The sequence below is a fragment of the Thamnophis sirtalis genome, unplaced genomic scaffold (genome assembly GCF_051295495.1).
Source record: "Thamnophis sirtalis isolate CommonGarterSnake01/CBP01778 unplaced genomic scaffold, rThaSir2_p1.2 scaffold_1, whole genome shotgun sequence".
Classification (NCBI taxonomy): domain Eukaryota; kingdom Metazoa; phylum Chordata; class Lepidosauria; order Squamata; family Natricidae; genus Thamnophis; species Thamnophis sirtalis.
In genome coordinates this window covers 6,582,833-6,654,921 of record NW_028261381.1, presented here as the reverse complement: position 1 = coordinate 6,654,921, position 72,089 = coordinate 6,582,833, and the positions used below count along the sequence as shown (strand labels likewise).

General features: G+C 39.2%; 2 protein-coding genes across 3 annotated transcripts in view; both read left to right on the top strand.

Moving 5' to 3' along the window:
• The window catches only part of BMPR2 (bone morphogenetic protein receptor type 2), an 81,192-nt gene extending 79,151 nt beyond the window's left edge, over positions 1-2,041 (top strand). For both annotated transcript variants that reach the window (XM_087707043.1, XM_087707050.1), the window contains exon 13: positions 1,234-2,041. In XM_087707043.1, coding sequence (XP_087563169.1) covers positions 1,234-1,484 — 251 coding nt within the window. In that variant the 3' untranslated portion in view covers positions 1,485-2,041. The remainder of the gene's footprint in view (positions 1-1,233) is intronic.
• Positions 2,042-30,946: 28,905 nt separating this feature from the next.
• Positions 30,947-57,585, top strand: FAM117B (family with sequence similarity 117 member B). The gene is made up of 8 exons (XM_087707042.1): positions 30,947-31,757; positions 45,814-45,962; positions 47,632-47,724; positions 48,500-48,613; positions 51,953-52,096; positions 53,210-53,435; positions 54,778-54,898; positions 55,766-57,585. The coding sequence occupies exons 1-8, from the start codon at positions 30,962-30,964 to the stop codon at positions 56,082-56,084; spliced, it is 1,962 nt and encodes a 653-aa protein (XP_087563168.1). The 5' UTR covers positions 30,947-30,961; the 3' UTR covers positions 56,085-57,585.
• The last annotated feature ends 14,504 nt before the right edge of the window (positions 57,586-72,089 follow it).

Genomic DNA, 72,089 nt, shown 5'->3' with positions numbered 1-72,089 from the left:
ATACATTCCCAATGTTATAATAGAGTCCTTTGAAAGGCAAAGAATTAGCAAGGGGAATCTCGTATCAGTGTTTTCAAGTTGCATGAAACAGTGCTTTCAAGGCTTGAGTAAACCTTCCGTTGCTTGATAGATGGCTCATTACCAATTCATTATGTTGTTATATTCTAAATCACTCTGAGCAGAAATTCTTTTACATTTTAGAAAGCTGCTTACCCTGTAATAAGCTGCATAATGGAAGAACAGATATACATATGCATGCACATATCCTCAGTTTTAGTTGAATACCACCAGAATAATTTATTTTTATCTACATAAAATAACAAGCTTGTTATCTTGTCTCAGATGATCAAATATCAGATTTGTATAAAACATTGTATTATTTGGTTTAAATACTTTATTAAAGAAGGAGCCTTCTTCCCAATATAGTTCAGTAGGATCTGAGTTAATTCCTTCGTAATATTACAAATAGTCTTTGTTTAGCGACCACAATGGGAATAGACAACTTAGTGACTGCTTCACATTAAGTGAAGCAGTCACTAAGTGAAACACTGGTGGTCCTTATGATTTTACTTCAACTACCTTGGATACTGGCAGCAACCCGTATCAACCATCAGTGCTAGTTAATAATATCTGTGATACATTTTTAAATGTTCAGTTGACTGAGTAAACCACATAATCTTTTTAAACCGGCTCCTGCCACATACCTCCCAACGACCTATAAGATCACACAGGCTGGGCCTCCTTCGGGTACCGTCGACCGGGCAATGTCGGTTGGCGACTACTCAGGGGAGGTCTTTCTCTGTAGCTGCCCCGGCCCTGTGGAATGATCTACCCGCAGAGATCCGGACCCTTCCCACTCTCTCGGCCTTCCGTAAAGCCACTAAAACCTGGCTGTTCCGGCAGGCCTGGGGCTGTTGACCCCCAAAATACGGTCCAGCCCCACTCAGAACAGAGTGCATAGTGTGTTTTAAATCTATGTTTTTAAATCTATTTTTTCTTCTCTTCTTTCTCTTCTTTCCTTTTTGATTTAGGTTGTATTGTAAGCCGCCCGGAGTCCTACAGGATTGGGGGGCATACAAATGTTATTAAACTTAAACTTAAATTATACTTTGATTGAATGCAGGATATGATTAAAGAATATTTATCCTAATACTTATCGCAGGATTTTGCTCTTTTTATTATATTTATGTTTTTTCAGCCTGTGTGATAACATTCCCTATTCTTCCTTTTCAGTGGGTGAATCATCTCTTGAGGGGAAACCTGGCTCAGGAGAAAAGATCAAGAAACGTGTGAAAACGCCTTATTCCCTAAAGAGATGGCGCCCTTCAACGTGGGTCATCTCCACCGAACCCCTGGATTGTGAGATTAACAACAATGGGGGTGACAGGGTGGTTAGTTCTAAGTCCAGCACAGCTGTTTACCTTGGAGAAGGAGGTACCGCAACAACTATGGTGTCTAAAGATGCAGGAGTGAACTGTCTGTGAATTGTTTAAAAGCTGACGCAAACTGACATTACTGCATTCTGTTAATGAACACGCAGAAGACATTTTATATTTTAAAAAACAAAAAACACTTCCTGCTTTCTTCTGTCAGTACTCCTTATACCGAGGACTTGCTTTAAATAGATTTCAGCTATGCAGACAATTTTTAGCTTATGCTTCCATAATTTTAATTTTTTTTAAAAAAAACATTTTGCACTTTTTATTTAGAATTGCAAAACTACATCTGTTCGTCTTTGATCATGGAATTATATATGTATGTAATCAAATACTGTGGTCTCAAAAAAAATTTTTTTTTAACATCAAAAACAAGAAAACGTATTGCTGATAATCAGTCTGGGCCGGTTTCTAAAGGTCACTAAACAGCTAAGCGGGGTGGACTGTGGTGGTGTCCGCTGCTCACGGTTTGAATTGCGTGCACAAATCATTTGTACGTTTCTGTGTAACGAGAGTGTATGGCTTTCATACTTTCTATTTTACACCTGTATTATGTTGAAATGTGCAATAGTCTGTAGTTCATAATATACTTTGTGTTTCCATTCCTACATTCTTCTTTTTTGGAGTTAAAAATATCAATAGCTGTGTTTAATCTGGTAATCCAGCAGCCGGTGATTTCTAATCCTGAACTCTGCAAGCATAATCATCTTGAAGTAAATGCTTTTATCTATCAGTATATGTGCTCTAAGATTAGAGTTAATGCATGATTTTTTCCCCTCCTCTGACTCCTTAAAAAAAAACACCCTGAAAAGAACAAATCTTTTATCTTTCATATTTCCAAATTTGAAATTTAATTTTTCTTCATAATGAATGACATAGGTTGGGAAAACTTTAATCGAGAAAGTGTTCAAGAAATGTCAACAGTTATCTTCCTGATTAGTGCGATACTAATTAAATGTATTTTCAGTTAGGAAATTTACAGGGTAAAGCAAGTTCTACCTTGGATAGTAATAGCAATAGCAGTAGACTTATATACCGCTTCATAGGCCTTTCAGGCCTCTCTAAGCGGTTTACAGAGAGTCAGCATATTGCCCCCAACAATCTGGGTCCTCATTTTACCCACCTCGGAAGGATGGAAGGCTGAGTCAACCCTGAGCCAGTGAGATTTGAACCGCTGACCTGCTGATCTAGCAGTAGCCTGCAGTGCTGCATTTAACCACTGCGCCACCTTGGTGTGATTTATGGATTATTTTCACCAAGTCAATATGCATGTGAGAATTAGAGATACAAAAACAGAGCAGAACTGAAGTGGGGGTATGGCACGGAGGGAGGAGAGCAAAGATAAAATCTCTTGCATATGCTTATGGGTGGTTGGATGTAGCCCCTTATGTGTGCATTTGTATGGATGGCTGTCATTCTTATGGTATAATTTATGCAATTTGTCAGTTAAATATAGTATTTATGTATATATTTTTTCCTTAATGGATGCTTTTGATGCTTGCTGGAAATACATTTTTGTCTCATCTTTGTAATTTACCTTAAACACATTGTGTACAGGTTGCTTATGCATATTTTTAAGTAGAAAAGCTAAAACCTGGGTTAATTTGCTTGATTCCTATGTCTTGGTTACGGTCACAGCCAAAATGATCTACCTTAGTATTGACATTAGGTTGCCTGCTATATATGATTGGCTATATAAGAGTTTAATGAAAGGATCCAGTTCATCTCCTCTTTTTTCATTAGTTATTGTTCTAGAATCTAGATCAGTGTTTCTCAACCTTGGCAACTTGAAGATGTCCGGACTTCAACTCCCAGAATTCCCCAGCCAGCAAATGCTGGCTGGGGAATTCTGGGAGTTGAAGTCCGGACATCTTCAAGTTGCCAAGGTTGAGAAACACTGATCTAGAGTATGATCCATGCTTATCCTCAAAAGCATGCAAGTCTTTGGTTGTTCTGACAAGGAGCCTTAGAAGTTGTAATCCAATGCTTCTGGAAATTACCCAATATAAAAAGTCATATAGAACAGGCGTGTCCAACCTTCAGCCCGTGGACAGCTAGTGATGAGCCCCACAAGATATAATAAAAATACTAAAAATAAAGGAAGTTGGTTATTTATATACATTAATTATATTATATATTTGATATGTAGCCCAGGACAATTTCTCTTCACTCAGTGCAGCCCAGGCAAGCTAAAAGGTTGGACACACACGATACAGAACATATGTAGAATCTTACATAATTGTGCACGACTATTACAACCTCTGGGTCATTATTTTGAAAATAGGTAGCTTGAATCCAATTGTTATGCAGGGAGGAAGATACACACACACACACACACACACACACACACACACACACACACACACCATAGCACCTAACATGACAATGTTCTGCGTGAAATAATTTTATTCTAGTACTATTTTTCACCCTCTTACGGCCTGCTTTGAATAATTTTAAAAGTCATATCTTTTTTGTTGAATTCTATTATTTACTGTCTTTCTAAAAGTATGTTGCCTTTATTCTTAGAGTCCTAGCATACCTACTACCTTGGCTGCCAGTTTTCATGCAATAACACATTTACAGAAAGTTGTAGCCCTACCATATTTCATTCAAGCTGGCTTTTTATCGTACAACAATTCATAGAATTGGATTTTCTTATCAACATTTACCTTTTGAGTTACGTTGAATTGTTCTGGGAGAGTGGGGGGGGGCACAGTCAGCTTTCATGGTGAGCAGTTTTACGTGCTTGAAACTGTGTCTTGCTTAAATCAAGCTTTTCAAGGCAAGTTTTGAGGTATCCATCTAAATTGCCATGCAGTCCCTAAATCAGCCTTAAAAGAACACGTTTAGAAATATTTTTGATGGAAAAAAACATTGTAGGAGCTCCTACACTTCTCAAACTGATTTCTCAAGGTACCAATATTCAGGCCAAGAGGAAATTTGATTAGTGGGACTTAAATACCCTCCTCGCTCCTCAGAGTGCCGTCCTTCAAAAGGGTATATCAGAAAAGGAAGCTTTATTTCTAAAAGTGAATTGCCTAGATCAGTGTTTCTCAACCTTGGCAACTTGAAGATGTCCGGACTTCAACTCCCAGAATTCCCCAGCCAGCGAATGCTGGCTGGGGAATTCTGGGAGTTGAAGTCCGGACATCTTCAAGTTGCCAAGGTTGAGAAACACTGGCCTAGATGTCCGTTAGCCTGAATGGGCGCAATCTGTCTGGCTGCTTCCTTTTTAGATTTCAAATATCCAAAGGGTCAAGGAAGAGGTGGGTCCTATTTCTAAAATTTCGTTGGACAGATGCCTCTCCCTACTTCCCAAAAACAGGAAGCATGAGATGTTTTCTTAAGCATTTTCTAGAGTTTATTTAAAGTAAAAAGCAGCTAATTAAAAAGAAAGCAGAAGGGAATATTAGCGCAAAGAAAAGTCTCTGAAAGTAGTTCAGTTCCACTTTAGTTCTGTTTGGTATTATCAGAATATATTGACAATGATTGTAGGATGTGGCTATTATTTCACCGTGTCTCATATCTATATAGTTCAATGGCCCAAGTTTAAAAGTAAAAAAAAACAATTTATAATATTATATTTCCCAAATATGATGTATCATAGACATTTTTCTCTTAATTTTGCACAGTTATGGAGGTGATGCTCTCTTCCTTAAAATTGTACTGCTAGCAAATGATCAGTTGAAAAGCGTTTACTGAAAAACTACTTCCCTTTATCAATATTTTGAATGAGAAAATATTGCATGATGAGGTACATTATTTGCCATTTTGTAAGAACAAATTTCCAAAAATGAATAAAATGGTGTCAGAATTCCATTACTTAGCAAATCAAAAACAATTTATTTTGCTAATGTGGCAGGCTCATGATTTCACTGTAATTTCACCTCCACCCCACCCATAATGTGATGCAGGGGAAGGAAAATAGTGCACAAGATAAATTGCACTCTTATTGTATAAACTGTATAATAAGTGAAGAATTTTTTTAAAAATAAAGATATGTTAATTGCATTTTAATTCATAGAGAACAATATTAAAAGCATGTATTTTGTGTTAGATATAACAGGATAATTCAGGCTACCTTTGTTATCATTTGAAAGTAGAAAGTTGTTCTGCTTAGCAGTCACATTTATTTTAGTTGAATGAACAACATAAAATGCATAAATGCAAAATTCTTCATTGTTCCTCAAAAGCTGTTGTAATGATGAATACCCATACATTGTGGGGAAGAACTCAAAATAGGTTCGGGCTTGAGAAAGGAAATTTTCATCCACATTATTTGTGATATTCTAGCAGTAAGTCTTTGCACATCTGCTGCCTCTCTAAGCACTACTCCTTCTGGTGTATTTTTCCCCATGATTGTTTTTTAACAAAATATATTAATATAAAAGTTATAGAGTCAATTTCATCAAAGGATTATAATGAAGAACAATTGGTTTCATTTTTTATCATACTTGTGTATTTTTTATTACTTTTTCCAGTTAATACCATTCAGTTTTTTGTTGCAATTTTTTAAACATTAATTTTATTAGGAAAATATGTGATATAAAGGATAGTCTAAATACTTTATCTTTATTTTTCCTTGGAAATTTGAATCTAATAAACTTAAAATTAATTGTAAACCATATATAATCATCTAGCCTAGACCAAGTGAGCAATTTGGTTTAATTTCTTTTTTGCAAAGGAATTTCATATATGGCTGTCATCTCTTTCCTCTAGAGCAGTGTTTCTCAACCTTGACGACTTTAAGTCCTGTGGACTTCAACTCCCAGAATCCCCCAGCCAGCACAGCTGTGCTGGCTGGGGGATTCTGGGAGTTGAAGTCCACAGGAGTTAAAGTTGCCAAGGTGGAGAAACACTGCCCTAGAGCATGGTTATCAAACTCAACCGCGTGACGTATTGTGATGTTTCCCCCCCTTTGCGGAGCTGGGGTGGGCGTGGCCTGCATGTGACGCATCTGGCCCGCGGGCCGCCAGTTTGACACCCCTTGCCCTAGAGTGACAAAAGGAATTTGAGCAAGCAATTTTGAGATAAAAAGTGTGGAGTAATCCAGTTTAGATACCCTTCTTGTTGTTTTAATTTTTTTCTTCTACCCTAAGTCCATTCAAACATCAGAGTTAAGATTATAGCTTGTGGAATCTAAATTCCAATTAGGAAATAAGTGAAACCATATCTTGCATTTGGAGTCCATGTTGAACTGTGACCAGTTTTAAAAAAACATTTTCTTGGGGAAATTGGCTAAATTCTCTGCAATGAGAACATTGTACAGAGAAATAGAAATTGGGAACTCATCTATTTGTTCACACCCAAAATGGGAATGTCTACAGATTTTTTAGAGCACTTAGTTCAGAGTGTTTATTTTAATTTGGGGGGATTTTGCCAAATCTCCCAAATGTTTCTATACAACATTTGTCTAGTACTGATGTTATGGTTATGGTATTTCTTTTAACTATATCCAGGGGTGGGATTCAGCCGGTTCGCACCAGTTCGGGCGAACCGGATGTTAATTTTGCATCAGGTTCGCTAAACCGGTTGTGGCAAGGACCAGCTGGTCCCGCCCACCCCTCCCCTCCCAGGAGTCTCCACGCAGCCCGTTCATCATGCCAGGTAAATGCAGGGCCCGTGTGGAGGTTCTGGGAGGGCGAAAAAATGGGCCTCCCAGAAGTCAGAAATGGGCCAGTTTCTGGCCTCCGGAAGCCCTCCAGAGCCCACGGGAGGCTGTTTCCGACCTCCTGGAGGCTCGGGAAAAGCCTCCAACGCCTGGGAGAGCAAAAAATTGGCCCACCGGAAATACCAAAAGTCCGAAAATGGGCCTGTTTCCGGCATGTGGAGGCCCTCTAGCGCCAGGGGGAGGCTTTTTTCGCCCTCCTGGAGGCTGGAGGAAAGCCTCCAGAGCCTGGGGAGAGTGAAAACGCACACGCACACGGGTGCAGGAGGCCGAGTAGACCACACCCACCATGGCCACGCCCACCCAGCAACCAGGCATAGAACCAGTTGCTAACATTTTTCAATGTTTGACTATATCCTTGGTATTTACAGCGCTTAGATTTGTCCATGAAAAAAAATCCAAATTAAATTGGAAAGGCAACTAGATTTTTTTTTTAAAAAAAAAAATGATTCCATATCTACTTTTTGTCTATCTTAGTTTGTGTTGGTTACTCAAGATCAAATGATATCAGTGCTGCATATTTGTTTTTTTATACTGAAGGAAATGTACTGGCCAGCATGCAAGATTGAAACACACCTTTCTTTGCTTTAGATTAAACGCTTTCTAAAAAATGTATTGGGACAATAGCCAAAACAAGACAACATTCACTGAAGTTGAAATGTGAAGCTATCTATATCCTCTCATTACAAAAATACTACTGTAGTCTTCAATAGACAAACTCCCAAATATTTCTAGAAAATAAGATGAGCTGAAGAATGCTAGTTGTCATATTATTGTCATATTGTGTACTGTTTCCCACATTACTGCTGAAATAGCCAGTTTATAACAATTAGTTTTATTATTTTTGTATAAACTGCCCAATTATTTTGCTATGCTATTTAAGTTGTGTATTGCAGGATGTGACTTAATTACATTTATTGCTTTTTTAATGTTTTATGGAGGCCACTAAGAAAGCTGACATTACTGAAAGCCACTTTAGAGTTTTCTATGAATTCTTGTAACAAAATGCCTTGTGATATATGAATCTGAATAAACAGAAAGTTTTAATGAAAAGAATGGATCGGAACATTTAAAAACTATCCTTTAGGGAGTTTGTGGAGAGGGGGGAAAGGCTTGCTGTAAAATGATGCATTAATCCATTTAATAAATATCACTTCATGAAAGTATGAATTTTGTACATGTCTGTCACTTAAACAGCTCTAAATTGACCAACAGGTGTCACTCTTACATGCAAAAGTGTTTTTATAGTGACCTGATATATTTTATGATGTTTTTCAATTTAGGGAGTTTTCAGTTTTTCAATTTATCTCCATAATTACATAATAGGGAAGAATGCTAAAAAAATGTAATCAGGAATAAGTCATCCTTATATATTATTTGTCAGTCCTTGCCTTTATGCTTTATGTAAATAAAGCATATGAATGATAGCTACTTGGATATTTGAGACTTGAAAATTGCTTCTAGATAATGAGCTGAAAAACTTTTAGAAAAATAGCAGTTAGACTTATATACCGCTTCATAGGGCTTTCAGCCCTCTCTAAGCAGTTTACAGAGTCAGCATATTGCCCCCAACAATCCGGGTCCTCATTTTACCCACCTCGGAAGGATGGAAGGCTGAGTCAACCCTGAGCCGGTGAGATTTGAACAGCCGAACTGCAGAACTGCAGTCAGCTGAAGTAGCCTGCAGTGCTGCATTTAACCACTGCGCCACCTCGGCTCTTAAAAGAGAAAACTTTGAAAGAGAAAATCTTTCACTGTTCATGGGACACAGGAATAATGCAGATATGTGTATGGGATGAGCACTGGCCATTTTTGAAAGATTTGCCATAAATTAGGCTAAAATAGTAATACTGTCATAATGTATACAGAATTCTGGAGTAAAAATGTAATTTGAAGGTATATTTTATGAAACAAACCTGCCTAACTCAAGAGTCTAGTTCAAAACTGAAGGAAGAGCACACACAGTTGTCATATTTGATTTTAAATCTACTGCAAAAACTTAAAATGTTTTAGGCAATTGCGTAATTTGTTTTACAATAAGGGCAATTTGACAATTACACTTTTAAAATCAATGCTTGTCTTTATCAAAGGAAAACGATGAAGATGTTACTGCTTTTTAACAACTGAAATTTGTTACATAAATACGATTTACATAAATTGTACATAAATTATATGTATACAATATACATAAAATCAATTCCTTTACCTCCCTAAACTGGGGAACCAATCACAATTATCCTGGGTAGAATGTACTGGCTAGACCAATTCCAGTAGGAGAAGACAGTTCTGCAAATAACTTGTCCTGAGCCATGCTGAGCTTTATGGGTCAGCACCATTTAAATTATACTCAGAAGCCTACTCTTAACCAATGTAGGGCCTGGAGCACAAGAGTTAATATATATATTTTCACCAGGAAATGCGCTAGTTAGCACGTGGGCCGCACCATTCTGAGCCAACTGGAATTTCCCAAATAATCTTTAAAAGCAACCCAAGGAATACAGGTAGACCTCAACTTAACAATAGTATTGTATTGTATTGTATTGTATTATTTGTATGCCGCCCTTCTCCGGGAGGACTCAGGGCGGCGAACAGTTCAAGGGGGGAAAAAGGGGGGGAACATAAAAGACAAAATACAAATAATAAAAGTAGACAACAGTCGCACAACCATACATGTCGAGAGGGGAGGGGAACTCATCACCCCCAGGCCTGCCGGCAAAGCCAAGTTTTGACGGCTTTTCGGAAGGCCTGGAGAGCGGTGAGGGTCCGAATCCCTGCGGGGAGTTCGTTCCAGAGGGCCGGAGCTGCCACAGAGAAGGCCCTCCCCCCGGGTAATAGCCAGGTGGCATTGGCTGGTAGATGGCACCCGGAGGAGGCCAACCCTGTGAGATCTAATGGGTCTATGGGAGGTAATTGGCAGCAGGCGGTCTCTAGTTTGTTTAGTAACCATTCAAAGTTACAACGGCATTAGAAAAAGTGACTGATGACCAATTTTCACACTTATGATGCAGCATACTCATGGTCACGTGATCAAAATTCAGATGCTTGGAACTGACTCGTATTTACGATGGCTGCGGTATCCCGAGGTCATGTGATCATCTTTTGCGACCTGACAAGCAAACCAAAGTCAACGGGGAAGATATTCAATTAACAACAGTGTTACTAATTTAGCAACTACAGTGATTCACTTAACAACTGTGGCAACAAAGGTCATAAAATGGGACAAAACTCACCACTAAATTAGTAACATGGCTGTTAAATGAATCTCTCTTCCCTATTGACTGCTTGTCAGAAGGTCGTAAAAGGTGATCACGTGATCGTGGGATACTTAACAAATATCTCACAGCGACAGAAATGTTGGGCTCAATTATGGTTGTAAGTCGAGGACTTCCTGTCTGTTGCAATAGTCTAAATCAGTGGTAGTCAACCTGGTCCCTACCGCCCACTAGCGGGCGTTCCAGCTTTCATGGTGGGCGGTAGGGGTTTGCTGTAACTCTGCTTTATAAATTTTATAAAGTAGAGTTACTTCCCTACTTTATAAATCACCATTACTGTGGAAACGGTGGGCGGTTAGAACATTTTATAGCAATAGCAATTGCAGTTAGAGTTATATACCGCTTCATAGGGCTTTCAGCCCTCTCTAAGCGGTTTACAGAGTCAGCATATTGCCCCCAACAACAATCCGGGTCCTCATTTTACCCACCTCGGAAGGATGGAAGGCTGAGTCAACCCTGAGCCGGTGAGATTTGAACAGCCGAACTGCAGAACTGCAGTCAGCTGAAGTAGCCTGCAGTGCTGCATTTAACCACTGCGCCACCTCGGCTCTCTACGGCTTTTACTACTAACAGAGATACAAAAGTGGGCGGTAGGTATAAAAAGGTTGACTACCCCTGCTCTAAATGGATGGTGACAAGGGCATGAATCATTGTAGCAAGCCCTACTCACCCCAGATAGGGCCTCAATTGGTACCAGTAGTCCTCAACTTACAACTACAAGTCCAGGAGCCCCAAGTCATAAACCTCCTCCTTCAGGAGTAATATCACTACATTAAAAAAAAAACCATGAGGCATGCAGTCACAGAGCCCTGATGGATATACACTAACAATTTAAGTCTGTTCTCTCCCATCCAGCACCCCCCCCCAACATGTTTATTAGGATAGGAGTTCAGTGGCATCACCGTCTGCCTGGGAATCATCAGCATAATGTGTTACTGGACCTCAAACTACTAAGATGACTTCTAGTAGCTTCTGTAAATGTAAAATGGGGGAAGCCGTTGTAGGTCAGTATGTCAGCCATGTAGGGTAGACAACATTGAAGAGATCAATGCCATATAGGTTTACAACGGCTTTCATTGAAACAGTAATAGTAACAGAATCTTGCAAATCTGAATGTGGTTCTCCCTCCCTCCTTTTATCTCCATATGAATTAGGGATAGGCCTCTCTGAGGTATTTCCTCAAGTTCGTTTCTTGGAATGGGCTTAAGTTACTCAACTGATTGTTGGCATGACAACGAATCTTCCTGCTGTCCTTCAGTGTCATTCCCTATGCCTCTACAGAAATAACTGACCTCTGTGGTACTTCACAAGGGAATAGCCACTGGACCATTCTCTCCCACATTAACTGGAGCCACCTACTGAAGGACTAGAACAGTGGTGGGTTTCAAAAATTGTTCGAACCTACTCTGTGGGTGCGGCCTCCTTTGTGGGAGTGGCTTGCTGCCCATGTGACCAGATGGGAGTGGCTTGCCGCCCATGTGACCAGATATGAAGATGCCGACGACACTTGTCAGAACCACCTTAAATTACCTCACACACAGCACTGGAATGCATAAGAATAGGATGTAAACTTGTTTTTTAAAAGGCATCTTTGGTTTGCGTTAAAACAACTTCAACACACACAATGTTCTGATTGCACCACAAACGCAGTAGTCATCCTTACCTTTCACAGAGGCACTGAGTTTTATAAATATGAGTTATAAATATGAGCATGATAGTGTAGAATAATCATATCCAAGGACCAGTGGTGGGTTTCAAAAAATTTTTGGAACCTCTTCTGTAGGTGTGGCCTGCTTTCCGGGTCCACTGGTGGAACCTCTTCTAACCGGTTCGGTAGATTTGACGAACCGGTTCTACCGAATAGGTGCGAACTGGTAGGAACCCACCTGTGGAGTAGAACCATTGTAACAGTGTGCCTCCAACCCTTCGCAGACAGCCCTGAACGATACTGTTCTCAATGGTGTCAAGGGTTACTAAAAGATGTAAATAGACAAGGGTGGGCATACTTCTCTCAGCCAAGGCCAGACAAAGATCATCCATTACCACAGCCAACGCAATCTCCATTCCATTCCAAGCCTGAACCTACCACACTGAAAATAATCATCTTCTAGGATGGCACCATAGCTGATTTTCCCACCAGTATCTCAACCACCTTTCCTTAAAAGCTCATCAACCTTCCCTTAAAAGACAATAGTTATCTAGCAATTCTGGATCCGGCAATGCCGGTTGCCGACTACTCGGGGAAGGTGTTTCTCTGTAGCTGCTCCAGCCCTGTGGAATGATCTCCCTGCAGAGATCCACCCTTCCCACTCTCTCGGCCTTCCGTAAGGCCACTAAAACCTGGTTGTTCCGGCAGGCCTGGGGCTGTTGACCCCAAATTATGGTCCAGCCCCACTTGGAATGGAGTGCATGGTGTGTTTTTAAATCTATCTTTTCTTTCCTTCTATTCCTTTTGATTTATTTGTATTGTTAGCCGCCCGGAGTCCTACGGGATTGGGAGGCATACAAATGTTATTAAACTTTGAAACTTTGGATCCCAAGAGGGCTTCTTAAGGAGTGGGCATAGCAAGCCTTCTTCAAAGCTGCCAGCAGTGTTCCTTCCACAGTCATCCCCCAAGCACCTGCTGGAAAGGTTCCACCACAAAACCGCGGTCGACTAAAGCGCGCTCGACGAAACCGCGTACCTGACGTCATCACAGCGCGACAAAAAAACACGCTGTGAGCGGTAAAGCTAAAATTAACGCGTAAACCTAAACCTAACCCCCCCAAACCTAACCCTAAATCTAACCCTTAACCTAACCCTAAACCTAACCCTAAACCTAACCGTTAATGTAACGCTAAACCTAACGCTAACCCTTAACCTAACCCTAAACCTAACCCTAACGCTTAACCTAACCCTAACCCTAACCCTAAACCTGACCCTTACCTTAACGTGAATCGGCTTGCTTTAAAAGCGCTTTTTAAAGCGCCCTTTTTTCTCCGCGGTCGTTGTTGTCACGCTGCTGATGACGTCAGCAACGCGTTTAATCGGGCGCGCTTTAGTGGACCGCGGTTTTGTCGTGCCACGGAAGTAAACCCTCTGAATCCAGGAGGCATTGGGAACTTATGCAATAAGGGAAATGGTTAAATCTATTTCACTCCCATGCCATAGTTCTGATTGGTGTTTCTGTTTTTTGTGGCTTGGGTTGGTAATCCTGAGAGTCAAACCAATTATTAATACTACACATAGGTTTACCCAAACATGCTACAGCCTGATAATTACTGCAGCTTTTACTGCAGAAGCAAGATCACTAATTAGCTGTGATTAGCTCAAATCAACCATGGCTAACTTGGAAATAAAACTGGGTTTTCTTGGTATAGTGCAATTATTGTATACCATTTTTATTTTCAAGTCTTTATTTACAGAATTATTTATTTTTATCCTAAATTTCCATAATATTTACATTGATACAGCTGCATTTATACAATAATAAACCAGCATTTTTAATCATGGTTGGTGGTCTATTTCACAAATAATTGTAAAATACTTTGTGAATAATTCATCATACTAAGCCAAACCTTCCTGTCCAATTATATCTTATCCTGATGCGGCAACCAGATCACTGGATTTTATTTGCTTTTAAGAGTGAGTCTGCCAAATAGTCAAAACAAAAATGAAATAACTTCTGGATGAATAAAATGGAACATAATAAATCCTTACTAAGTAGCAAGTAGTATCTGCAACCAGATGTTGAAGTTGTCAACATTTGAAGCTGAAAAACAAATTTTTTTTCTTGGAAATGATTCTTATGAATTATAAGAATCCTTTCCAAGAAAAAACGCTTATGAATTATAAGATTCCTTCATATAATTCATTCCAAAATCTTATTTCAAATCCATCTGGACTCTTAGTTTATGTGTAACTGAACTAACTTTGATTCTAAAATCAAAGTTTGAATTGACCTTTTGCTATTTATTCCAAAAGGGAAAAAATCAAGTCAAACTTGTATTTAATCTAGGTTTTTTTTTTAAAGAATTGAAGAAACCCCATCTGGTGTTGTCAAACCTATGGATCCAAAGCAGTGGTGGGATTCAATTTTTTTTAAGTACCGGTTCTGTGGGTGTGGCGTGGCTTGGTGAGTGTGGCTTGGTGGGTGTGGCTTGGTGGGCGTGGCAGCAGAAGGATACTGTAAAATCTCCATTCCCTCCCCACGCTAGGGGAAGGTTACTGCAAAATCCCCATTCCCTCCCGATCAACTGGGACTCGGGAGGCAGAGAATAGATGGGGGCGTGGCCAGTCAGAGGTGGTATTTACCGGTTCTCCAGAACTGGTCAGAACTTGCTGAATACCACCTCTGACCCAAAGATTCCTAATAGCTGCAAAGCAGTTAACAAGCATTTTTTGAAAGTGATTAGAAAAGGTAGTATGCCAACCCAGTGTTCTTTTGACAGTCCAGAGGAGTAACTCTGTGGAGTACTTGTGAGTAATCTCAAGTCCCCTGCTTGTCCAGAAGGAATTAAAAAGAGCCAAATCTACATACCAGCTCTTCATTCCACTACCAATACCCACTCTGCTTTTAGCTGAGTTTCTTCAGATCACCATTTCTCCCCCAGAAGTTAGATAGCTATTCTTAACCTGATGACTTCCAGATATATTGAACCCTCTTGCTATAATTTCTAAGTCAACACAGAAAGTGTCCTTTTTTTAAGACAGCACTCAAATCATCATTAATGGATTCACTTTTTACAAAACAATGAAAATATTTTGAAGGTTTTATCTAAATAAGACAATCTGCACAATTAATATTGCATGGGATGCTTTTAAGGTATTTGTAGTTATAATACTGCTTATACTTCATGGAAAAGAAGAATAAAACATTTAAAAAGATCTAAAAGAATAGAAACATTCATTTTACATGTGTAAGACAAGCTATATAAAAACTACATAAAGCTGTTAGTAAATTGGAACTGAATTCACTTGAAGAAATTGATTCAATTTGAAAATATGGAAATCGAATTGTCTTTTAAAAATAGATTTACATCATCTGCTTGATTTGAGATATTTTTATTACAGTGCCTTTTTGTGCACTCTTGATTTTCCACTTAAATTTTCCTATTCTAAAGCCAAGTTGTAAAAATAAACTTTTTTTTTTAATCTTTATGAACCTCTTTCAAATTTGCTCCTTTTTCAGGACTATCCCTTGTTGTTTTTTCCCCAAGAAAAAAATGCTTACCGTACTTTTATTAGAAAATTTCCTGTGAACTTTATCCAGGTTGTATAGACATTCTTAGAAAACAAAGGCGGTGGAATGCTGCCAAATGCCATCTGTTCAAGGTACAAAAATAAATAAAGATAAATTGGAGTGATAAGTGCTCTATTGCTCTATGCATAGGGTTTTATGTGACTTTGGAGGAGGGCAATAGCATAATGTAACATTTGCATTGCTCTGTTCTGAGACCTTAAGGGAAGATGAACCATTCTGATACAGGTTTTACGTATCACTTCCTGCAACCACTTAGCACCAAGACCTGAATAGATCCTAAAGATAATACACTGTATATATTTGTCTGAAGTGTGAAGGTCTATGTCAGGGGTCCCTAACCCCCGGTCCATGGATTGGCACTGGGCCATGTCATGCCAAAAACCGGGTCGCGCAAACAAACAAAACCCCATCCACGAGATGCAGGCAGCATGCAAAACCATGTCCCCTCCGGTCCGCTGAAAAACCCGTATTCCCGGAACCAGTCCCTGGTGCCCAAAAGGTTGGAGGCCACTCAATGGTGGGTTTCAAAAATTATTCGAACCTACTCTGTGGGTGCGGCCTCCTTTGTGGGAGTGGCTTGCCGCCCATGTGACTGGATGGGAGTGGCTTGCTGCCCATGTGACCGGATATGAAGATGCCGACGACACTTATCAGAACCACCTTAAATTACCTCACACACAGCACTGGCATGCATAAGAATATGATGTAAACTTGCTTGAACTTTTAAATATGCCCACCAGCTTAAAAAGTTTTTCTATCCTTGCCTAATAATTTGTACTAGCCAGAAGTGGGTTCCTACCACTACGCACCTATTCGGTAGAACCGGTTCGTCATATCGACTGAACCAGTTAGAAGAGGTTCCACCAGTGGACCCGGAAAGCAGGCCACGCCTACAGAAGAGGTTCCAAAAATTTTTGAAACCCACCACTGGTCCTTGGATGTGATTATTCTACACTATCATGCTCATATTTATAAAACTCAATGCCTCTGTGAAAGGTAAGGATGACGACTGCGTTTGTGGTGCAATCAGAACATTGCGTGTGTTGAAGTTGTTTTAACGCAAACCAAAGATGCCTTTGAAGAAACAAGTTTACATCCTATTCTTATGCATGCCAGTGCTGTGTGTGAGGTAATTTAAGGTGGTTCTGACAAGTGTCGTTGGCATCTTCATATCCGGTCACATGGGCGGCAGGCCACTCCCATCCAGTCACATGGGTGGCAAGCCACTCCCACAAAGGAGGCCACACCCACAGAGTAGGTTCGGACAATTTTTGAAACCCACCACTGGTATTGGCATAAGTCAAAGAATATTATACAAGTCCCATCAGAAACTGATTGACTATATCCTGACTGATACACAAGGCATGATGCAAAAGAACTAAGAACAGAACACCTGTGCTGTTTCCCTGGCCAATAAATGGGACCAGGTAACGTTTGCTTGCCAAGACCTTCCTGAAGGCTCTGAAATGCAGTTTCCCAGTGCTCCTGTGTGCTTGTTGTTGGACAGGAACTTCATCTCTGTACACAAAGCAATCGTGGCTGTCTCCACATTGAGTGGCTAAGCAGCTTAACAGGGTTAAGAGTGCTCAGTAACAACAATAACTCCTTGAAGAAATCTTGACCCATGCATATTTCTCAGCTCTTGGCTGTGTTCTGTTTTCACTTACATTTTCTGTGTTCCATTTTATGCATTTATTTAAAATCAGTTTATATTGCAGTCTTAATGTTCCAAAATATCTCAAAGCAGGGTACGTGTTTGGGGAAAATATTAAAACCCAACAATTGTATGCATTTTACTCATACTAGAAATTAATATAAAACATAAAGAAATGGTGGCTTTGGTTCGGGCAGCCCATGAAACCAAGTTTTATTATTCATAGCTTAGAAAAACATCCATGTCAGTTCCAAAACAGTATTAAATGCTTTCAATGATTGCAGCAATATCTAAACCAAATAGTGGCTTCAAGGCAAGATTTAAACTAGCCATGTACCAGCCTTTGTATTATGCAGTTTTTAAAATGGGATAAGTGCATACATACAATTTGATTTTACAATAATTCCTGTTTGACTCTTGCTAGCATTTTAGAATATGATCAAGAAATAAAGAAGAAGGCAAAGAACTACATTATCTTCTATATGAGATTGGGTAACTCCAACGGGATTTCTGGTTGATTTCCTTAGCCTATTGACATAAGGGAGTTTAAAATAGAAATCATGAAATTGTTTATATGACTTCAATGTGCCATTGAAAATTGCAGCAATACCAAACTCAAAATAATCCTTGATGACTCATACTCTAAATAAAGGAACCAAAGGAGAACACTTAAATAAAATTTAATCCACGTTTTTAATTTGCAAGCCACGTTAGATTCCCTCCCTTGATCCCGCATCTCAAATTAAAGTTGTGAAGAACTGACTCCAAGTATTGCAACATAAACATCTGTTCCTGAGATCTAAACATTTTTAGATCGGTACTATTGATGCACAAACAATGGATAAATTATGCCCTTAAATAGCAGGATCTAAAGAGGATGAAAAAAATTGGGTGCCAATTTTGTCTTTGTATGACATGCTGAAAGGTTTCCTTTGTTCACCAACCCCATGTGATTGCCTTACTTAATGACTCCCACCACTGCTCTCCCTGATGCAACTGTTAAGTGACTGCATGGGCCATTAGAGCCGAGGTGGCGCAGTGGTTAAATGCAGCACTGCAGGCTACTTCAGCTGACTGCAGTTCTGCAGTTCAGCTGTTCAAATCTCACCGGCTCAGGGTTGACTCAGCCTTCCATCCTTCCGAGGTGGGTAAAATGAGGCATGGCACGACAAAACTGCGCTCCACTAAAGCGCGCCCGATTAAACCGCGTCGCTGACATCATCAGCAGGGCGACAACAGCAACCGCGGAGAAAAAAGGGCGCTTTAAATAGCACTTTGAAAGCAAGCCCATTCAAGTTAAGGTAAGGGTTAGGTTTAGGGTTAGGTTTAGGGTTAGGTTAAGGGTTAGGATTAGGGTTAGGTTTAGGTTAAGGGTTAGGGTTAGGTTTAGGTTAAGGGTTAGGGTTAGGTTTAGCGTTAGGTTTAGGGTTAGGTTTAAGATTAGGTTTAGGGGGGTTAGGTTTAGGTTTAGGGGTTAATTTTAGCTTTAGCGTTTACAGCGTGCTTTTTTTGTCGCGCTGTGATGACGTCAGCTACGCGGTTTTCTCGAGCGCGCTTTAGTCGAACGCGGTTTTGTGGTGGAACCAAATGAGGACCTGGATTGTTCTGGGGGCAATATGCTGACTCTGTAAACCGCTTAGAGAGGGCTGAAAGCCCTATGAAGCGGTATATAAGTCTAACTGCTATTGCTATTGCTATTAAGCAGAACACAGGGTGCCTGTGAGGGAATGAGGGACGTCCTGGGAGGCCTAGTACAGATCCAAACCTCATCCGCCCCAAGCCTCCCGCATTCCCCAAGCCACTCATGTTCTGCTTCCAACCCACCAGATGCTCACAGGTCTTAGGTCTACTTCCTACTCCACTGGGCCCCAACCCTCCTCCCCACACTGATTGCACACTTAGCTTTGGAAGATCTCCGGAACTCACGATGGAGAAGGAGGGCAGGTTGCTCCGCTGCTCAGCATCCCTGGGTCAAAATTGCTCATTAACTACTTCTTAGATTTAGAAACATTTGAATAGACAAGTTTGAAAACACTGAGTGAGTCTACCTTCAATTCTTAATGAAATTAAAAAAAAATTAACTACAAGTTTAACTAAACTTTTGGGAAGTTTAAGAACTCCCAAAGAATTAAAAATAGATAGCAAAAGTTTAATTAAAGCTTTGATTTTGGAAACGTATAAATGGACAGATAAATTAGAAATAAAATTTGGGAATTAGTAAGACCACAAAGGTAAACTAAAGATTTCAATTAAAGTTGTGCTGGAATGTAGTCCAGCTACCCAAGAACGAACATGACAGCTCCTTCCTAGGACTTCTCAGATGTCATTATATCTTTAATGATGCAAATAATTTGGCAAGGTTTCTGTCTATAGGTTAGAAACAATAAAGGAAATTGTTTTAAAGTTATTCAGCATGTCTTTCTTGGTTTTTGGCGCCTAACTAAAAGCCTGACATAAATTTGATAACAGTTATAGAATGATTCAAAATATTCTAACCAGTGGTGGGTTTCAAAAATTGTTCGAACCTACTCTGTGGGTGTGGCCTCCTTTGTGGGAGTGGCTTGCCACCCATGTGACCGGATGGGAGTGGCTTGCCGCCCATGTGACCGGATATGAAGATGCCGATGACACTTGTCAGAACCACCTTAAATTACCTCACACACAGCACTGGCATGCATAAGAATAGGATGTAAACTTGTTTTTTAAAAGGCATCTTTGGTTGCGTTAAAACAACTTCAACACACGCAATGTTCTGATTGCGCCACAAACGCAGTAGTCATCCTTACCTTTCACAGAGGCACTGAGTTTTATAAATATGAGCATGATAGTGTAGAATAATCATATCCAAAGACCAGTGGTGGGTTTCAAAAAACTTTGGAGCCTCTTCTGTAGGTGTGGCCTGCTTTCCAGGTCCACTGGTGGAACCTCTTCTAACCGGTTCGGTAGATTTGACGAACCGGTTCTACCGAATAAGTGCGAACTGGTAGGAACCCACCTCTGATTCTAACACTGAAAATACTGAGGGTTATATTTTTAAAAAAATGGAGTCAGACATTAATACTAAGAGTGTCAACAGTGAAATGCATAGACTACATCTAAAGGATATTATAGAAGAAGAAAAAGGGTTTTATCAGACAAGAGTGGACTTACAAAGAACACAAGAATGACATGGAAAAGATGATATACTGGACATTCAAAGAAACTGGCTGATGTTTTAATAAGCAAAAGAATCATACAAACAACAAACGAAGAGAGTGACTTGGATAATTTTTATATTTACAAAAGAGATTTGTTAAAGCTTTTAAGCTTTTAAGAATCTCATGAGAAGAGACAGAAAAGAAATGAAAGGACATCAAGTTCTAGGAAATTCTTTCAGTGAGTTTAAGATAAGATTGTTAGAAGTAAAGGAATGTATAGCTGATGTATTTGATCAAGGTTAAAATAGATAAGTTGTTTGTAGTAACACTTATTGGATTTTTATACATACCAGGACCAAAATGGCAGTCCTTTGTAGAGTTGTTTACAGATAAGAGATAGGATAAGGGAATTAAAAATCATTTGTTGCAATTTAAGAGGAAAAAGTTATTTCTTTTCTTCTTACTATATCATTTTTCTTTCTTTCTTTTTCTTTCTATTTTTCTCTTTCTTTTAGTTTATATTACTTTTTTGCTATTGTAATTAAAATCTTTAATAAATGCACTTGATATATTGTACTTAAAACATTGTAAGCTGCCCAGACTCACTTGATAGTGATACGGGAGGAATAAAAAAATTAATAAATAAATATTTGCATAAAATATAATTTAAAACAAATGTCCCCAGTAATATACTGGTAGTCCACTACATATGATCACAATTGAGCCCCAAATTCCTGTTGCTAAGTGAGATATTTGTTAAATGAGTTTTGCCGCATTTTACGACCTTTCTTGCCTCAGTTATTAAGTGAATAACAGTTGAGTGAATTTGACTGCCCCATTTGACTTTGCTTGCCACAAGGTTTTAAAAGGTGATCACATGACCCGGGATACTGCAGCCATCATAAATATGGGGCAGTTGCCAAACATCTGAATTTTGATCATGTGACCACAGGGATGCTGCCACAGTTGTAAGTGCAAAAAATGGTCATGTTATATTTTCAGTGTTGTTGTAACTAAATGAACTGTTAAGTCGATGACTACCTGTATTATGAAAAACTGCACTAGCTTTTGCCCTCTCTTACCTGTTCTTCATTTTACTTAATAGATGGTTGGGAATTTGTAATTTCTTCAGTTCTCTTTGTTGCTGTGTTCCATGAGTAGGTGAGACATGCACAGTGGTGGGTTTCAAAAATTGTTCGAACCTACTCTGTGGGTGTGGCCTCCTTTGTGGGAGTGGCTTGCTTCCCATGTGATTGGATGGGAGTGGCTTGCCGCCCATGTGACCGGATGGGAGTGGCTTGCCACCCGTGTGACCGGATATGAAGATGCCGACGACACTTGTCAGAACCACCTTAAATTCCCTCACACACAGCACTGGCATGCATAAGAATAGGATGTCAACTTGTTTTTTAAAAGGCATCTTTGGTTTGCGTTAAAACAACTTCAACACACGCCATGTTCTGATTGCACCACAAACGCAGTAGTCATCCTTACCTTTCACAGAGGCACTGAGTTTTATAAATACGAGCATGATAGTGTAGAATAATCATATCCAAGGACCAGTGATGGGTTTCAAAAAATTTTGGGAACCTCTTCTGTAGGTGTGGCCTGCTTTCCGGGTCCACTGGTGGAACCTCTTCTAACCAGTTCGGTAGATTTGACGAACCGGTTCTACCGAATAGGTACGAACTGGTAGGAACCCACCTCTGGACATGCAGTACATATTGAAAGAGAAGATAGCCAAGTGCTCATTGGATTGTGGCAGGATATAAGTGAATAATAACATTAAATGAGTAAATAAATTACAATATATATTTATACATTTGCTGTTTTAGATTTTTTGCTAGCTGCATTTTCTGATAACCTTTCTTACTCTCCTGAAAGCAGAGAAATAACTTATGCTGCCTAATTTATATTTTTTTTATATTTTCAAGGAAGAATGCATTGGGCCATGCAATGATAAAAAAAATGGATATGACCATTTCACATGAATTAGTATGGATTTTTTTATTCCCCCCCCCCGTGAGTCTGAGGATCATTTGCATTTTGTTTTTTTAAAGGCAATATAAAGCCTGCTTAGGAGCTTTCATCTACGGTTCCACCACAAAAGCGCGTAGGACAAAATCGCGCTCGACAAAAGCGCGCTGTGACGTCATCACAGCGCGACAAAAAAGTTCGAAAAATGTAAAAATAAAGCGAAAACCTTACCCTAAGCCCCCCAAACCTAACCCTAAACCTAACCCTAAACCTAACTCTTAACCTAGCCCTAAACCTAACCCTAAACCTAACCGTTAAAGTAACGAAAAACCTAACGCTAACCCTTAACCTAACCCTAACGCTAACGCTCTAAAGCTAACCCTAACCCTTAACCTAACCCTAACCCTAAACCTAACCCTTACCTTTATGTGAATCGGCTTGCTTTAATTTAATTTTTATTAATTTTTATTTGAATTTTTCGATCTTTTTCGTCGCGCTGTGATGACGTCAAAGGCGCGATTTTGTCGATCGCGCTTTTGCCGTCCGTGCTTTTGACGGGTCACGTTCATCTACAGCTATCAGAAAGTGGTACAAGAAAGATTTCCGAGCCATAGGTGGCCCATTTCCTAATTAGGCTGATATGATTAGGTCAACCTAAAATTATCTCCTTCCCCAAAATGCAAATTTCTAAGTCCCAAACTTCAATTTATCTGCCAGAGAGACATTGGAAATCACAGAAATCTAAAACATTATTCGGAAGTTAAAACAAAAATATTGAATCTATATAAATTTCAGAATTAGTGTTATTAAATAACTACATTTCTTTTTCTACCATGATACTAATGTGTTTATAGATATATAAATGATATAAAGATATATTTTCAGAATGTTTTTCAGTTCTGTTCTGTTTCTGTTTATTAGTCTTGTATGCCGCCCACTCCCGAAGGACTCCGGGCGGCTTACAATAAAAAGGGGAAAGGGAATAAATAAGACAAACAGCAAATTTAAAATACAACAACACTCATAGATTACCGTGGGGCTGGATATTCAACGGAGCAGCCAGGACTTAGTGGCTTTACGGAAGGCCTGGAGGGTCGTAAGGGTCCGGATCTCCATGGGGAGCTCATTCCAGAGGGGAGAAAGAAAGAAAGAAAGAAAGAAAGAAAGTAAGTAAGTTGGGAGAAAAAGGAAGGGAAGGGAGAACGAACAAACGAAAGAAAGAAAGAAAGAAAGAAAGAAAGAAAGAAAGAAAGAAAGAAAGAAAGAAAAAAAGAGAGAGGAGAAAGAGAGAGAGAGAAAGAAAGAAAAAAGAAAGAAAGGGAAAAAGAAAGAGGGAGGGGAGAAAAAGGGAGGGGAGAAAGAAAGAAAGAAAGAAAGAAAGAAAGAAAGAAAGAAAGAAAGAAAGAAAGAAAGAAAGAGAAAGAGAGAGAGACAGAGGGGGAGGGAAGGAAGGAAAAAGGAGATGGAGGAAGGGCCACAAACTAGACACTAGACGCAGCTTCAGAGGATACCTTGAAAAAGCACAGAAGTCCGGCTGGAAGGGACCTGGAGGTCATCTAGTCCAACCACCTGCTCCAGCAGGACATTGTTAAATTGAGTTTCTGTCTTTTGACCTTCCCAGTCACATGACTACATAGCCACGCCCACCCAGTCACAGGACCCTCCCCACCAAGCCACGCCCAGAGAACAGGTAGGAATTTTTTTTAGATTTCACCACTGTGCCCACGTCTTTCATTTGGATGACACACAGCTTCAAAAAATAAATGGATATTATGATAACTGCACCGCTTAGGGATAAGTGGCAAATAGTCAACTATATGCTAATAAAGCTTGCATATGGCTTGCTGTATCATGTGAATTTCATATTTTGTTCAGGCAGTAAAAACCTTTATTGGAAAGCAGTTGGGTTGGGTTTGGTCTTACTCACCAGGTAAATTAACTGCACACCCAGAAGCTGAAGCTAGAATTTCTAATCTATTCTTGGACTCAGTTTTGCTTTCCCTTCCCCCAATTTATCATGAAGTAATGAAAGAAACAAACACTGGCGCACTGCCATAAATAATAGTTTGAAGTTCTTCCAATTTCTGTGTCACAAGATTGCTATTGCTCTAGGAAAATCACTGAATTGTCTTGATTGCCAGAACGGCATTGTAAATGAAATAATCTATAGTAATTGCATCTGTTAACCTTGTTTTTCCCACATCTTTTGTAAAAAAAAAAAAAACAGTCAGGCCTAAACTGCCTTAGTTCTAAAAACAGCTTAGTTTTGTCGGGAGGTTATCACCCAGCCCTCTCCCAGAAAAATGAAATATCCTAGGAAATATTGAAAAGGCAGAATATTTCTCTGGATGTGAAAAGAAGCATGTTTTAAAAGGCAGAATAGTTGCCTGTAGCTTCTTGCCCACCCCCACTTTGTCAATAGGCCCATTAAGACTAGCCCACTTTACATAATAAAGACTTCAGCAGCAGCTACAGAAAGGCATGATTGGCCTTTTACTCAACTCTCCACATGGCTGCTGAGAACTCATCTATGGATTCAAAACAGCCTAGAGAGTAGCCCCCTGCATGGCACCATGGGAATCTGACAACCAATCAGAATACATTTCTTACACAGGAACAGGAAACAGAGAGGTGGGACTAAACAGGGTATAAAAAGCCTAGCAAGCCCCTCCCTCAGCCCTTCTCTTCTTCTCCACCAACATTGAAGCATGTGATCACCTTTTCTGTTCAGGACTCAAGCCATGTGGTCCTGTCCACCAATAAACCATCTTTCCAAGCAGCGTCCATGTCTCCAGTGTCTTTTTCCCCACTTGGAGCCGAACCCAGAAGGACATTTTTTTTCCAACAGTTTCACACCCATTTTCAATGTATCTTAGTAGCTCAAACTGATTTTCTATAGATTTAGGCCACATTCTTAAATATATCTTAGGGTTAACACCTTCTTTAATTCCATTCATTATTCTCTGCATATGGCAACAACAACTACAGCAAAGAATAAAATCAACAACTGGCTACTTTAAATGAGTTAAGCCTCTGGACATATCAACAGCAATTCTTAATGACATCATTCAAAACACTGAGACATGTATAGTCACATGTATGTTCCTAAGAAGAAAAGAGTATGAATATTCTATTATCAATGGCTGAATAAATAGATTGCTTTATGTTTGGCAAATAAGCAATTAATATTGCTTCGCCTCCATCCCCAAAAATATACTTCTAGAAATAATTATTATTTTTGTATGACATCCTGAAATATCTGTTTGCATCCGTAGAGCATGGATGCAAACAGATATTTCAGGATATCATACAAAAATAATAATTATTTCTAGAAGTAGGCTATCAGGCTATCAGCTCAGAATTTTTGTGGAAAGCTAACAGAATGGCATTGAGGTGTGTATAAGGCCCAGGGTACCTGCGAGACCACCTACTGCCACCGGTAGCCTCCCACCGTCCAGTGCGATCCCACAGAGTTGGCCTCCTCAGGGTGCCGTCGGCCAGACAGTGTCGGCTAGCGACCCCCAGGGGGAGAGCCTTCTCTGTGGGAGCCCCTTCCCTCTGGAATGAGCTGCCCCCGGAGCTTTGTGTAATCCCCGACCTCCGGGCCTTCCAACGCGCCCTAAAAAGTTGGCTTTTCCAGCAAGCCAGCCTGGCCTGAACAAAACAAAATAAATTATTGATCATTGTTAATTTTAATTTTTAAAAAAATGTTATTGTCAATTCTAATTGGGTTTGTTCGGGATATTCTATTTAATTTTTTAAAAAACTTTTGCATTATGTGTTTTTTTTATGTTGTACGCCGCCCTGAGTCCTTGGGAGAAGGGCGGCATATAAATCTAATAAATCTAAACCTAAATCAGTGACATGTGTTACAGCATGTGGTATATAGTTAGCAACCAATAACTAACTGGGCATGCAGAGAATGATGGGTCTTATGGACACTTTCTGGAAGCAATAACAAGATGCTTTGGGGCACATGAAGGTAAATAAGTAAAGCTCAATTTGAACAAGATTTTTACTATTTTATGTGGAACTTATTATCTATCTATCTACTAAATCCCTCCTGTTTGTGTGTCGTAACCTTTAACTGGGCATTATTTTTTCAATTAAGATACTTTAAGCTGTCTAACTTACAGAATGCATCCAAAATTCATAGGAGCCATGTCTCTTGTGGAGTTGAAATTTGGAAAATTTTATAAAACATTTTATGACAAACATTATCACAAAACATTTAATATAATAACTATTAAATGTATTTATATACATTTATATACATTAAATATAATTAAAATGTCATAAACATTCCCCGTGGTCAACTCTTAAAAGTTTACCTGTGTTATTTTCAAGGCAGATACATCTCTGAATAATCACCTTAATACTAATAATCACTTTTCCAGTGAAGGCAATAGATTAGAAGCTCTGCCATTGTTGAAGGCACTGAGGAATCTGATAAAGAAATATCTCTGAAATGATGACTCAATCGTCACGGTTGTCTGTTGTTGTTATTTTACTAATGGAAGACTATAACAATGCTGAACAGGTTTTACTGAAAAGCCATAATTAAATAAACGGCTGGGTTTAAAGTTACACTCAAAATCTGTGAATCTAGTCACTACGGCTGCTACTCAAATAATGGTGAAAATAGACCATAGTTTCAAATGGTTGATGGATCTAACCTCTTAGATTGATAAGGCAGCTTTGGACAGAACATTTAGATAGATAGATAGATAGATAGATAGATAGATAGATAGATAGATAGATAGATAGATAGATAGATAGATAGATAGATAACTTTATTTGTATGCCGCCCTTTTCCCTGGGGGGACTCAGGGCGGCTCACAATTCAGGGGGAGGGAAAGACAAACAAGTTACAAACATGAAGACAATACATCGTTAAAAAAGCGCAACAGTCATACCATTCGAGCGGGGTTAAAATCTTAGCCCCAGGCCTGTCAGGACAGCCAGATTTTAAGGGCTATGCGGAAGGTCTGGAGGGTGGTGAGGGTACGAATCTCCACGGGGAGTTCGTTCCAGAGGGTCGGAGCAGCCACTGAGAAGGCTCTCCTCCGGGTACTACTGTACAGGAAAAAAAGTGCTGGTAAGCTTAGTTGGAGATACTAGCACTATGTAAGTTCTGGATTCAATTCCAAAAAGGTGCTTTGGGAACTCACAGGAAATGCAAATATAATATCTACGTATAAATCATTCCAAGAATGATACAACAGCTTGCAAGGAGGTCATTGCACGATTCTAGGAAAAAGATACAACTTTTTGCTGTGAAATGCTAGGTTGCACACTTGCACACTCCAAAATGCCTTTTTTCTAATTACCACAGAAGCACTGCACAGCCCTAGTAGAATCTACCTTTGTTTGGCTCTGAAATTTACATTCTCTTAATCTCTACCCCACATGATTACTGCATAGCTAAAATATTGCTCTTTGCTAGGAAGAATGGAAAACAAATACAATAAATAAATGTTTTGGTAGAAGCTGTAGCAGTAGCAGATGGACAGGTTTTCCTTTTTTTTTCATGCGGCAATAAGATGTAGAGTGGGTTACACAGGGTGTGGGAAATGGGTATTATTTATTAATCGGGTTTAAACCTGTTCATTTGAGTAGCCCCACACCCTTTTCTCAGACTCAGTAGATATTTAATATGGGACAAGGTTGCAGCTCCAGGCTGTAGCATGGGGTGCAGAATTTGGTTTTGTTTTCAATATAGCAGGAATCAGGTGAAGCCAACCTGGTGCCACCAGAAATGTTGGATTATGATGCTTATCAGCCAGAGACCAGGATGACTGATGACTGGGAGTTACAGAACAAAAACAATGAAGGTTGAAAGGGATCATAAGATAATACAAAACTATTATATATTCAAGTCTGTGTGTATTTCTTATACGCACATGCATTTATGTGTGAAAACATGCTATTAGAAAAAATGACTACGTTCACACGACGTGCTTAATCACTTTGATATAAGCTGTAGCTTTTTTGATCCACATAACATATTACAATATACATTTGATCACAAATTTGGATTAATAAAACACTAGATATCTATTACCTGATTTGCGCGTCAGTGGAGCATGCCATCACATTGCTTGATGACAATCTGGCTACCACATATGTTAATCTCTACTAGTGCTTTCTTCAAAGATAGGAAATGCTGAGCCAATTGGCAAGCTGAAGAGAATTAATTTAGACCCACCATTGGTTCATTCCTAAACAAGATGATTACCTGGGAGCTTAGAGGAGGAACCCTGGCTGTAATACTCAGCTGTTTGTTAATTAAACCAATAATCCAATATATTTTCTATAGTTGCTGGCTTTTATAACGTTTGGAACTTGTCAGAAGAAGGGAGGTTAGAGTACCTGATGTTCCATGTCTCTTTTTGGAACAAATGAAGGATCAGTGGTGGATGGGCTGCAACTGTGGGACAGAAAGCAACACACTCCCCTGGGATTTCTTTATATATATATATATATATATATATATATATATATATATATATATATATATATATATATATATATATATATATATATATATATATATATATATATATATATATATATATATATATATATATATATATATATATATATATAAATTTTTATTTTAAACACATAAACACATCAACAGAAACAGACACATAACTTAAAACAACATAGGAACAATAAGTTCCATCATATATCATATGACTGGCTGTAATACTCAGCTGTTTGTTAATTAAACCAATAAGCCAATGTATTTTCTATAATTGCTGGCTTTTATAATATTTGGAACCTGTCAGAAGAAGGGAGGTTAGAGTACCTGATGTTCCATGTCTCTTTTTGGAACAAATTAAGGATCAGTGGTAGATGGGCTGCGACTGTGGGACAGAAAGCAACACACTCCCCTGGGATTTCTTTTTTTATTATTTATAAATTTTTATTTTAAACACATAAACACATCAACAGAAACAGACACATGACTTAAAACAACATAGGAACAATAAGTTCCATCATAACAAGAGCCGAGGTGACGCAGTGGTTAAATGCAGCAGTGCAGGCTACTTCAGCTGACTGCAGTTCTGCCGTTCAGCGGTTCTAATCTCACCGGCTCAAGGTTGACTCAGCCTTCCATCCTTCCGAGGTGGGTAAAATGAGGACCCGGATTGTTGTTGGGGGCAATATGCTGACTCTGTAAACCACTTAGAGAGGGCTGAAAGCCCTATGAAGTGGTATATAAGTCTAACTGCTATTGCTATTGCTATTTTATTTATTTATTTTATTTTATTAAATAAATTTGTATGCCGCCCAATCCCGTAGGACTCTGGGATCCGGCTTTCAGAGACAAGATAAAAAGTTAAAAATTAAGAGTAAAAAATACAATATTTTAAAAGTAAACACATCATCCATTCTGTCTAGATGGGGCTAGATATTATCACACAGCAGTTGCATGTCGGTTTCTTTGCAGTTAAGTGTTTTCCCTTCTATACACCTTTCTATCTTGCATTCATAATCTCCTTATTCGTTATCCCAGCTCCCCTGGGATTTCTGCTGGGTGGACTGGCACATGCTGGGAGACCTAGTGAATAAGGCAGTGTTTCTCAACCTTGGCCACTTGAAGATGTCCGGACTTCAACTCCCAGAATTCCCCAGCCAGCATTCGCTACTATTTTGTAGTAATTGAAACTGTACCAATTTCAAGCTAACCACTTCATCTTATTTTATAAGCACACCATCACCTCTTCTACACGTGCATTAATATATTAGGTAAACAGTTAGCTTCCAGGGCACAAATCAAATTAAATGTGGGAGATGCATTTTAGCAAGACTTTATTATTGCCTGTATCTTTTACAGCAGTGTTTCTCAACCTTGGCCACTTGAAGATGTCCGGACTTCAACTCCCAGAATTCCCCAGCCAGCGAATGCTGGCTGGGGAATTCTGGGAGTTGAAGTCCGGACATCTTCAAGTGGCCAAGGTTGAGAAACACTGGAATAAGGCCTCTTTTGCCTTTATGTGGCCAAAAATATGAAAGTGCATATTTTACGTATATTTTCGTACATTTAACTTCAAAGGCTGCGATATTTCATTGCCCAGAACAGAAACGTAAACAACCACTCAGCATTCCCTAGACGAAAGGTGGAAGGACTACGAGCGCGCTCCATCAATGGCACTCACAGACCCCGCCCTGCCTCAACCGAGTAGTAGGCAGCGCCCTGTCATAACCGCTCACGCACCCTTACGTCGCCCAGATCGGGGGCCCTGTCCCTTTAAGCCGCATCTTCCCCCTCCATGCCTCCCACCCTACACATACACATCCCAGGCCACGCCCCTCGTCCAATCAGGACGCTGTAGCGGCAGCAACGGAGTCGACGCGCCTCCAATGGGAGAGCCCGGCGAGGCTTACTATTGTTGATGAGGCGGCCGGAGGAGCCTCGCGAGCGTCTCTCTCTCCCCGTGTGTGTGTGTGAGGAGGGTTCAGTGCGGGTGTGAGGGAGGGACGGCGAGGAGGTGGGGGGTTTTTCTTCGCTTCCTCGCCGTTACTAACCGAGTAACGGCCGCCAAAGAGACAACAACCACCACGATGTCTTCCCAGCCGCGCGTGAGGCGCAGCGGCTCCCCGACTCCAGCCGCCTCCGCGGGGGGAGGGGGAGCCGCGGCCGTGGCGGCGGCGACTACGGCGGCTACTACTACTACTACAGCGGCGGCGGCAGGCGGGGCAGCCGGCACCAACAGCCGCCTACAGCCCATGCGGGCCACGGTGCCTTTCCAGCTCAAGCAGCACGGCAGCCCCACGAGGAGCAGCGGCGGAGGCGGCGGAGGCAGCAGCAACATTCCACGAGGGGCGGCGGCGGCGGCGGCGGCAAACGCCCCACTCCAACCGTCGCCGCCGCCGCCTCCTCCTCCCTTGCCGTCCGCGCGTGCCGCCAGCCCCACGCGATCGATGCTGAGTAGCGGCGGCGGCGGCGGCAACAACGCGGCCGCGCGCGGGGCCAACAGCAGCGGCGGCGGCAGCAACAGCAGCAGCCCGACCGTGGGCACGCAGACGCTCCTCGGGGCGTGCGTCTCCGCCGCGGGGCCCCCTTCCTCGTCGCCTTCCTCGGGCTCCGCGCGCGGCAGCCCCACGGGCGTCGGCGTCGGCGGCGGGGCGCGCAACAGCCCCCCTCGCCTGCCGCCGCCGCCGCCCTTGCCCGGTTCGACGCCCTCGCCTTGCTCGTCGCCGGTTTCGCCGCCGGTGCCTGAAGGGAGCGCCTGTGCCGCCATCGCCGCCTCAGCCTCCTCAACGGGAGGGAAAACCCGGCACCGCCAGCGACGGCATTCGCCGGAGCCGAACAGGGCCTCCCCGGAGAGGAAGAGCCCCAGTTCGCCTGTTTGTAAAGGTGGGTATAAACCGTGGGGGCCTTTTTTTTTTGCAGCGGGGCCGAAGGGGGTTATTATTGGGGGGGGCTAAGCCTCCCAAGAATGGGGGCGTCTTTTGTAACCCCCGGAGTGAGAAGTTGAGCTGACCACGAGGCGCTCAGTGGGGCCCTTCTCGTTTTCCTTCGGGGGGAATTAAAACCGGAGAGGGGGAAAAAAATCTCTTTTATTTCCTCTTGTTTTGGGGGGCGAACCTCCGAACTGCCTGAAATGCCTTCTTCCCTGCCCTCCTCCCCTGCCTTCGTCACCCTGATGGTCCCTGGGAAGAAGGAAGGGTGGGTGTGATGCTATGCCACAACCGGCAGAAGTAAAACGCTGTGAAATGTTACGTCCACAAAGAGATTTGCCAGTACATGTCTCGACTTGCCTTTGTTTTTAAAGCAGATATTCATGGCTATTTTTAAATGTTGGGCCCTGCTTTTTTATCTGTTTATGCAAACACACACAAGGCTTGCAATTAAAACAAAAGTACCAAGAGTTTCTTTTTATGATGATTATAAACAACAAATCCTAGCCTAGGAATTAATAGTCTTGAGGAATTTGCCTTTATTTAATGGTCTTTCTCCTGCCTATGCATATATATTAATGCACGTGTAGAAGAGGTGGTGGTTTGCCTATGCAGCAGGAGAAAGGATCAATAGCTACTTTGGGGCTGTGTAAGGTTTTGTCCTCAGTCCAGGAGGAAGGTAAGTTTGTATATAAAACAGGAATAAGATGAGATAAATGCAAATGAAGGTAAATAACTAGCTTCAGGGAAAAAATAATAATAATGTAACTAGTGTCATCTACAAAATTTGGCAACAGGAGTATATATAAGTGTTCTTGCTTTCATTTCACTGAGTAAAAATGCTTACTGTAAAACAGTGTTTCTCAACCTTGGCCACTTGAAGATGTCTGGACTTCAACTCCCAGAATTCCCCAGCCAGCGAATGCTGGCTGGGGATTTCTGGGAGTTGAAGTCCGGACACCTTCAAGTGGCCAAGGTTGAGAAACACTGCCTTATTCACTAGGTCTCCCAGCATGTGCCAGTCCACCCAGCAGAAATCCCAGGGGAGCTGGGATAACGAATGCTGGCTGGGGAATTCTGGGAGTTGAAGTCCGGACATCTTCAAGTGGCCAAGGTTGAGAAACACTGCTGTAAAAGATACAGGCAATAATAAAGTCTTGCTAAAATGCCTCTCCCACACTTAATTTGATTTGTGCCCTGGAAGCTAACTGTTTACCTAATATATTAATGCACGTGTAGAAGAGGTGATGGTTTGCTTATAAACTAAGATTAAGATTAATGTCTCGACTTGCCTTTGTTTTTAAAGCAGATATTCATAGCTATTTTTAAAATTTGGGGCCCTGCTTTTTTATCTGTTTATACAAACACACACAAGGCTTGCAATTAAAACAAAAGTACCAAGAGTTTCTTTTTATGATGATTATAAACAACAAATCCTAGCCTAGGAATTAATAGTCTTGAGGAATTTGCCTTTATTTAATGGTCTTTCTCCTGCCTATGCAGCAGGAGAAAGGATCAATAGCTACTTTGGGGCTGTGTAAGGTTTTGTCCTCAGTCCAGGAGGAAGGTAAGTTTGTATATAAAACGGGAATAAGATGAGATAAATGCAAATGAAGGTAAATAACTAGCTTCAGGGGAAAAAAAATGTGACTACTGTCGTCTACAAAATTTGGCAACGGGAGTATATATAAGTGTTCTTGCTTTCATTTCACTGAGTAAAAATGCTTACTATAAAACTGTGTTTCTCAACCTTGGCAACTTGAAGATGTCCGGACTTCAACTCCCAGAATTCCCCAGCCAGCGAATGCTGGCTGGGGAATTCTGGGAGTTGAAGTCCGGACATCTTCAAGTTGCCAAGGTTGAGAAACACTGCTGTAAAAGATACAGGCAATAATAAAGTCTTGCTAAAATACATCTCCCACATTTAATTTGATTTGTGCCCTGGAAGCTAACTGTTTACCTAATATATTAATGCACGTGTAGAAGAGGTGGTGGTTTGCTTATAAAATAAGATTAAGATTAATGTCTCGACTTGCCTTTGTTTTTAAAGCAGATATTCATAGCTATTTTTAAATGTTGGGCCCTGCTTTTTATCTGTTTATACAAACACACAAGGCTTGCAATTAAAACAAAAGCATTCGCTGGCTGGGGAATTCTGGGAGTTGAAGTCCTGGACATCTTCAAGTGGCCAAGGTTGAGAAACACTGCTGTAAAAGATACAGGCAATAATAAAGTCTTGCTAAAATGCCTCTCCCACATTTAATTTGATTTGTGCCCTGGAAGCTAACTGTTTACCTAATATATTAATGCACGTGTAGAAGAGGTGATGGTGTGCTTATAAAATAAGATTAAGATTAATGTCTCGACTTGCCTTTGTTTTTAAAGCAGATATTCATGGCTATTTTTAAAATTCGGGGCCCTGCTTTTTTATCTGTTTATGCAAACACACAAGGCTTGCAATTAAAACAAAACTACCAAGAGTTTCTTTTATGATGATTATAAACAACAAAATCCTAGCCTAGGAATTAATAGTCTTGAGGAATTTGCCTTTATTTAATGTCTAGGAGTGACATTGGTATGTCTTTAAGCTTTATTTTGTCTGATCGCTGAGAACACAAAAGGCAGCTATGCAGCAGGAGAAAGGATCAATAGCTACTTTGGGGCTCTGTAAGGTTTTGTCCTCAGTCCAGGAGGAAGGTAAGTTTGTATATAAAACAGGAATAAGATGAGATAAATGCAAATGAAGGTAAATAACTAGCTCCAGGAAAAAAAATGTAAGTACTGTCATCTACAAAATTTGGCAACAGGAGTATATATAAGTGTTCTTGCTTTCATTTCACTGAGTAAAAATGCTTACTGTAAAACAGTGTTTCTCAACCTTGGCAACTTGAAGATGTCCGGACTTCAACTCCCAGAATTCCCCAGCCAGCGAATGCTGGCTGGGGAATTCTAGGAGTTGAAGTCCGGACATCTTCAAGTTGCCAAGGTTGAGAAACACTGCTGTAAAAGATACAGGCAATAATAAAGTCTTGCTAAAATGCCTCTCCCACATTTAATTTGATTTGTGCCCTGGAAGCTAGCTGTTTACCTAATATATTAATGCACGTGTAGAAGAGGTGATGGTTTGCTTATAAAATAAGATTAAGTGCTTAGCTTGAAATTGGTACAGTTTCAATTACTACAAAATAGTAATGTAGTAGACTACCTCATTATTTTTGGTGACTGATGAGTGCCAGCTTCTGCAAACCAGAAGAGAAGTTTGATTTTACTCTACAGCTCCTCCCCCTGCCACAAATACTATAAATAACCATATGTTTTGTGCCTATATTAAACATACTTTAAAATGGCATGTTAATGTTTTAAGGATAGGTATTAAAGAGGCCTATGCTGCTATCATAGCTCATTTCCACTGAATTTCAAACACACTGGGCAATCTTCTGTTACTTGCTAAAAAGCATGCTTGTCCTTGGTTAATTCAGTGCAATCTTAAATTTATTCAGAAATCAACTGTGCTAAATTCGACAGTACAGAATTGTATCTAAAGTTTTTTTTACCCTACTCTGCAAGTGACCAAATTGACTTGTTATTGTCAGTTGCTATGGTCTTTGGAAACAGTGTCTGCTTTTCAACCCCTCTTCATTCTTTAAGAGAAAGTGATATCTGAATTTTCCAAGTGAAACAATGTGGCTATTAGAATGCCTTTGCTGGGCAGGAAACAAGAGAAGATTCAGGTTTGAAGAGGCCAAAGTATAGTGTTTTATGGTTGAGAGCATTTGGTGTAAGCAGCCTGGGAGTGAATTCTTAAAACTGATGACATATGTAATGTTGCTAGACAGCTTTCCCACAGATTATAGATAATCTAAATATAACTTCTTATAAAGTCCTATAATGCTATCAAGAAAACTGTATTTGCATGGCAGTAATATATAAGTTTGGGTCTCCAATGTTGGGAATCCCGTCAGGATACATTATTCTGGTTACTGGAAAAGAGGACATTTTTACAAATCTACATGGTGGTAATGATGTGCCCAGATACTTCACTTAAGAGCATCAATAGGTTCAGGAAAATAACAAGAAAATAAAAATGAGAAGAGTGTTTTAGGAAAATAAATCTCTAGAATATTTATAGATGAAATAGGACTGTTCAAGAATTGGTAAACATATAATAGAGACAAATGAAGTTAAAGGAAAATTGAAAGGCTTTGCAGCCTTTAAAGAATCAAGATTGCAAAATGTCACAGACATTTGTAAAGAGAATTTTTTCAGGAACTGACTGCACTACCATTGAAAAATGATCTATGAGGGATAATAGATTGAGAGGCCATGTTTATATGAAATACTAACTTGTCATTATAAAATTGCAGGCAAATAGGTAGGTTAAAGGCCTAACAATATTATATCAACAAATATGGAACATGAATATTTGGCCAAAATATTGGAAAATATAATGTATTTATCCAGACTGAAGAAGACAATACACAAGTTACTGAACTATTTCACCAATAGTGAATTTTTGCTTAAGATCTTACACAAAAGAATAAAGCCATACCTGGAGAGAGGAAAAGTATGAAAGTAGCTTTGAAAAAGAAATACCAGTGAGGTGCAGAAAGAGGTCAGATTGAAAAAAATAATTGTTTAATAGAGCAAGAGAAGAAATATACCTTTGCTCTCATGACAGTGATCTTTATTTGTAGGTGATCGCAGCATATGGCATGCATTAAAGCTAACGAGAATGCCAGAGTAACTTTATTATTTGAGAAACTTATACAAATGAACATGATAGGACCATAATAACATAGTTTGGACAATAATTCAAACTAAGGAAGAGTGTGAGAGAAGAATACATCTCTGTTTAATTTTCAGAGTGGATTATATTATGACAGAATGGCAAGATTGGAAGAAATGACAGCAAACATCAAAATTGAAGGCTGAAATACTAAACAATTGAAATAAAATTGACACATTTCTATTCCAAGTAAAGATGATTTACAGGACCTTATGCAAGTAAAATGAAAGATAAAAATCTAACATTTTAGTGGACTTATAGTGATGACAAATGTGGCAAAATATTTTGTTTTCTTGAATTCTGTAAAATATAGCAGACACTGGAAGATCAATGTTGGAGGAAGGCAGTAGGAAACTTAGGATCATAAAGGATAAAGAAAGATGTATGCTAAAAATCAGAATCCGTAAAGCAGAAAGATGGAAGATGGAAAATGAGAAAGAATGAGAGAGAAAAAGATAGTAGATACATTACCTCTGGAACCAAAAATTATGCGTTGTCTAAGTGTACCATGAATTAGAAAAAGAATCAATCTGTCCTGAACAAATAAAGACAGATTACTTGAGGCAATTATCAGAAAGCTGAAACTCACACTCTTTGGGCCTGCCATGTGTGAAAGGATGACTAGATAATCATTAGGTATGGCAAAACTGAGGATAATAAGAAAAAAGAGTGGATAAATGCAATTTAAAAATTCCTTGAATATTCCTGGAAAGCTGAAGGGTTTTTTTCCAAAAATACACATATTTTCACCTGTCATGTGTCTGTAGCTATATTTATAGAATAAAATCCCCCCCAAACTATTGTGTGACCAATTCACATTTTGATATCCTATTTTATTTCTAAGATCCCACATTCAGCCTGGTAGGTGCACATACACATGTGTTTGTGTAAACTATAAAATAATATGATGTAAAACATCAGTTAAGTATAATCTTTAAAGAATATTTCTGTGGTATAACAAGACGATTCTTAGAAAATAACTGTAGTTCACATGCCAAAGAAAACCCCAAACCCAGCAATACAAACAAATTGGAGTAATAAAATTGAATACATTTGAATGGTTTAAAGAAGCTGAGTCAAGAAGATTGTCTTCTGTTAAGTGTGAGTTTAGATTGTACTGTATTGTAATCACTACAGCAAGCAATATAATGTTGAAATTCTGAATGTGCTTACAAACGCAAAAAGATTGAGACTCATCTGTTTCCTTGTCTTGAAAAACAAATACTTGAGTGTTATGGCTGGGTATGAATTTTTGTAAGCTTACTTGCTATCTTGCTGAATGTTTGCCCTTTGTTAAGATAAGAAATTTCTTTAAAGAACTATATTAAATATTCAGGAGCATAATTAATATTTTTTTTTTAAAAAATGTTTTATCTATTGATAAAATTCACTGCCACATTCAGGCTAAAATTTGAAAATGAAAGCTATAATTCTATGAGAGCAGGATTTCTATTTGTACTCTAAATGTGTACAAACGTGTAAAGAAAACTAAACAATATATTGAAAGAGATAAGAACCAGCACCAGAAGCAGACATTTAAATTACAATAAGGTACATAATAATTTGAAGAAACAAAAAGCAATTAGAGATCAGCTGGAACGTATCTGTAAACCTCCAGACTCTTTGAAGATAATGCAGAATATAAATATAACAGGAAGTTAGTTTTGACTTTTTGTTTTTTGTGCTGCCTTTTGTTCTTTAAGACTTGGTAATAGCATCCCTTGTTTCTTTAACCTTGAATTTTGTCCAAAATTGTATTGGAAGATGATGAAACAAGATTCAAAGTTCAAGGGTGGTAAAGTTTATATATAGGTTAAAATGCTTACAATATTCACTTAGACGTTGTTGTATTTTGCAGACTGAAGTTCTTAAATATCCTTGTTATATTCATATTCTTTGTCATTCATCTCTGAAATCTTAAATTTTAAAACTCCTAATATTCACTGTCCCCTCAAAGTAATTATTGCAGAGTTAGTCATTGCATATTGAATCAGTATGGGCAGGGGTGGGTTCCTCGCCCCGTTCCAACCGGTTCAGTTGGAACGGGGCCGGCGGCGTCCTTGCGCACGCGTGCGTACTAGCATCTGTGCGATGCTCCAGCTGCTCCTGGAGGATCGCGCAGGTGCTGTATGCATCCTGCGCATGCGTGGAAGCGCAGAACTCGTCAAAACCGGGTAAGGAGCGCGGGCGGGCGGGTTGGCCCTTCGCCGTTCCCGGAAGTTACTTACTTCCGGGTTCGCCGACCAACCGGTTTGCAGGGACCGCCGCGAACCGGTTGAAACCCACCCCTGAGTATGGGAAAGTGATTTTTTTTAAGTGTCAATTTTTTGCTTTAGCGCAGCATGCTACAAAACTGAATGGGAGAAAGGTGCTTGCTATAATTGTGGCATCAAAGCTGTCTTTGCTAGACATCTAGGAGAGTGTCTTCTCAGGAGAATAGATGGTTCATAATGCATCTGCCAGAGTAGTTGGAATTCTGTTTCTTGTTGGGCTTTTGGAAATCAGCCAAGACTTAAGCATAAACCAATCTATTCATAATAGAATTTGAAATCTTGCTGATATACAAGATTTTTCTGTGGGAACACATTGTCTGAAAAGAGCACATCTGCCTCAGATTCAAAGCTCATCATCTGTATTTCCCCATTATCTCTAATATAACATTTCAGTACAACTTTTCTTTCTTATGTGGTGGTTCAGTGCATAGGAAGTTGGCTTGGGGATAGATACCGGTGTATGATTGTTAATGGGATGCTGTCTAAACAGAGATCAGTCCCAAGAGGTGTACCTACAGCAAGATTAAGTCCTAGATCTTGTTCTGCTCGGTGTGTTTGTGGATGATATGACAGAAAGATTGCTAGGTAAGATTAGTATTTTTGCTGAAGACACAAAGGTGTGTAATAGAATTGACATTATTGGGGATATTCGTAAGACGGAAAATTTTGTGGTGTTGCTGGAAAATTTGTCAAAAATGTGCAGTCTGCAGTTTCAATGTTTCTAAATGTCTTGTATTTGGGAGCATGGAAGCTTCTTACGAAATACTTTGTGAATAAAATTACTCTCATCATTTCTGAATTGAGTGCTGTTTGAAAATTCATGATCTGATTAGTGTTTCAATAAACCTAATGATATAGAACTAACAATTGCTTGTGTGAGAGAGAAGGCCGTCTGTACTTTTGAAATGATCTGTGTGGAGTTTGTGTACTAATTAGTGATTCCTATATTCTACAGTCAGTAACGTGACTTGGTTTAATGGTTTCTTGCATTACATTGTTTTCTTATTGTTGAGAAATGGATGTATCCTCGTTTTTCCAATCTTGTCATCAAGGATATACCCAGCCCCCAGGAGCACTCTACAAGCCTCCTAAAAGCTATGCATGCCCCTTTTTTTGGTGAAAAACAGGCCTAGTTTTCATGAAAATGGGCCATTTTTTGCTTGTTTTTGCCCCCCCCCCCAATCCCCAGGAGATTTTTGCAGGCCTTCAAACTCTCACAAAAATGAGGCATGCAGAGGGCTTGGGAGGTCTGCAAGGGGCAAAACCTTTTTTTTAAATTTACCTATTCAAAATTTTGGTGTGTCTTATACTCCGGTGCATCTTATACTCTAAAAAATACAATAGGTATTCTTTGATTTACGCCCTCAATTGGGACAAGAATCTTGATTGCTAAGCAAGGTGGTTGCCATGCCCGATTTTATGACCTTTTTGCCACAGTTAAGCAAATCACTGCAATCACGCGTTTGTTAGGCAAAGGCGGCTTCCAGCATAACTTTTGCTTCTAGGAAGCCAGCTGGGAAAGTCATAATTGGTAATCACATGACCTTGGGATACTGCAACCATACATGCCAGTTGCCAAGCATCCAATGCTTGCTCATGTGACTGTGGGGATGCTGCAACAGTTGCGAGTGTGAGGACCAGTGGTGGGATACGACTGGTATGCCCCGGTAAGGTGCTCCTGAGGGTCCGTCCACTCTCCTTATCTCTATTTGAGCCAACGGGCATTTTCGCATGTGCACGGAGCATACGGCACCTGCGTGACGCTCGCTGAGCAGCTGGAGCATTGCAGGTGGTGGGTATGCATGCATGCGCTGTGCACATGGTTGACGCCTGGCCCCGTTGCAGCATACCGGAACCCACCACTGGTGAGGACCAATTGTAAGTCACTTTTTTCCCAGTATTGTTATTACTTTGAATGGTCACTAAATACATAGTTGTAAGTTGAGGACTACCTGTACTAGGGGGAAAGAGAAATAGAACATTTTTTTCTTTAAATGCTGAAATGTATTTAACATAGTATACTATTGACTATCAGACTCCCTGGATGGTATACAATGGATTTGTCATCCTTTTAGTCTCCTGAAAGCATAGCTTGCTATAGATACAAAGATTTGGTAGATTTTTATTAATGACTTTTATTGACAAATAATAATTATACGGATTTTATAATTTGAAAAAAGGAATGTCATTGTATGTATTAGAGTCTGGAAAATAAATGGAGAAAGGATAAACTAATAAGCTGAAATAATTATCAGAAGCTTTTGTTGAATATGGAATAAGATAGTTAGGACTAATTCAGGTGTCTTGGTAGCATGTTTAGCATTTATTTTTTTAAATTCATATACAATTCATTTGTTGGTGGGTGTGCAAAGTTTTATATTTTGTGCCTTTCAACAAATCATGTGGTTGATAAAATTGGCAGTTAAGAATGCACTTTTACTACCGCTAAACATATGTAAGACTGAGAGTACAACAAAAACATAAGATTTGGATCTTTAGGGGTTCTTACTGTGACATTATGTAAATTGAGGACATGTTGAATTTTTCCATATATGCAAATGCTGTATAAATTCATAAATAGTACTTTTCAGCTACCTTTCTTATTCCTGTTTTACCAATCTACCAGTCTGAGTTAGCTATCCATTCAGTTAGGGGTGCGAGAGAAGCAGCAGCTGTTCACATCAATTTTGGCACTAGATTATATTCAAACTGTTCACTAGCTATTATGCCTACTACGGTGTCAGAACTCATGTGCTGGCATATTGTGCAATCTGACATGCATTTGGCAACTTGAAGTAAAGAAGCTAGTTGGTTAATTCTTATTGCAACCAATATTGATCAACATTCAAGAGATCCTTCACTTGTGGGGAAAATGTTAGGTGGGGAAAATGTAACGATATGATGAATGAAGGAAAGGCTAGCATTTTACCTGATTAGATTTTGTTCAAGTTTATTGTCCAGTAGTTTATCCAGATAAATGAGTCTCTGCAGATTTTACTTGGCTAATCATTGCTGACTATAGAGGGTGGTGCTCATCTCCGATTCAAGGCCATTGAGCCAGTGCTGTTCGAAGACATTTCAATGAACATGTGGCAGCATGATATCATGGAGCACTGTTACCTTCCCATCAAAGTGGTACCTATGTATGTACCCACATTTGCATGCTTTCAAACTGCTAGGTTGGCAGGAACTGGGGTGAGGATGGGAGCTCATCCCATTGCGTGGCACTTGGGTCTTTAACCTGGGCTGCCGTTTTTCCAGCTGCTAGGCCTAATGTTTTAACCACTGCTCCTCCAGTTTATCCTCTGCCCTGTTATTTTTGAATCGGAAAGCATGTGGCCAAGATGCTATGCAAAGAAACCCATTTCTGTTTCTGTGGTATAAGAGTAGAAGCATTGACACTACTATGAGGAGAGGCATATGCCGTTCGGTTCTTCTACCATGAGTTTATATTTTTCTTGATATGCTATTTTATAAATTATAATCAGAACAGAGAAATGTTTTGTCTTAATGGTTATTATAAACATTAATGAAGCATATGATTAATAAAACATGCCGCATGTGGACTATTTTAAAACTATTCTGAAATGGACTCTGTGCTTATGGTTTTATGATAGCAAAGCCATAGACTGCTCCATTTTATAATAATGGCATTCTCTACAAGGGCAGCCTTCTTAGGGAGATTACCAACACACTTCTATTTTACCGGGTTTATTTAGCACAAACAAATAAATTATTTCTGGGCTGTTGTTTTTTAAAAGTGCAAATATCATGTGCATTTTATTGTCAAAAGTAATCTCTGATAAACTTTTCATAGATTTCAGAGAAACCTTGGACTAGAAGCATATTCTTCTCTGTTTTTTTCAGAGATACAACTCAGATAGTTTTGTTTCCATAACAGGATTTTCAGGATTACCAATCCTCCCTATTCTTAAATACAGTCAATGTTGCAGATCTTTATTTATTCGTTCATTCATTCATTTATTCAGATTTATATAGCCACTTTCTCATCTCATCTATATAACTTTGGGCAGCTTACAAACTATTAAAACAAATATGAAAACAACTAAAAACAAGGTAAAGCAATATAAAATCATATAGAAACCATCATAAATGCACAAAACTCACAGCCAACAATCCCATTCATCAAAACAGTCAATATAGCCAACTGCACTGGCTGCATCACACTCATTTGTCAACATGCCCATTGGCAAAACCATCTCTTTAGGTTCTTGTGAAAAGCCAGGTTGTATGTAATCCAAGTTTAGTTTTCCCAGGCATGGGAGCAGGGAAATCCAGGAAATAACTAGCTGAAAAGTAATTCTATGTATTTTAGTGAGCTTGCTTGTATTATATTAGTTAACCAAAACTAAAACTATAAAAATGCACTTGTTTTTCCTAGATGAATTTATATGAGATTCTACAGTAAACAGATAAGATGTGCACTTTTAATTGATTTCCACTGCATTTTTAATATTTGAGTATAATTTAAAGACTACATTGAGTTGTGATGAAACATACATTAAGCAAACCATGTTATTTGCTGATATTGCTTAGGTTTTAGTTCGTACAGGATGTCAATGAATTTTTACCATATATATTTTTTTCTGTAGTGTGGTGAGTCAATTAAAAATATTCAAGAATATTGTGTAGGGAGCTAATATGGATTCTGATTTCAATGTCTTTGTAACTATATAATCTATATCTATTCATCTGTATGGTACATGAATATTGTGTTTGTTAAAGAGGATTTCATAATCATATTTCTCTTTTGAGGGGGGAATATCAAATTGGAAACACTGAATAGTTTTGTAACGATTGGGCATAATGTAATTTGGCCCAATAAAATTAAGACATTGCTCAAATACCCCCACTGTTCTCATCAGCCCAGCTGTTGTAACTGCTATCTTGAAGCAAGTACATCTCTTGTTATGTAGGTCACATCATGTGAAGCTAGCAGCTGGGCAGTTTTGGGGGAGGGTATGAATAGCAGGACTAAGATGAAATGATAATGAAAATACTACATGGGGACAGATTGTATTTTATGAAATATTACATGAAAGAAAATGGATTCAGAAAAAAGTTGAAAAATACTTCATTGGTAGAATTAAATAAGTGTAGAACTACCATATTTAGGCAGTAACAATCCGGACACAGACCTAAATTAAAAGAGCAAAGAAATTATTGCCATCTATATTTGGAGTTTAGCATTTCATATCTGGTAGCCCTAATTAAATAGGGCTTGATACACTAAGCAAATGCCAAAATATATGTGAAGTTTTAAGACTGCAAATACACTATATTGCTAAAAGTATTCGCTCACCCATCCACATAATCAGAAACAGTTGTGAGCAAATACTTTTGGCAATATAGTGTATTTACAGTCTTAAAACTTCACATATATTTTGGCATTTGCTTAATTAATCTTTGTATCTGTAATTAAGAATCAATCACGATGGACAGCTACTGGCACATAAAGGTAAAATATTTCTGGATACTATGTAATAAATTACAAAAAAATTTTAAGATTATACAATAATGAGAAATTATCAGTTTAGTTACAGTTGTCTGAAGTATTATGTGACAAGCTTTGTGCCCTTAATATGAAACCACATAATAGATTTATGCTATGCTTTTATGTTTCTAAATTGACCTTCTATATATACCTTCCCTTTAATGAATCTAAACATCTGTTGAATCCAAATGAAATTTTACACGTGTGTGTTTTCTATATATATTTTCTACAATTTCTCTATAAATTGTCTTATTCTGTATGTCTAAATCAGGTCTCTGTATATCAGGTTTTTTTCAGTATTGTGGATTTTTAATATATACGTTCAGAACAGTGGTTTTGATTGAATTGCTATAATTAATACTTTAACAAGAACTGATTCAAAACTAATACTTGTTTTAAAATTGTATTAATAAATTTTCCTATGTATACTGTGTAAGCAATTGAGTGTTAGCAAATACAATCATCATTTAATGGTTCAAGTTAGATATCTGAGTGTGGTACTGGCTGGATTGATTTTTCAAGTGAATTAGATCTCTGTTCTAAATTGTAAAAAGAGAGAAAGAGATGTACAACAAACTTAACTTTAAAATACAGTTCCTGGTGAGTGTATCACTTATGTACTAAGTGTGAAATACCAAAAGTGGTATCTACAAGAGACACTTTTCAGAAATGAGAGGATTTGAAGGATAAGCAGGATGATAGTCAAGCTATAACTTCTCAATAGGTGGTACTTCCTAATTTACAAGTAATGAAGGAGTTAAATTGTCATCTATAGAAACATGCTTACTAAATTTTGCCTGCATTGTAATAATATATGAATATTCATTTGACTTGGGGTTCAAAAATGCACGGAAGTACATATATTAAATAAAAATAAGAATAAAGTCAACAAGGGACAATTCCAGGTTTGAGTAATTCTTAGGGAAAATGCCTTTGGAACCTTAGAAAACTTACCTAATAGACTATGGCCATTAGGCAGTGAATTAATTTCTCATAATGCCTCTTGGAGACTTATGTCAGGATTAATGTAGAAAATTGAAAAGGCAGCTTTATTTACTTAACTATGTTTGGAGTACTGAACTAGGGAAAAATAAAGGATTTGTAAGCATTAGCAGTGAGCTCTGCTAGGGTGCTTTGGCCTTGGCAGCTGCCCAAGGTCATCGCATGCTAGATTAACGGTAGTTTTGGATCCAGATCCCTATCGCCCATATTAGGAAGACACTCCGCATTTTATACATCCGTGTATAGCCTACATTTTAGTAATCTGTATGTTGTTTAAACATAGGATACCTGAAAAATTGTAAGGAAAAAAAAAACATGCTAATATACTGTAAAGGCATTATTTAACAAAGTAACATAAAATATCATGAATTGAATGAAACCTGTCTGTAATGTGTATTATTTTTGCTGATGGAATCATATGTATGTCTCCAAATAGATAAACCACGGCCACCATCATCAAGCCCTTCCAGTATTTCCCGCCGTACCCCTTCGCTAGACATACTTGCTGCTCCATATCTTGCTGGCCAATGGCCTCGTGATAATCATGGGCAAGTCACACCTTGTATGAGGGATAAAGCCACACAGGTAAAACAGCTTCCGTATATTAATGCAAAAGAAAGAAAAGTCTATTGTAATTGTTCCTTGAAGCCGTATAGATAAAGCTTTATTAAATAAATACTTCTTTGATTTTATCATGCAGATTATAAAATATACATTCTGTTGTAATTAAAAAAAGAAAAGGAATATATATGAAAAGGAAATGCAGTTATGAATATGCAAAATCTAAATGCCAGTATTAAAATTATATACTATTTGAAAGATGAAAACTATAAAACTCTTTTAATTAAAATAGAGTGATAAGCAAAATAGGCGATATATGTGTATTAATATAATAGATGATTTTCATGTTAAATTAGTCTGTGTGCATGAAGAGGAACATGAATTTAGTAATGAATAATTGGTTTTATATTTATTAAAATTACATATTATATTTATTTCTTGACTTCATTTACTGTTCCTGTTACCGAAATGGCATACTAAATTGTGGGAGAAATTTGCTGATTACCTTTGTATAATTTTTGAGAATGAGAGGTATCTCTTGATAATAGCAATAGAAAATAGAATGTGGAGCCAGAGAATATAGATCAATCAGTGTGACACCAATGCTGAAGAAGATTCTAGAGTAGATAATAAAGATCAGTTTGTACATTTCTTGAAAAAAAAACATGATTGTTAGAAGTAAGATGCATTTGTCAAAAACAGGTTCTTATTAAATTAATGTTATTTTGTTTATTTTTTTTTAATTGGTTACTTACTTTTAGTAAGGCTACGGTGAAATACATCTTCAAAAAAACATTTGATGAAATACTCCATAATACTCTGATGACTAAATTAATTAAGTACTGGTGATGCAGTGGTGGGTTTCAAAATTTTTTGGAACCTACTATGGGTGTGGCCTCCTTTGTGGGAGTGGCTTGCCAGCCATGTGACCTGGTGGGAGTGGCTTGCCAGCCATGTGTTCTCTCTCTCTCTCCCTCCTTCCTTTTGTCTCTCTGTCGCTTTTTTCTTTTTTTCTTTCATCTCTCTTTTTCTTTCTTTTTTATTTATTTATTTATTTCTTCCTTTCTTTCTCTCTCTCTCTCTGTGTCTGTCTGTCTGTCTCTCTCTCTCTCTGTGGCAGTGGTGGGTTTCAAAAATTTTTGGAACCTCTTCTGTAGGTGTGGCCTGCTTTCCGGGTCCACTGGTGGAACCTCTTCTAACCGGTTCACTAGATTTGATGAACCGGTTCTACCTAATAGGTGCGAAGTGGTAGGAACCCACCTCTGGGGTGATGTGATTATCAGATGAATAATTGACCTACAAATATGGATATGTACTATAAAAATAGATATTTTTTCAGATTTTTATGCCTTTTTGTTTGTATCTATGCATGTTTTCAAGTCAGCATTGACTCCTAAGTGATTGCATGGATAGTGCCTGCAGTTTGCTTGGCCACATTTTTGAAAGTGACTTGCCTTTGCCTTCTTCCTAGCGTTGGGAGTGAGTGATCGGTCCAAGGTCACTTAGCTGGATTCATGCCTGAGTCAGGACTAGAACTCGTGGTGTCCTATTTTTTTTAGCTGGATACCTTAACCACTATGCCAAACTGGCTTTGTCAATAACTTTAGAAAATTTATTTTAATATTGCTAATATTAAAATAGCCTAATTAATAATCCGTAGCCTAAATCTACCACCTTTGTCTTTTTTCTTAAGACTGAGAGTGCTTGGGCTGAAGAATACTTGGAAAAGAAAAAGGGATCTCATAAGCGTTCAGCATCTTGGGGCAGTACTGATCAACTCAAAGAGGTGAAGAAACATGCTGTTTTTGTACTATTTTGATAATAGTATAATAATTATACATGCCCACCAATTCACAGTTTAGAACAACAAGAAATATATTCTTTCTGCATTATAAAATTTGAACTTCCATTGAAAAGGAATTGCTTCAATAGGGTGCATCCTATTCATAAAACTGAAGGCCGTGAATACTTTTCTCTGCAGCCTTCCAGCTGATAAGGAATGATGAACAAAGGGGTATTCAGGAAAAATCATTCCCCCAAATTATCAATAGTATCAGAGCTTCAGTAGTAGGCTGCTGCTACTGGAATATGCTTTGGATCCAAGTCAGTAAGAAATTCCACAAAACTGTTCACCATCTCGGTCTAGAAAGACCATGTTCACAGTTTGGGGATGCTTTTGAATCCCTTGCTTCCTCTGGTTTCTCAGACTGAGGCTGATATGCTTGTATTGGTGTTCTCCAGGTATCATTAATATCCTCTTTGGGGAGTTGTCTTTGTCTCTTATCCAGAAATGCTAGAGGTGCAGTGGTTGCTCAGCATGTGAGGAATTGCTTTTGTTGACTTTTTAAAATACTTTTAAAACACAAAATTAAAAACTTCAGAAAGTTGTTTATTTAATTTTTAAATTATTTTCTGCTTTGTTGGTAACAAGTGAGAATGTTGTTATATATAAGCTTCGGATATAATAATGTTACCAGGAGCCCTTATGGTGAAGTTTGATTCAAAAATTCAACATTTTTGTTGTAGAGTTAAAAAGAAATGCAAAACATTTGTCCTTTCAGATTGCCAAGTTACGCCAGCAACTGCAAAGAAGCAAACACAGCAGCAGACACCATCGTGATAAAGAAAGACAGTCTCCATTCCATGGTAATCATGCAGCTATTAACCAGTGCCAGGTAAGATGAGCGCTAAATGTAAGACTTGTAAACGTTGCTGCCAAGGAAAAGTTAAATATGTTTCAGGCACTGACTTGCCAAAAAGAATGTCTGAAAGCTGCTAGCACTAGAGGAGGAAGAGACCGTACTATTATGTTTCCCCGAAAATATGACACGTCCTGAAAATAATGCCACATTTTTCGGGTGGGCAAAAATATAACCCACCCACCCCCCAAAAATAAGTCCCCTGGACAACACCCCCCTCCGGCCATGCACCTATGCACTATTTTCAGGGAACACAAATAGTGAATATTTTTTTCCACTTCAGTTGATTTGAATAACTTGAAAATAGTTACACAGCCTCTCTAAAATATTTTACTTTAGATACTTGAGAGTGGTTAAAGTCTAGTTCTGGGTACACTTAGAGAGATGCTCTTGCAGCCATTTAACCAAGATATTTGATGAATTACGTTTATGATTTGGGAATAAAAAGTGCTATTTTACAGTGGTGCCATTTGTACCTACAAGGTGTACCACAGTGAGTAGCATTGGAGGAACTACTGTAAGGTACCATCTTGTCTTAGGGGCAAGTTAAATTTAATATCTTTTCTAAGATCTTCTGGGCTCTTTACCAAATCTGAGTATATTTTTGGATTGTTTTTTTTTTCTTTTATTATTGACAGTTGATTCTAAAAGGCAGAAGCTGTTTATCACGTTGATATATGACTTTTATCACCAGAGTTTGCAAATACTTTGGATTTCAGCTATAAGGGTAGTGTCATAAACATAGTGCTTATTGATAGTTTTTTCTTCACTTTTAAAACCACATTCATCTTTTGATCCAGTTTCCATTAATATATATCCAGCATATAGTTTGATTAAAGGAGAAGAGACTATACAACTTTGACTCCCTCTTTGGCCAACCCAGCCTGTTTCCCCATGTTCTGTCTATGATATACTGTAGTTTCCTGTTTTTTTTACAGGCAGTCTTGGAAATAATGTTTTAGATTTTGGCAGTGGTTTGCTCTCCAGGTTTATTTCAATTTAGCTTCTGAACATTTCGTTAGGTAACATCATCAGCAGGGTTTTCTTGTCCTGTTCTCCTTAGTTTATAAATGTCTTATGTGCCAGTTTGGTCAGTTGATTGTGTGATTGGTTGTTCGTTTGGAGATATATTTAAATTCTGAGCAGCTGATTGGTTTTCTTGTGATTTGTCATTCAAATGGTCTGGTATTCTTCAATTTACAATCATAGTTAGGATCAAAACTGGCATTAAGCAGTGTTGTTGTTAAGTGAAATGTCTAATTTTATGACCTTTTTTCCTATGGTTATTAAGTCACCGCAATTGTTAAAAACTATCACATGGTTATTAAGCAAATCCAGCTTCCCCCATAGATTTTGCTTATCTTTGGTCCTCTGATTATTTTTGATTGCAAATAATGCTTATGTTACTCCAGGATGCTGCAATCATTATAACTGCATGCTAGTAGCCAAGTGCCCGAATTTTGGTCACATGATACTGTGATTACTTTAAGTGCAAGGACTGGTCACTTTTTAAGCACCCTCATATCTTTTGAATGAATGTTAAACCAATAATCGTAAGTTGAGGACTACCTACATAGATTTTTCACATAAGGCAATGAGATGTTCTGGGATAGTGTTTTTTCTAAGGGCTTTCCATAGCTTAACATGACCAACACATTCAAAGAGATTTCTATAATCAATGAAGCACATAATGGCATCTTTTTATATTCTTTGGCTTCTCAATTATCTAGTATGTTTCAGCAATAATGTCTCTTGTTCCTTGGCCTTTTCGAAAGCCTGCTTGAACAACAGGCATCTCCTTTTCCATGTGGGACTCAAATCTGTATTGGATGATTATTTTGCTAGTGTGTGAAATTAAGGATATTATACAATAGTTCACAGACAGTTAAGTCTCCTTTTTAGTAGATCGACTTCTTCCAGTTGGTTGGTTATCATGATGTCCTCCAGATTTGCTGGCATAGCTTGTTAGAATTTTCATTGATTCTTCTTCAGTTGCTTGTCATATTTCTGTGAGTGTTCCATCAGTTCCCCTAGCCCTCTGACTTGGTAAGGATTGTGGTGCTGATGTAGCTTCATGTGCTAATACTAGACATTTTTGTAAGTAGGGAATATCTTCTAAAGTATCTGGGATGTTGACATATATTGTACATAGTTTCTGTATATTCCCTCCATCTTTTTTAAAAAATTCTTTGAACCCGTTACTAGCTGTCCATTGTCATTGGAACCTCCTGAATTTAGAGATCTTTTGGAAGTTGTTTTTCCATGTCTGTTTCCATTTTCAAAGTCCCTAGAGTCGTAATTGTAATGCTGCTTCTGGTCTCTTCTAACACTACCCTGAAGCTTTGTTAATTTTTTTCCTGAGATTTTTGTTTTTCTTGGCTTTGACTTCTCATTGTGGCAACCAATTTCAAGAGAGCACCATGGACCTCACTGAATTTTATAGTTTGGGGGAAAAATAATAGTTGAATGCTATCCTTGCTATCACGTCTTGATACGTGGAATTAACAAAGTAAAAGAAGTAGAACATTCTGTTTTAAGTCTTGACAACTGGTTGCTTAGTTATTGATGCTTCTTTTGAGCCTCCAGAAGATTCTTACACCTTTGACTGAAATATATAAATTTGGATTTAAATTCCAAAGCAAAACCCTGTACTCAAGGCTAAATTGCACATTAATTCTTCATAGTGATAACTTCATTATGATCTTGTATATCTTGCATCTCCATAACAAAAGAAATGAAACTGTAGATGCTGTGAAAACGGTGGTGGAGAAACAGAGCATTTTCATCATGCATTTTCATTTCATGAAACTGAAACTACATTGAAATTAAACTAAACTAAAATTTTGAACTAAATTGTCTGTTATATTTGCGATTTATCTGTCCCAAAACTTTTTGAAGTATTAACCTGAGAGGTATTTTCACTTCCTCTTCACATTTCTAATTCTGATTCTTAAAAAAAAAAGAACACCTTAAAACATCCAGAAAAACAACTGACTGCCAGATTTTAAAAATTAACATTTTCATTATCTGGGCTCTTTCTGTTAGGCATCTGTATCAGAATAGTAGCTTGAATACTATAGATCAATTGAATGAAGTATGGATACTTTTATGTATCCATACTTCTGTGCAAGATTCAAGGAACAAAGATTATAAATACAAAAATGTGCAATAATAAAATAGTACATACCATCTAAAATTCTCCAAATAAACCAGATTCATTTTGTCATTATAATAAAATCTTATAGATAATTTGATTTTCTGTTCTAAATTATATGAAATAACCCTGATTTTCTTTGACCTCTGTTGCGTTTTCAGGCTCCAGTCCCAAAGAGCATGCTGGTTCCTGTGATACCAATAGCTAAGTCAAGTGGATCCCGTTTCCGTAATAGCATAGAAGGGCTGAATCAGGAGATTGAAATAATCATAAAAGAGACTGGAGAGAAAGAGGAACAACTTATTGTGAGTATATTTGTACTCAAATAGGCCTTCAGATAAGGAACACTGAGTCCATCATGCCTAAACATAAGCACACCTCTGTATACATGAGCATACGGAGTATGAAAGATAAGCTGCTATCTTGGAACTGTTACATCGAGATCTGTCTGGGGACAATATAATATTTAGAATTGTGACATTCAGCCTCTATAAACAAAGCCAGAAGTGAACATCATGCCTGCATACCAGTTTCTTATCACTACCCCTACTTCATGTTGGCTTTACCCTTTAGTCTAGATTTCTCTGAAATCATAGTTTTTGTCTAAACTTGGGAACTGTATTAATGTCAGTAATAACATAATGTTAAACCAGAATTAGGTCTTTATTTCTAGTTAACACGCTTACATTGAGCCTTGTTTTCTTTGTGCATGAATTGGAGCTCCAAAGCTCTGAAGGGCTTCTTTATGAGACCCACAATCCTTCTTACATTTAATTTGGTTTCCTTTTTTTCCCCCTTGGGAACCTGAAGAATAAGTGATTCTCCTGTAGCTCCGGTGGGAGGGACTACAACCGGGTTTGTGACAGCTTGATTGGTCCAGAGACTGAGGGATTTTTCTTTATCATCTCCTCCTTTCCCTCCTGGCTCCCAGTTTCCCTCAGTCTCTTGGTCCAATCAGTTGGCTCCAAACGAGGTTTGAGTAATTAATTCGTTTTATAGAATAATTGGATACTTGCAATTAAACTGAATTCTGGAAATAATTTGGCTAATTGGATATTCGAAAGGAATCAAAGGCATATGAGCATTGCGAAGCCCTGACTGGAAGGAGGCTTGAGCTCCTGGATGTCTGAGGTGCGCTTTAGCGGCTCCGCAGCCTCCGGAAGGGGGGGTCATTCCCTTCGCGCTCAGCGGAGACCGCCTGGAGCGAGGTGCATATTTCTGAACAACACCTGCGTCCGGCGGTGTCCGACAGCGATCTCAACGCCGCTCCTTCGCTCACGAGGCTTCCCTTGCGCATACGGCTAGCCCAGCAGACAAAGCAATAAAATTGTCTTCATTTTTCATTTTATTAAAGTCACCGGACAAGATTAATAGTGTGTGGTGCGTAAGATGTATGTAATATGTTTTTTGTTCAACAGCCACAAGATATTCCCGATGGGCATCGAGCGCCACCTCCTTTAGTGCAGCGTAGCAGCAGCACTCGCAGCATTGACACACAGACTCCGGGAGGAGCAGAGAAAGGCAGTAACAACAGCAGCCGATCTCAGTCTATTTCCCCAGGCTCCTTCCTTGCTATCTCCAACGAGGGCAGCGAGGAGAGCCCTTGCTCTGCAGATGACCTGCTTCTGGATCCCAGAGATAAAGGTATTTCCTGAAAAGTATTATTCCAATGCTTTTCCTTAGAGGGGAACCTCTAGGACTAACCCTTCAGTTGAGGAACTTTGTTCGTTTCCTAGGCGTTTGAGTTATGGGCCAAAATTCACAGAGTCTTTTGTCGGTTCAGGCAAGGTATTTATCACCTGCCAAAGGGAAGCTCAACTTTGAGTCATGTCATAAATCACTTTTTAAAATGTTTGCCATTTCCCTGTGCTGCGTTGAGAGTTTTAAGCAGTGGGCTAATAAAACTATTTTTTTTTTCATTTTTTTGGGGGGGGGGGGAAGAGACGGGAGAATAGTTTCTTCTCCATTATTACAAGTGGGAAAAATTGTATTATTTTAGTTGGGAGTTTTTTGGGGTAATTATTCTTCTGTTGACCATCAGTTTGTTTATATATATTTTTTCTTTGTACTTAATGGAGGTATGTAAATATTTAAAAATAATTCGTATAGGTGTTGGTTGTTTTGATTTGTTTTTTACTTAACATGCATATAGAGGGAGGCATATAAAATTGTAATGTAATCACATTTTTGGGTACCTGAGAGACCGCCTCCTGCCGATTACCTCCCTCAGACCGATAAGATCTCACAGGTTAGGTCTCCTTCGGATTCCATCTTCCAGCCAATGTCGGCTGGCGACTCCCCGGGGGAGAGCCTTCTCTGTTGCAGCTCCAGCCCTCTGGAATGACCTCCCTGTGGAGATCCGGACCCTTACTACCCTCCCGGCCTTCCGCAAAGCCACCAAGTCCTGGCTGCTCCAGCAGGCCGGGGGGCTTGTGAAATACCCAGCCCCACGGAAATTGTGAATGTTGCACCTTTTTTAAAAATGTCTTGTCTATTTATTCCCTTTCCCTTGTCTGTTGTGAGCTGCCCGGAGTCCTCCGGGAGTGGGCGGCATACAAGACAAATAAAATGAAATGAAAATGAAATTTTTAAAGCAAATGAGTCAGTATCTGCCTTTCGGATAGCTAGGCCTTTGTTTAGCTGTAGGATTAAATGCTGCCGTAGGTAATAGTTCAGCTGTTACATGTTGATAAGCAAAATGATGACATAGGTCAACCAGTAGGTTCTGTGCTTTTCAGCAGTCCCAACTTGACTAATGACCAAGAATTATTTAGTGATCATCCAAAACATCTGGAGAGTACCAGGTGGCTTATCTTTATAGCAAAAACCATGCAGACAGTAAGAAACTGTTTTATGCCAGGTGATCAGGTTTTTGTTTGCCTTTTAACATTATTGATAAAGGAGTATGAGAAATGCAAAAAAAATATTCTCATGCGTGTTACGATACATGTATATGTATATGTAACTGGCCCTTTGCTCATTGCAGAGAATGGAAACAATTCGCCTCTTCCCAAATATGCTACATCACCAAAACCCAACAATAGCTACATGTTCAAACGTGAACCTCCTGAAGGCTGTGAGAAAGTCAAAGTGTTTGAGGAAAGCTTGTAAGTTGCTATATTACTTCTTAATTTTTTGAATCAGAATATCTCACTAGATTCCTGGTTTCTAAACTTTGATGGTGTAGCTTTATGCTTAATGTTTCTTACTTTTTGGGGTAAAGGTAAACATATCTATATACTTAGCTTTGTGTTTGTTGGGGAAGGTTATAATTATTTAAAGCAGTTCCTAGACCCCTTTTGAGAAAGCAGGAATCATTCCCCCTTGCTATTCATATGCATTTTGGTTTCTTTAGGGTTAGAGAGGAAAAAGATAAAAGTAGTCCTCAATTTAATGACAATTCATTCAGCAACCGTTCAAAGTTACACCAGTGTTGAATGAAGGAACTTACAACTGGTCCTTGAAGTACAGCCATTGTAGCGTTCCCATGGGCGTGTGATCAAAATTTGATCAACCTTCCCATGCTTATGATTGCGGTGCTTCAACTCAATCGTCTCCTGTCTCCCTCCCATCTATGCCTTTTTGACTCCTACATTCTTCAGCCTCGGTCAGCCTAGTTGACCTTCACCATCTTGCTCCTGCTGCTGACCAATCATACGTGGCCTGGCCCTTCACAAGGTAGCTGTTGGACTGCACAAGGCTTTCTTCCCAAGGTTGGGCATGGCAGTTTCCACATGAGACTTGACATAGCCAGCACCTGCCTTGTAAAGAGCCAGAGCGGCCATGTATTGTCAGCAGCGGGAGTAAGAAGATTGCAGTGGTCAGCTGGGGTGGTGGCGGGCAGGGGCTTCGAAAGGCAGGGTGGCAAAGGTAACTGGACTTGGGCAGCGGTGCTGTTGGGGCTTCTCAGAATGCTGCAGCTTTGTGCCACTTCCAAACGTTAATTCTCTGTGGTGGTGTTTTTCTGTTTATAGGCCAAAACCTTTGCATGAAATTCCAGCCTTTTATTGCCCTGACAAGAATAAAGTTAACTTTATTCCTAAAAGTGGCTCTGCCTTCTGCCTCGTCAGCATTCTCAAGCCCCTTCTTCCCACGCAAGATCTTACTCTCAAAGGTGCTACTCATAATCTGACCGTCACGACTGGGATGACGCCCGCGCTGCTGCAACCTCTCTCCATGGCCTCCCTTTCAGCAAACACAGACCAAGAGCGCCTCTCTCGTGGAACCAGCAAAGTAATATCACAGATGTCTGTGCTCCAGCAGTCAGGACATAGTGAAGAAACTGAAGGATAAGCTCCGCGTGGCTAGTGGGGAAGGAAGGGGGGTTATGGAAACAACTGTGATTCAACTCTCTAGATGACATCTCTTTGTATCACAACAAGCTGACAGTTCCATAAACAGGTCATAGTTACCTTACACACCATGCCATGAATGTCAGCCTCCTGTGAGATCTTGGAAAGAAGGAGCAGCAGAGAGCCAAACGCATTTGGTCTTGGGATGGTTCAAGTGCAGACTCTGAGAGCCATGCTGCTTTGGTACCATAAAGAAGGGAGATCTCCACAATTCCTCACAACTGGAGGGACCAATTTTTTTTTCTCTGATACTTTTGTGTTTCAGTATAAACTTCGAGTTTGAACAATGAAAAAGACATCCCAACTTTTCTTAGCAGGATATCTGCTTTCAGGAGGAAAAAAAAAAGGAAATCATTTAATTCATATGAAGAAAGTATTTACAAATGTGCATTTTCTTAATTTCATCATCATCATCAGGATAATTGCACTTTTCTTGCTACATCTTTTTCATTGGGACCAATGGATTGAAACTTTTTTCAGTATTCTGTCATAAGACCAGCTGATTTTGCTCCTTTTCCCAGATTAGCGTAACATCATTCAGACAAAGAAGAAAAGCAATATTGTCACATGCTGAAAGGGGTGGATGGGGAAGGGGGAAAAGCACATCTGTGGAATTTCTGGTCTGGAAATAGCATTTTTAGTGCACGTCAGCTAATCATGTCATGGGTTTATTCCCAATGTATTTCAGGACATGTTTCCATCCTTTTTCCCCAGAACGCCAATTAACTGTCACGAAGGTGCCTCTTGGGACAACTTAGTTTTTTATGTTACTGTCAAAATCTTGAATTGCCTTTGGCATATATACCTGATTCTATCATGTCTTGCCACTATACTATATAAACCCTGTAGTCAAGTCATATGATCTTAAAAAGGGCCATGCATGCATGGTGGTTTTTTGCTTGTCAAAGTACTGTTTTGTGGGTCTGTTGAGGGTAATAGTTTGTCGGGCATGATATTGTTGAAGCAATTTATTTCAATGGACATGTCTCCTTTTGGAGTAGCAATATTGTTAGGGTGTTAAGCTAAGAATCTTGTTATCCTTTCATTGATGTGGCCCATTTCATTTTTAGTGCTTTTTAAAAAATCAAACTATACTTGTGGAAGAATTGAGGATAAGAAATTTATGTTGTTATGTTTGCTTGTGAAAGGGTCTGAGCTAATATGGGTAGAAAAGTGTATTTACCAAGCTGATTAAATGGCACAAGATATAGCCGTTGGGGGATAGTTAGAGAGAAGTTACATTTAGAAAGCAATATATTCTGGTATCTCGAAGCAAACAAAATTATAGCAGTGTAACCTATTCCAGACTGGCAGATAAACAGACATAGCAACCTCAGCATGTTTTTGATGCAGTGTTAGTTGGAAGTGAACCCCATCCACCTCAAGTGGATCTTCGATTTGTTTTGCTACATTAGTAATACAATATTTTAAATAATTACTCCTACATTGTTTGGCCTCTTGATTCTTATTAAAATTAAATCAACTGAGTAAAACCTTGCCTTTTGATTTACCCAGATAGAGGGTTGATTTGTCCATTTAACAACATAGGTTCTGATGCAGAAACGTTAAATGTTATAATATCACTCTTAGTTTTTAAGGCACCAAAACACTCCTTTGCATTTGCTTGCCACAGAAGCTATTCTGGTATTTCCTGGATGCAAGAACATGGAGGGGAGAGCGGAGACTGTACTTAACAGATAGCTGGCTGGGGGATTCTGGGAGTTGAAGTCTACAGGATTTTAAGTCGCCAAGGTTGAGAAACACTGCCATAGAGGCTCTAAAAGATATCTGGACTTGCATGCAAGATCACGTATGTTGCTTTTGTGATTCTGCATTCTGCTGTAGTCCATTCCTAAAGCAAGTGAGGAGCGTTATGTGCTTTTATGGTACATGAATGTACCAGAATAAAGCTGCTCTTCAACTTTTTCCTGAACATAATGGAGGTTTGTGAGAGTGGAGATGATGTTATATGCCTAGGTCTGTTTTCTCTCCACCGGTCCAAGCAAATGCATAAAGGGGCTGGACAGACAACACTATTCTGCTGGAAGTCTTTTTTATTTGATTGCTGTTGTATTTTGGTCCTATATTGTATTGCTTTATCTTTATTTCTGTTTTATTCTGTATTCAGATATTTTAGCAGAGCAAAATAGTCTTACACCCATTCTACAGTCTTAAATTTGTGGGTCATCTAGATTTACTTTATGAAACATAAGGGGAGAGCGAAGTATTTCTTACTTGACTTAATAGTATTTTAATTTTAGTTTAAAGCAGATGTAGGTTGTGCGAGAGAACAATATCTTGCAAAAAAAAGCATTGCTTAAACAATATGAAGCCCCTTTTACTGCTAGACACATTTGTGCATTCTCAAAATGTTTAATGCTCCAGCTTTATCAAATGAGAGTTGGATTATATTTGTGCAAAAGGATATCTCCCCTTTATCTGAATCCACTCCTGTTGTTTCATGTTAAGGAACAGCTTAGATTTGACAGACTGTGTCAAATCCTTCAGAGGATTTGTGGAAATATTAAAGGGCCAAATTACAATTAGGAGTAATGACAAAGAGTGGGTCTTTGAACCACAACACTTTGTTTTCATGGATCGTTGTAAGATGTGTTCAACTTGAATATATTGAAATCTTTTAGAGATGATTTTCACTGTCCTCATTGATGCCAGAACAAATGTTAGTAGTAAATGATGACTCTCAAGACATTTGAGGCTGGCCTTCAAATGCACATTTAAAAAACTGACACTTCAACTTTTATTAAGATAACAGCGTTTATTTAGCCCCTGTGATATTGTAATAATTTGAGGATTTGTATATTAAACCAGCAAGGGCTTAATTAAAACATTTCTACCTTTATGCAGTGAGAGGACTCAGTTGATTTGCAGCCACAAGATGTTAACTCATAGCAAGCATAGTTATCATTTAGAAGGGCAGTTTTTATGTTTCTTCAAACCTGGTATTATCTTTCTGTGTGGTAAGTTACTCTTCTTTGGTATGTGGGCATTTAAGCTAATGATTTCAAGAGAGGTAGGAATGATAAAAGTTCAAGGAAATTGTAAAAACAAGGCAGAGAACTTGGACTCTCTTCCACAGTCAGAGGCATTGTACTTCCAAGTCACATGGAGAGCTTGAAGCATTCTTATCTCTTCCAAATAAATGCAGCTGAAGAACTTGCAAGATTGTTGAGAAGCATTTTCTAGGAGTCGGTTTGAGAAAGAAGATAATTTCTTTGCCATGGATGATTCATGGTTAAGAGTTCACGAGGGCTATATATTTGAAAAAACGAGAAAGGATAATTCCTCTTATTCCTAAAAGCAGTTATCAAAGTGGAACTGGGTATTCTTCATGTACCTTTGCCCCTTGTTCTCTTTTGTCCTAGAGCTACCAATATTTCCTACTTTCATTAAAAGGTGGGGGGAATACATCTTATTTTCACCCAACTTGTAGAGAAGCAACAGCATTGAGATAAGGGGAGAAGAAAAACTAGGAAAATGAAAGACAGCAAAACAGATTACCCAACGTAAGGATGGGTATCTGATGGCAAAATGAGATTCAAGGAACAATCCATAAAGGAAGATGGACTTCTCTTTATCCTTGTGCCTCTTTGCAAGTTTAAATTAGCTGAAATATACATATACTACATGAATTGCAAGTTTTTGGAGCTGAAAATCCAGAAAAAGGAGACAGAAAAATAATGGCCTATTTAATATTATTGCACACTTAAAAGGTTGACTGCTGACATGCAAATTGAACAGAAGCGGTCAGGTGGCAAGGATTCCTGAAATCTCTCAAAAACAGAATTAATTGTTGCGTCCTGTATTTGGAAATAGAAATTAAAACAAAGTAATGTTATATGAAGACATTAAAAATCCAATGTCTTCAACCGATTTGCAATCATGTTCAGTGTAGCTTATGCTTAATGCAGGGGTATGAAAACTGGCTGGTTGCGTCGCGCAGACTATTCCCACCCCAGCTCCGTGAAGGGAAAAACCATTGCGCTATGTCATGTGACGGTAACGTGACATGGCGAGTTTGACACCCGTGGCTTTTAATTCTTACAACATAAGAGGCTGCTTTTTTTTTAAACTTCAATTTGCGCCAGTGTTACTTATTCATAACTCATTAGGAAAAAAAGCATTCTTTCTGATGAAATTATTATCTGCTTGTATAAGCTATTGGTGGCCTAAAAGTGGGCCCTTTAGAGAAGTTTGGTGATTGACTTCCATGGGAATGTAGCTGCACCACAACAAGTTTGAAGATTTTTTTATGTTTATAGTATGTGCTTCAGCATAAAACTCTAATTCAAGACTACAGTTGTAGCTAATTGAGGTCATACATAGAATATAAAAAAATATATCAAAAAGGTCAAATTTCCCTCTGACTTTCTCTCTCTCACACACACACAGACGAATTGCTAATTTTCAAAGATGAGTTAGTGAACACGAGTGTTTTTATGATTTCTGGTTTCCTCGTTTTGTTTAGCTATGGATATGTTCAAATGCCAATACAATGTTTATGAAGTTGTAGCTTTCCACACACTCTAGTTCTGCCTAGATATTGTATAAGTCAAGTGTTTCTCAACCTTGGCAACTTGAAGATGTCCGGACTTCAACTCCCAGAATTCCCCAGCCAGCATTCGCTGGCTGGGGAATTCTGGGAGTTGAAGTCCGGACATCTTCAAGTTGCCAAGGTTGAGAAACACTGGTATAAGTAACCTCCTAATAGCAGTTCACTGCCAGTGGTATGTATGGGGGCGTTATTTCCCTTCCAAGTTCATCTTCTCTTGCTAGAGCCAGTACTAGGGATCTAAAGGTGTTACAGCTACGGGCTATAATTGCAAAGGCCAATGATGTTTGAATATGTAAGTTTTTTTTAAAAGTTTTCTCCTCAGTGCACACTGGTGTGTTTGGGCATTTGTTTTTCTATTGTTTTTATTTTAATGATTGATGTACAATATGTCAAACAAGAAATTTTATTGAATTTTTTTACAAAAAAAAAAATGTTTTCCTCACCTTTATGGAACTTGTACACTTTCAATAAATACTTCAACAAAATCATGTAAAGCTTCTGTTTTTCCCCCCCCTCTGCTTGGTTTATAACACAAGACACAACATCAATCTGATTTTGAATTGCCTTATCCCCACAGAAACACTGGTATAAAATTGTTTTAAAAACCAGTTAATTAAGGTAATATTTAAAGATTTTTTAAAAGTTATTTGCATTGTAGAACTTTATGATTTGTCATGGATATTGTCCTTAAGTGAGTTGAATTCATGCTCTCGGTGATGAAAACCCTGAACAGCCTTCTCTGAAATGAATCCAGATTTGTTTGCTTTAAAGATGAAATATGAAGAAGGCAGAATGTATATATGCTAGCTACATATTACTAAAACATTCCTGTCTGTCTGTAACCATCAGTTGGGCAAAACGGTTCCACCAAAAATGCACGAACAACAAAAGCGCGCCTGACTAAACCGCGCCGACAAAACCACGCGACGAATGAGCCCTGAAGCGCGCCGACAGAAGCACGCCGACAGAAGCGCGCTGTAACGTAAACCTAAACCTAACTTAACTTAAATCGCGCTTCTGTTGGTGCGCTGTTGTCGGCGCGCTTTTGACATCGCGGTTTTAGCGCCGCGGTTTTGTTGGCGCGCTTATGACATTCGCGCTTTTGTCGGATCACGGGGCAAAACAGTGCATCACATGGCAACATATTTGAATCAACATACCTCTAACATACTAATTTAAAGAAGCTGTCCAAAATCCAGGACCCATTAATCCTATGAGATTGGAATTTGGCAAAGTTGTGGCCTCTTCAGCACTTCGCTTGCTGGCTTCCCTACAAGGAAAATCAACGGGCAAGCCAGCAGGAATACAGAAGTTCTGCTTTCCCCCCCCCCCCTGCCTATGGTCAATCTCTTTTTCTTTTTAGGTAAGGAAGTACAGGTGAAACTCGAAAAATTAGAATAAAACCCCAAATCCACACACTCAGGAAATTAGAATATTACATGCAATCAATAAAACAAGGATTATTCATAGAACAATATTGGACCTCTGAAAAAGTGTAAGCATGCATATGTACTCTACTTGGTTTGGGCCCCTTTTGCAGCAATTGCTGCCTCAATGCGGCGTGGCATGGAAGCTATCAGCCTGTGGCACTGCTGAGGTGTTATGGAAGACCAGGATGCTTCAATAGCGGCCTTCAGCTTTCTGCATTGTTCGGTCTCATGTCTCATCTTTCTCTTGGCAATGCCCCATAGATTCTCTATGGGGTTCAGGTCAGAGTTTGCTGGCCAATCACAGTAATCCCACAGTCATTGAACCAGGTTTTGGTGCTTTTGGCAGTGTGGGCAGGTGCCAAGTCCTGCTGGAAAATGAAGTCAGCATCCCCATAAAGCTTGTCTGCAGAAGTAAACATGAAGTGCTCCAAAATCTCCTTGTAGATGGCTGCGTTGACCCTGGACTTAATGAAGCACAGTGGACCAACACCAGCAGATGACATGGCTCCCCAAATCAACACAGACTGTGGAAACTTCACACTGGACTTCAAGCATCTTGCAGTGTGTGCCTCTCCATTTTTCCTACATACTCTTGGTTTCCAAATGAGATGCAAAAGTTGCTCTCATCAGAAAAGAGGACTTTGGACCATTGAGCAACAGACCAGGTCTGTTTTTCTTTAGCCCAGGTAAGACGCTTCTGACGTTGTTTGTCGTTCAGGAGCAGCTTGACAAGAGGAATACGACATTTGAAGCCCATGTCCAGGATCCGTCTGTGTGTGGTGGCTGTTGTTGCACTGACTCCAGCTTCAGTCCACTCTTTGTAAAAGTTCCCAACTCTTTTGAATGGCCTTTTCCTGACAATCCTCTCCAGGCTGCGGTCATCCCTGCTGCTTGTGCACCTTTTTCTTCCATACTTTTCCCTTCCACATAACTTTCTATTAATGTGCTTTGATACAGCACTTTGGGAACATCCAACTTCTTTTGCAATTGCCTTTTGAGGCTTTCCCTCCTTATGGAGGGTGTCAATGATGGTTTTCTGCACAACTGTCAGGTCAGCAGTCTTTCCCATGATTGTGATTCCTACTGAACCAGACAGACCATTTAAAGGTTCAGGAACCCTTTGTAGGTGTTATGGCTTAATTAACTGATTAGAGTGTGACACTTTGAACCTTTTCACAATATTCTAATTTTCTGAGATTGTGGATTTGGGGTTTTCATGAGCCGTAAACCATAATCATCACAATTATGACAAATCATGGCTTGAAATTAGTGGACCAGAGGAATGCCATCGATATAGTTTACTTGGACTTCAGTAAGGCATTTGAAAAGGTAAACCATAACCTACTACTACATAAAGTAGAAGAATGTGAGTTGGACAGCATCACCACCAGATGGATTCATAACTGGCTGACCAACCGCACTCAACTGTAGTCCTCAATGGAACTGCATCTACATGGAGGGAAGTATGCAGTGGAGTACCCCAAGGCTCTGTTTTAGGCCCAGTACTCTTTGGTTACTCTTTAATGTATTTCTGAAATGGAACTGAAAGAACTACTGAGGCTTCAAATACTGTTGTGCCTAACATTCTCTACTTCATCTTTTAAAAATCCCTTTAAAGGGAAAACTTGAAAAGTCATCTCTGAAGTATCTGCATTGGCTTGCATTATCTACAATGCATTCAGAAAGTAGCAATAGCAATAGCAGTTAGACTTATATACCGCTTCATAGGCCTTTCAGGCCTCTCTAAACGGTTTACAGAGAGTCAGCATATCGCCCCCACAATCTGGGTCCTAATTTCACCCACCTCGGAAGGATGGAAGGCTGAGTCAACCTTGAGCCGGTGAGATTTGAACCGCTGAACTGCAGATAACAGTCAGCTGAAGTGGCCTGCAGTGCTGCACCCTAACCACTGCGCCACCTCAGACCCACCTTCACTTTTGCCAATTTTGTTATGCCGAGTGTAGATTATAGTATCTGAGCATGTATCTCAGACTCTGTAATTACTAAATCGGTTTTTCAAAAAAGAAAAAAAGGCTCCAGACCAATGTTTTATTTGGATAAGGAACAACCTCAACTGTTGGTTTTTCATACATACTGTATATATATATGTGTGTAGATATAATGATATATGTACATTAATTGACTTATTTACTATGTCAGTCATTTGGTGAAACAAGTAGATTAACTCAAAATTCCGAATATGGGGAAGAACCCAAAAGGTTTTTTTTTCTCAAGGTGGCGCAGTGGTTAGGGTGCAGTACTGCAGGCCACTTCAGCTGACTGTTATCTGCAGTTCAGCGGTTCTAATCTCACCGGCTCAAGGTTGACTCAGCCTTCCATCCTTCCGAGGTGGGTGAAATGAGGACCCAGACTGTGGGGGCGATATGCTGACTCTGTAAACTGCTTAGAGAGGGCTGAAAGCCCTATGAAGCGGTATATAAGTCAAATAAATAAATAAATAAATAAATAAATAAATAAATAAATAAATAAATAAATAAATAAATAAATAAATAATTTGCTGGACTTACACCCTGCCTTTCCTAATGGGGCTCAGTTTACATCAGAGGTGGGTTCCTACCAGTTCGCACCTATTCGGTAGAACCGGTTCATCAAATCTACCGAACCGGTTAGAAGAGGTTCCACCAGTGGACCCGGAAAGCAGGCCACACCTACAGAAGAGCTTCCAAAATTTTTTGAAACCCACCACTGGTACTTGGATATGATTATTCTACACTATCATGCTCCTATTTATAAAACTCAGTGCCTCTGTGAAAGGTAAGGATGACTACTGCATTTGTGGTGCAATCAGAGTGAGGTTGTTAAGTGAGGTTTGCCCTGTTTTACGATTTTTCTTGCTGCATTTGTTAAGTGAATCACTGCAGTTGGAGCCGAGGTGGCGCAGTGGTTAAATGCAGCACTGCAGGCTACTTCAGCTGACTGCTATCTGCAGTTCGGCTGTTCAAATCTCACCGGCTCAGGGTTGACTCATCCTTCCATCCTTCCGAGGTGGGTGAAATGAGGACCCAGACTGTGGGGGCGATATGCTGACTCTGTAAAACCGCTTAGAGAGGGCTGAAAGCCCTATGAAGCGGTATATAAGTCTAACTGCTATTGCTATTGCTATTCCTCTGAAAAGAAATACGAACATCTCAGAATTGAGTTTCCAGAGTTTTTCCTCAAACATATTGACTGCAGAAAAAAAGGGCATGTTTGCCCTGTAAATACATGTGTGGGCAGGCAAGTGAGGAGGAAGAAGCTCAAAAAGAGAAATGCAGAGTATGCCAAAACAACTTTACCCCCAAAATTTGCTATCTTCAAAAAAAAAAAAAACCTTGTAGTGTTTGTATAATAACATTTTTTATGTACATTTTCCTAGGCAGAAATAGCTTTATTAAATTACAAAACAACATTCCTTGATCAATTGATCTACTAAAACTCAAGATGATTAATGTGCTAGTAATTTGTTAAAGTACTTGATAACTGATTCTGGATTCTTTCTTAAGGGAGGTTTTTGCATGACAAGATGTGTTGAGCTAAAAAAAATAATTAACATGCAAGTACCACAATTTCACTTCCACAACACATCCCAATTTGGTGCTGCATTTTAATCAAGCTTTGTGGTGATTTGTGTTGTCTGAACCTGAAGCAGCTGCAGTTTGAATTTTCCAGAAACTGGGAATGCATCCAAGATTTCTTTGAATGTGAAGAAACCGTTTTTTGGAAAACGAGTATGTCAGCCATTTCACGCTGGGATGTTCACGTTTACTTAATGAGCTGTGTGCAGTAGGGCGGGATCCAGAAATGTTATCTGGTGGCTGGAACTGATTTTCTGACTGTTGAAATCTTGTGGTTAGCTATGTTCTCTGCTGCTTCCTTGATCAGAATACTGGAGAAAGATTGTTTTGGCTATAGGCATATTTGCCTAAAAAAACGTACAGCACATCTTCAACTTATGAGCACAATTGGGACAGGAATTTCTGTCATAAATCATTGTAGTCATAAATCGAGTCAGAACAGATTTTACAGTTTTTGTGGTCATCGTTAAACAAATCACCACAGTCGTTAAATGAATCCAGCTTCCCAATGGGCATTTTTGTGTGTGCCAGAAATTGGCTTTAAAAGTGGCAAATTGACCAGGATGTTGCAACTGGTTGTAAATGCAAACTGGTTGCCAACCGTGACCCGTCAAAACCGCGCTCGACTAAACCGCGCCCGATTAAACCGCGGCACTGACGTCATCAACAGGGCGACAACAGCCAGTGCGGAGAAAGAAGGGCGCTTTAAATAGCGCTTTGAAAGCAAGCCGATTCAACTTAAGTAAGGGTTAGGTTTAGGGTTAGGTTAAGGGTTAGGATTAGGTTTAGGGTTAGGTTTAGGGTTAGATTTAGGGGGGTTAGGTTTAGGTTTAGGGGTTAATTTTAGGTTTAGGGTTTACAGCGTGCTTCTGTCTCCGCGCTGTTGTCGCCCTGTTGATGACATCAGCAACGCGGTTTAGTCATGCGCGGTTTAGTCGAGCGCGGTTTTGTGGTGGAACCGTTGCCAACCATTCCAATTGCAGTCGTGACAGCTGTGGGTGGTGCAATGATCATAAATATGAGAACTGATTGTAAGTTGCTTTTTCCAAGGCCTTTGCAACTTTGACCATCATTAAATGAATGATCATACAGTAAGTAAAACACTACTTGAGGGCAGGGGTGGACTGCTGGGGGTTTGCAGGGGTTCGGGAGGGTTCACCGACAAAAGGGCGACCGACTAAACCGCAGTGACAAAACCGCAAGTTCTAAAGCACGGCGATGAATAAGCGCTGAAGCGCGCCGACAACAGTGCACCGACAGAAGCGTGCTGTAAACCTAACCCTAAACCTAACCTTAACTTAAATCGTGCTTCTGTTGGCGCGCTGTTGTAGGCGCACTGATTACGTTGTGTTGAAGACATCATTGTTTTGCACAGCGATTTTGTCGGCGCACTTTCGTCGTGTGTGCATTTGCCGGGTCACGGTTCAGGAGAACCTCTAGCTAAGGTTCTTAGCAGTTCAGAGAACCCCCAAATCCCACTCCTGGCTAGCCCCGTCCCCCACCTTTCCCAGGAGTCCCCCCACAGCCCATTTTGAATGCAGCTAAGTGCATGGCGTGCACGGACACTCGGGGAGGGTGAAAAACGGGCCTACCGGCAGTTCGGGAAACTCAGAAATAGGCCTGTTTCCGCAGGATCTCTTCTCCATTTATTGATTTTTAAAAATTTTAATCTGGCATTGGGGGATTTCTTCAGGAGGAAAAAAAAGCACAAAACCCAAACTATTCCAATTGAACAGCTTTCCTGCAGCCCCCTGCATATGATGAATCTTCTGAGAAAGACGGTGAAAATATTCATAAATGTGTCTTAATTGTTGCCTACTCCTTTGGTGACTCAGGCAATACTCGGCATAATTCTATGGTGGTGGTTGTTTTCTGTAAAATAATATGATGACTAGGCATGTTCCTCCCTTCTGAAGGAAGGGAGAAGTCTCTGCTTCCTGCTTTTAAGCTCTCTATCAACATCATTAAAATTTGGAAATAGTGGCGGTTGGCTCTTGTGGTACGCCCTTAAGCTAGTGATCGAAGAAATCATACTGTATCCCAATTGCTGAAATTTCCATACAGTTTTTTGTGGTGCGTGCAAGATTGCTGTCTAAGAAACAATGTGGATATACAATGGAATGTAGTTATTTCTATGTATTATACTTCTAACTAATGGTGATGAAAAAATTATGAGAGAAAGTAAACCCTTACTTAAGAGCCATGACTAGGATTAGCCAGTTCTAGAACCACCACTGTCTACATACCACTCAAAAGAAGATAGATGCTGCCTATTATTTATTAAGGGTTTCTGCTAGGAACATGTGATCATTGCAATCAGTGATGCTGCCAGCAATGCCTCTGATTAGTTGCCACTGGAAATAGTTCCTGGAAAACACAGTGTCTGATGTTTTACATTTATGTAAATTATGGTGTTTTTTTTCCCTCCAGCCTGAACCACTATTAATCATCACTATTTCAGGGAGTGAAAGCATGAGCCATTAACTGAGACAAAAGGATTGCCCTCCATGAACTATATTAATATGTGTTTGTGCATGCATGCATGTGTATAAATGTATATCTGTATCCAAACAGAAATGAGGCTAATGCTAGTTTACTAATTTATTTACCAGCTGCAAGTAAGAGATTTATTATAATGCCAGTATGGCTTAAGAGAAGCAAAGGCTTAATGCTTAAGTAGTCATCTGTAAGAACATTCCTATTCCATGATTCTACAAATCCGTAGCAATCTTTCTTATATTTATATAAAAGGAATCCCGAAAACAAATCAGTACATCCCAGTTAAATATAAAACAACTGAATTAATAAATATGCATTTACATGTCTATTTATCTAAATTAGTTTTAGAAAAAAACACCAGATTTTTTTCCTTAGCTATATTTAAAGAAGAAAGCATAGCTCAAAATAAATAGTGTATATTCAATCAGCTGACATTAAAACAAATTATTTACTTAGCATACTGATCTTTTCCAATATTCTTTCAAAAGGAAATTGTTATCAAAAACTAAAAGTATTTAAAACTATTTTCCTGAAACATAAAATTGTTGAATGTGAATTACAGTTAATAGGTAAACCACAATAAAATTGGCTTGATATGCTTAGTGGAATATAATGGTTTCATTATTTTGCAGTAATTCTCCCTGAACTGCTCAGTGAGACTCACATCTGAATAACCATGTCTATCATCTCACTTCAGGTTTTAGGATGAGGATCCTGCCATTAATGCGGGTTGTAAAACAGGGAAATGCATTTCGTTCCTCTTCTGGTTTAGATTGACTGACCCAATTCATTGCTTCCACATTTAATTTGTCCAAGCACCAGCTGCAAAGTTCTGTAGCAGAGCAGTTACCATTCTGTTCTATAGCTAGCACAGTTTCTGGTAATATTCCCTCTGTCAGGATTAGCAAGTGATTGCTTAAGAACAATTTAATTACCTACCTTGAGAATTGTATTATCTGAATACCTCAGTAGAATTAGCAGTTAGCTTCTTTAAAAAGATCAAATAAATGAAGATTTTAATGGCTTAAATTTAGTACACTGCTTTCAAAATAATCCAAAATTACCAAACTATTTAATTTCTTTTGGGGGGGGGGGAATACATTACTACAGCAAAATGCAGTGACTTATAGTCCTATTAAGGGAGCTATTGTGATGGAATGGTGAAGATGCTGGCATAGAAACCAGGAGATGGTGAATTCCAGGTTTCAGGAAATACTACTAATAATACTATTAATAATAACTACTACTACTACTCAAAATGAATTTTGGACTTGAAAAATGTGCTATATTATCCACGCAGTGAGGAAAAATGGAAAAAATAGAAGGAATAGAACTGGGAAATGGAAGCATAGCGAAAGCATTAGCAAAGGATGACAGTTACAAATACCTAGGCATATTTGAGGCAGATAACATCTTGAAAGTAAAGGTCAAAAAGTCAACACAAATGGAATACATCAGGAGGGTCCGCAAAATATTAAAATCAAAGCTGAATGCTGGAAACATAATTAAAGCCATTAATACATGGGCAGTTCCAGCGATATGCTACTCAGCTGGAATCATCAACTGGACTTTGGCTGAACTGGAAAACACAAAATTTTGAATATGTATCACACTTTACAAACACGAAGTGACATTGACAGGTTGTAACTGCCCCCAAAATAGGGGGCAGAGGGCTATTGCAAATCCATCAAACTGTAGAAGAAGAAAAATGTGTGACCCGTCAAAACCGCGTTCCACAAAAGCGCGGTCGACGAAAGCGCGTATGTGATGTCATCACAGCGCGACGAAAAAGATCGAAAAATTGAAATAAAAATTAAATTACAGCAAGCCGATTCACATAAAGGTAAGGGTTAGGTTTAGGTTTAGGGTTAGGTTTAGAATGTTAGCATTACGTTTAGCGTTAACTTAAGGGTTAGGGTTAGGTTTTTCGTTAGGTTAAGGGTTAGGTTTAGGGTTAGGTTTAGGGTTAGGTTTAGGGTTAGGTTTGGGGGGGTTAGGGTAAGGTTTTCGCTTTATTTTTACATTTTTTTTTATCTTTTTCGTCGCGCTGTGATGACGTCACATACGCGCTTTCGTCGACCGCGCTTTTGTCTACCGCGCTTTTGTGGTGGAACCGAAAAATGAAGTTTGAATGATTATGTTAACCAAAGTACAGTAAAATTGCTACAGGCTGTGAAAACGGAGTACAGAAAAATTCCTACAGGCTGTGAAAACGGAGAACAGTATGAAAACAACAGAAACAAAGGCAGAATATAAGGAAAAAACAGCTGGATGACAGATTAAATGAATGGAAAACCAAAGTTTTGCATGGACAGCACTTGAAAAACATTGAAGGAAAATGTGACGACAACTTGACATAGGCATGGCTTAAAATGGGAACCATCAAGAAAGAAACAGAAGGTTTAATACTGGCTGCTCAAGAACAAGCACTACAAATTAATGCCATGAAAGCAAAGATACAAAAATCCACTGAAAATCCAAACTGCCGACTTTGCAATAACAAAGTTGAAACTGTTTCACGTTTAGTATGTGAATGCAGCAAAATTGCACAAACTGATTATGAAGCTAGACACCACTGAGTTGCTAAATTAGTCCACTGATCATTATGTAAGAAATGCGACTTACCTGTATCCAAAAAGTCATGGGAGCACAAAGTTGAAAATGTTACCGAAAATGAGAAGGTGAAGATCTTGTGGGACTTTCAAATACAGACGGATTGTCATTTGGAACACAACACACCAGATATCATGATTGTGGAGGGCCAAAATGTACAATTTATTGACACTGCGGTACCAGGGGATGCCAGAGTCGAAGAAAAAGAACTGGAAAAAAATATGAAATACCGTGACCTGGCCATCGAAACTACCCAATTATGGATAAAACATGTGACAGTGATACCCACTGTCATCGGGACACTTGGTACCATGTCCAAGAATTTTATAAGAGCTATAAGCTCTAATCCTGCCTTAGCTGTGAAATCAATTGGGTGACCTGGGCCAGTCTCTTACTCTCAGCCTTAGGAAGAAAACAATGGTAAAACACTTCTGAAAAACTTTGCCAAGAAAACTGAAATTTCCATTTCCATTTATTAGACTTGTATGCCGCCCTATTCCCCGGAGGGACTCAGGGCGGCGAACAGACATATGGAAAGGGGACAATACAAAAAAACGAACAAAACAAGACAGGATACAGAGACAAATTAAAACTACACAAGAGTCAACAATTCGAGTGGGGCTGGGAACAGCCAGGTCTTAACGGCTTTGCGGAAAGCCTGAAGGATGGTGAGGGTCCGAATCTCCACGGGGAGATCGTTCCAAAGGGCCGGAGCAGCCACAGAAAAGGCCCTCCCCCGGGGGATTATTAGCTCAGGCAGTCAACAGGAATTAGGACTAACTATGCAATTATTATTAACATTACATTCCTGACCCCTGGAGGTCTACCATATTTAAATTGTTACAAATTTCCGGAAGGCCGTGTGAGCAGGAACTCTTCTTGCCTGGGTGTTCTGCTTTCCATTTGCTACAGGAAATCATTAACACAGTGAGATGCACACACACTTAGTAGGGAAAAAAAAGCTGGTTTGTATTTTAGGGAGGAATTAAACCCCCAGCATAGCTTGCAAATTAAAGCATATGTACTGTAAATAAAAATATGTCAACCATATTAAGAGCAAAGAGAAGTCCTGGTAATAAAAGTCTGGGGAACATGCCTTTTTTCAGGGCTCTTGGAAATCAACAGTAAAAATGATGCCACCCAAGGGAATTTCACATGTAGCATTCCACATCACTCCACTCCACTCCTATGTGATTCATGCTTAGCAAGTATTGAGCTACTATACTGTAAGTAGCCTCTGCTTTGCTGCTGCTTCG

Coding starts and splice junctions, on each gene's coding strand:
- FAM117B (XM_087707042.1), top strand. CDS start 30,962: ATGTCTTCCCAGCCGCGCGTGAGGCGCAGCGGCTCCCCGACTCCAGCC. Junction 48,614..51,952: donor CAGCTATTAACCAGTGCCAG/GTAAGATGAGCG, acceptor TTGCGTTTTCAG/GCTCCAGTCCCAAAGAGCAT. Junction 53,436..54,777: donor TCTGGATCCCAGAGATAAAG/GTATTTCCTGAA, acceptor TGCTCATTGCAG/AGAATGGAAACAATTCGCCT.